General features: G+C 48.0%; 2 protein-coding genes across 2 annotated transcripts; both read left to right on the forward strand.

Annotated features, from left to right (window-relative positions):
* The first annotated feature begins 14,705 nt into the window (after nt 1-14,705).
* LOC129386971 (uncharacterized) lies at nt 14,706-16,354 on the forward strand. The gene is made up of 2 exons (XM_055075578.1): nt 14,706-16,140; nt 16,229-16,354. Coding segments are annotated over exons 1-2 (1,437 nt in total). The 3' UTR covers nt 16,231-16,354.
* A 25,493-nt stretch (nt 16,355-41,847) lies between these two features.
* LOC129387228 (uncharacterized) lies at nt 41,848-43,418 on the forward strand (the record flags this gene model as incomplete). The annotated part of the gene is made up of 2 exons (XM_055076008.1): nt 41,848-43,204; nt 43,293-43,418. Coding segments are annotated over 2 exons (1,359 nt in total), but the record flags the coding sequence as incomplete, so codon positions are not given.
* Between the last annotated feature and the right edge of the window lie 28,671 nt (nt 43,419-72,089).

Raw genomic sequence — 72,089 nt, forward strand, 5'->3', positions numbered from 1 at the left:
TAAACGAAATTACCCCAGCCCAGAGTTACAGCCAGAACGAAGCGCAGAAAGTGAAGACAAGAAATGATTACTGCAGTTTCATCATGATATCTAAAGCGAGACGGCATGATTGCGCCAAGCTGAAGGAGGCATCGGAGCGGTGAAGATGTGAGTTGTTTGTGCGCATTAACTGATGTTGCATTGAACATAACGCAAACAACTATCACGTCTGTTCTCGCCACTTTCTGTCAGATATGTGAACGCTTTTTGACATATTGACACTTGTACTTGTTTATCGGGTCACCGCCTGTCATCGTCTAACAAATGTTATCGCTCAGCGCAGGACGCACATGCATGTATCGGAAGTTTCTGGAACGTTATCGATGGTTCTAGCCACTCTCTGTTGTCACTGAGCCTTCTGTAATTTGATTGCTGTATGCGCGACGCGAATAGTGTAGAACTTTCTGGAAGACACTCAGGCCCCAGCGTTTGCTCTGGAACCTTCGATGACTGATGTATAAAATCCGACGTGCTTGACCAGCTGATCAGAATTAAGACGATCGCCGACCGCGTTCACCGCTTTCACTTTGAATTGGCTCTAACTTCCTATTCTGGGCAAATGTTCACCTAATAAAACGTTAGTTTCGTTATTCACAGTTTTCCTGCTTTCTTCACCGTCAGTACTACGTGACAATATGGACGTCTAGGCTACCAGTTATCTTTTATCTAGGACTTATGCAAGGAAACACCGCATTTCAGGAATTAGCGAGGATGTTTGTGGGCATAAGCTTTGAGCGCCTGACGTTCCCGACTGATTCATTTTGCGCTCTTCATGCGATTTTATAAACGCCGTGCAGGTATTCCCTTGCAGGTTGAGCATCGGAGCTGTTTGATGACGGCAATCCCGGCAGGACCCCATCATTGTACTTGGGTTACGCGTTTGGGTCGCCGAACCAGTCGTGCTACCGTCGCTGCGACGAACGCCTGCAGCGCACGTTAACATCCGCAGGTAAAATCGCTGGGCTTTTCTTCTTGATCGACTTGGCATTGCGCACACTTTAATACCTTTCAAAAGTTTCACTAATCAGTGTCGTTACCGTGGTCACGTACCTTGTGAAACAGGGGCTACGCACAGCGCTAAAATCGAAGCGACCCATTGGAGACTTCGCGCACATATTTTCAATATGGGTAGCCCGGAAAAATTTTACTGTATCGTAACATTTCTGTGAATATCCTTACGGCTGCTTTTAAATCCGGACGCGTAAAGCCAGTGCACACAATGCCAAAGTCGGGATGTGAATAAACACACGACGTTTTAGAGCGCAGCTATTAGGCGCCCTCTTCCGCGGCGAGAGTTGGCTTCACTTGCAACCGAGCGAACAAGCGCAGCGAAAGATGAGAACGAACGCGATGCGCTGCGGGGATCAAAAAAAGCGGCGAGATCGAAGTGGCGCAAGGAAGAAAGTGGAGAGGTGCGTGCTGCGGACCGGTGAGGCGCAAAGTGGAGAAAGGTTTTGTGAACGGGTGAGGAGGAAAGCGGAGTGCCGGCGGCGACCCGGCATGCGGCGAGCGCGGAAACAATGCGCTGGCCTCGGCTAAAGACCGACTGCGCCTGCGCTACTTCGTCTGCGGGGCCGCCGCAGCTGGAGAACGCGTTCCGCGCGAGCAACGGGTTACAGTTTTCACGCTTTCTTTCTTAGCAATGAGCGATGCAACCGGCGGCAATGGTTCGTCTGTCGCTGCTCCTGAACGGGCTGCCCGAGCGGTGGCGCCGCCGAGAGAACTGTGTCTTTCAGAATGAAAAGTTCTTTGCCACAGTATATCGCGAATTCAAAACGCCTAAACGTGCGCACAAAATTCGCATTAGAGGGTATCGTAATCGTCGATGAAATTTATTTGTGCTTTTCTTTCCTTTCTTTCTTAGCAGAAGTTAGCCGCTAAACTAACTTCTATGGATCATTGATGACCTGCAAGTGTAAATTTGCATTGTTGAATAAAATCTGAAAGACTCCAGGGCTGCAGCATATTCGGCTGGCTTCACGGAGGAGGCCTTGCAAGGCAGAGATGGTAAAGTGGTCTTTTACACTGGACTGCCTTCACTATTTACAATTACTAACTTTTCAAATTAATGTAGAGCTGCATTTCACACCAAGGATAGAATTGATTGCCACAGTATGAAAAAACCCCGCTCGTTTTAATGAGATTAAAGCTCGCGTGTCAGCAGCAGGACATAGCCTACCGCTTCGAAGCCCATATTTCAGCAACAACACAAATGTTTTGAGCAGTAACCAGAGATAGAGAGATAAAAGATGAGACAGAGGGGGAGGTTAACCGAAAGATAGGTATCTAGTTGGGTACCCTGCCCTGGGGAAGGGTTAAGGCGAAGCAGAAATATCTTTCAAAAAATGCACACATTTGAAAAAGTGGTGTGTGCGTTTCTATTTTTTCCCCTCTCCCACTCGTTTCAGTGGCCAGATTTCATTTCGATCGAATTCGGCTCTTTGTTCTTTGGCCTGAAAAGGAAGAGGACATAATGCCGATGAGTAAACCACCGCCAAAGCAGCTAATGCGCCTTTCCACCTTTTATTAACACGCCAAAGCGGTTCTTCGGCATTGGTGACCACAGTTCGCGCTCTGCCATTTCAATGTATCCGCTGTATCTAATGTTGCATGCCTTGGCTCTTCGGCTACTACGGAGCTGCTAGGCATAAGCCAAGGTCTATACTGCGTTTTCCCAGTGATGCTGTCACCCATGAAATAGGCCGTGACATTCAATTCGTATGCGGCATTCAGTCGCCTGCGAACGAGTGGTCGTGTGGCAACTGTCGTGCGTAGCACTCGAACGAAGGTTGCCGCGCTGGTCGAGAGAGGTGCGTCCTTTCGTTTCCAGTGGGTACCTGGACTCTACGGCGTCATGGGTCATGAGTGAGCAGACCAGCTTGCCGCCGAGGGAGGGCACTCACCACCAACTAATCGCCCACTTTCTCTGGTGGGTTCACGTGTGCTCATGCGGACACTTCTCCACGCACTACGTCCGTATCCTGTAGCAGCGCTTGGGGAGCGAATTGTCCCAATATGCGCGCGACCTTTATCACGACACCATCGTGTGGTGCTGCGCTGTCTCCGCGTCCGACGCATGCGCGCTGTGGCGGGAAACGTCCATCTTGGTCTCGCTGTGTGTCGGATTTGCGTTGTCAGTGCACGCGAAGGGAGACGCTTGCACAATTACTGCTGCACGGCGCCGCGTTTGCTGCAGACCGTTAAACGTTTTTTTGACGCGTACTGATGATGTACCGGTCCGATAATGTCTCCTAATTGTTTTGACGCACTTCCATTGCGCAACTAACTGCCTGCATCAATTGCCGTACACCACTCTTCCTTTATTTCCTTAAAATTTTGGTTTACAAGTGGTGTTCTGCCCCGAATATACCCCTTCAGCAGCATTACTGCAGGATACAAGCTTAGATGAATGTTTAGCTAACGCCTATTCTCTAATAATTAGTAATGACTTCAAGGTACGCATTATAATGTAGTAATTAGTTGGCTAAACCTTTACACGTAAAATGAGACCCTAAGCTCGACGTAATTTCAAGATACGTTCTCTATATTCGGGCGAAGAAATGCATTCGTGCTCCAGTTACCTTCGCCCTGCACGTGTTAATATGCCATTTTGGTAAACTGGTGGTAGAACAGTCCTCTTTACAGCAATTTGGCACCCTTTATCTCAAACTGGTGTTAACTTTAAAATTCGTTCAAAGAGAAACTTCAAAATATTTTATATATAGGTTGTTAATTGTGCAAATACGCCCTTTCATTTTTTTGGACTAGTGTACGCCTCTTCTCGTATTCAACAGACTGAAACATATTGCTCTCTACCAGAAGCACTATTTCATATACCTCATATATAGCAGCAGCTTCGTAGCTTGCATGTACAATTTATTTAACACTACTTCTTTGTTTACCGGACTTCACTTTCAGCTACTGTTGTAGTAGGCTTACTGCTATCAAGAAGCCACGCTTTGTGAGTACGAAGAGTCACAATTTCACGACGAAAACTGATTTCTTGCTTGCTTGCAGGCTTGTTCAATCGAAAATTGCAATCAAAGGGGACTCAAAAGGTTCTATAATGTAAAGCTGTTCCAAACTTTTGTATTACAAGGGCCCTATAACGTAAAACTATTCCAATATGTTTCTATTACAATATCTTGACGTCAAATTTGCGTAACCACCGATTCAGAAGAAAATTGAGTTTTCTTCGGCGTATTAATGCATCTTTAATGCGTGCACGTCACTTTGACACAGTAAGTTTTTGTGGTTTTGTGACGTCGCGTGACAGGCAGGTGAAGTGGGGTTGGTCGAAAAAAGTTTTTGACCAATCGTGGAGCGCTGATAGCATAAATGGAATAGAAAAGTTTGTATTAGTTTTACGTTATAGCGCCCCAATTTTAGAACGAGGCCTCTGCAATTTGTTAAAAAATTTTAGGACCACCCACACTTCGCTTGTCTGTCACGCAATGGCACAGAAATCGCGGTAGCCCCCCCATCTGATGTGACGTGTACACTCTGATAATTCGTGACTAGAACAAACGAAAAAAAAGTAATTACTCCTGGTTCGACGCCTTTTCGTCCTTAGTCCTTTGCGATTGGTCAAATGTTTTCAGGCTTCACGCACTTCACCTGTCTGCCACGTGACATCACAAAACCGTGAAAACTCACCGCGTCAAAGAGACGTGTAGGCGTTAAAGGTGCAGTAATAGGCCGAACAAAACTGATTCTTTTTTCAGAATAGCCGGAGACTGCCCCGCTCCGAAAGGAATAGAAGATTACTGCCCGCTGATCCCTCTTGCAGTTGCTACTCGGACTTGCCCCATAGTACGCATTTATTTGCGTATAATCAAAATTTTCGCGTGGCAGTGTAACTTTATCGAGTCCTTTTAGTACGTACACGACATCGTTCTAGCAACTACTGTTTGCTGAGGATTCGTTTTACCGGCCTTTTTAACCTCCTTTCGCACGCCGCCGCGACTTTCGGCCAGGCATTGCAAGCTAAGCAAGAAAAACGGGTGGCTCCTAGGCGTCGGTAGCACCCTCCTCATGTGGTAATTTTCTTTCACTGCGCTGGCTCGGCCCGATCGAAAACCTCTGCACTTGAGCGTGCACCTTGCCGCTTATCAGCCAATTAGACAAGAAGAAAAACCGCTCAAGGTAGGCAATGTTATTCGTTTTGAAAGCAAAAAAATTGCTTCCTGTAAACAAAAAGAGCGTTCTATTGGGCCATTCGGGCCGCGCTGCGGGTCCCCGCCTCATTCTTGCGTTGGCATTTAAACTAATTTCACTTGAGGAGATCGGAGTAAAAGCATACTGGAATACTTTTACGTTATCGGGCTCAAGCTTACGCGAATTCAGTCGCAATTTAAGAAGCTCCAATTCACTCGAAATTAGACTTACAACATATATTATTCCTATTAGTAGAAGTGGGCGAATATCAATTTGGTGAATGCGAATCGAATACGAGTAACACGTATCGGATATTAAACCCAATATCGAATAGTCAGTACGATGGAGTGTCACTTTCAATATGGTGAGTTACCACGCTTTCATTGAATAGTACAAAAAGGAAGCTAACAATAAGGAAGAACGGATCAGTTTCAAACTCAAAATGAAAATTGTCATCAAAGCAACTGTGAAAATAACATCTCAGAAACTTTAGAGATGGAATGTATACAATCTATTTAAGGAATAATAGCTGCTGTTTGACTAGCTTTCAGAAAATGCTAAATGAATGGCTGCCTAAAAAACATGCGGTGTTCAAAAAAATTGCTGCTCAAGGACTTGTGTACTTCGGATACATGTAAAAGCCCAGAAATCACAGTTTGTGGCATAAAAGATAAAATGCCTATATTACGAGACTTCTAAAAGCCCTAAAGGAGATACCATGTGCAAAAATCACTAATTTTCTTACGGGGTTCCGCTGCTAAATTGAAAATAAGACATCCATAACCCATATTGGTTATGCCTTACGTCGACAACTGTTGGCTCCGAAAAAGATGTGGAGATAACACCACTCGTAAACTCTCCATGACGCAGGAAGCCCTGCACAAATGACCAGATATCAGCAGGTAGTCGTCGAAATTCCAGCTGCATATTGCCGCAGGCACATGAGATCATTCCCCAGTGGAGGTGCTAGACATGGTTTAGTCCCGAAGTGAACGTTTCCTTACCTAGGGCCCTATTAGCTAAGGGTGCTTGAAGTACCTCCAAACGGGTAAAAGTGAAACGTTCCTGCGTGATTCCGTCATCTTACTGTGTGTATCGGTCTTATATTCTTCGAAAATGGTTTGTTTTTCTTTTTCAGAGTTAGCAATCCGCACAGAAGTAGTTGCTTGTGCAAAGTTGCCAGGTTACATATTGTCACCTAGCAGTGACGGAGGAGAAAGCAGCAAAACTGTGAGTGACGAAACTAGTGTTTTACTGGGGGAACCTGTGCCGTCCAAACAGGCTATACTCAAACAGCGGCGATAACGAGGAACACAGTCGGCGATCATCGAAAATCTGATCAGTGGGACAAGCGCGTCGACTTCTTTACATCACTCATCGAAGGTTCCAGAGTAATCGCTGGTGCCCGCGTGTCTTCCAGAAAGTTCTATACCATTCGCGTCGCGCATGCATGCAATCAGGTTACACAAAGTTAGCTGATACCAGACATTGGATAGAACCATCGATAACATTCAAGAAACTTCCGATACACCCAAGCGCTTCCCGTGCTTTTTGTTGACATTTGTTAGACGATGAAACGTGGTCACCCGATAAACAAGTACACGTGTCAATATGTCGCGCTGCGGCTCACTCATTATTCGTCGCCCGGCAGTGCTTGTCTAACGAAACTTCTATTCTCCCATCTTTTTGGATGCCTGCTCGATTTGAGGCACTTTACTTGAGCTGCACGTGCCATAGAGGTCATGGCAGGTGGTGTGTTTCGGATACTTGCAGTGGTGGCTATAGCTGTTCGGGTGATGATCTCTAGGTTGTTCTTTCGCGTACTCGTGAAATTATATGAATATTAATGCAACATTTTTTTATTCAGTTGACAAAATTACTCACATTTTGGCCTATGCAATTCCTTTTGCACAAGCAAGTTACTTCACTACACGCAATTTATACACGTGATAGCCCCCCTGAAGCGGTGAACTATTGTGGCTTGTCTATAAAAGTGTGAAACTTGCACAACTTTATTCCAGGGCATTTTACACTCCACTAGAAATAATTCGGGGGGTAGGATGATGCTTTGTGCAATTTGTTCTTCATAGTCGTAATCAGACAGTAGGTAAAGATCTGTTTATTGTGCAGTCAGTAATGCTGCGTTTTCCTATAAAAGGTATTGTCTCACAAGCTTGAAGTATATGCACAATTTACATGCACTTCAGATAATTTCATTTCCCCTATTCTCTGCTAGCTTCAACGATAGCTAAGGAAGGCAGATTTTCAAGGTCCGAAGTCCACGCCCCTCTAACTCGAGCGCACGGTGGCAGCACGTAGCGAGAGCCGTTGTCCCGTGAACAATCTCTTTTTTGAAATGCCACTGCGTTACATTACTCTTTACTCTCAGTTACTAAGTAAACATTACTCTTTAAGCCCGCATTTGCACACAGAGTCCCGAACAGCCACTCATACATGCCGGTTACCACTATTACAAACAGTAGCACCAAATCTTTGGGGACGGACACGGCATCGCTCAAAACAATCACGCAGTCTACGACAATCAAGGAGATAGGTTCACTGAAGGACACATGTCACCTCACTTTTCCCTACGTTTGACGCCGAGTATTGGTGTTGACATCAGCCCCTGTTATTTGCAATACGAGAAACTGAGGGAAAGCTGCCCTTCAAGCGCCAAGAAAACTCGGACGCTACGTGAAGCTGCAGGCCAGGTCGCTTGAATTCCCCGGCAGTAATAGTCAGCCGATGGCGACCACCCAGAAAAAGCACCCATAGGTCGCAGCCAAGTAAGTGGTCACAAAAATATTCGCGTTTCCCAAAGGCTTTCCCAAAAAGCGTGCGGATGCCGAACAGCGGCAGTGAAACCGGGCGGCCATGCATTCCCTTGCCTCACTTTTGTGAATACGGTGCTCGGTCCGGCAACAAGTCTCTTAACATGTGACAGTTGAATCAAAGGTAAACATTCAGCAGATATCTTTCTGTGTTGTAAAAGCCTAATTATAGACAAGGAAAATTGCAATCAAAACTTATTTATAAAAAGACATCACGTTTCGGGAACCTTACTGGCTCCGTCTTCAGGGGTGAGATGGCGTTAGGCTTAAAAACGTTCATATGCGTTTTTGGCGCTCCGACCGGCACGCAGACGCTTTTCGTAGACTTTGAGAGTGAACGGCTGCAGTGTTCCTGGCGAAAGATTGATGTTACTCGGCGTCTTCTGGATGTGCCAGGTTTCCAAATGCAGCCGCCACTGGTGGTTGCTTTCTCTCTCCAAAACGACAGCGCCATCAGGGTTAATCTGGTTATCAAAAAGCTCCCAAAGTGTTGCTACAGTACAACGTTCTCTGTTTACGTGATGAAAGACATTCTTGTACTGAATATTTTTTTTTCCGTGATGTATTTAGTCTCGCCAATATACGACGTGGGGCATTCAGTGCATGCCATTTTGCACACAATGTTCGACGCCTTTTCGAGAGGAACGCGGTCTTCTAGAGGACGGAGAAAGATACTGACCGTAGACAGAGCCTTGTGAGTGACGTCAACCCCTGCCCCTCGCAGCAGATGGACTAATATATCGCTGACCCCTCTAACATAAGGTAACATATTCGGCGCCGTTCCCGGAGTGGTTCGGCGATCGCCCTCTTCCGTTCATTGTCATTCCGTCGGCGGAGTGCGCAGTGAATAAGTGCCTTTGTATAGCCGGTCCTCCCAAGGTCACGGATTATTATGTTCTTTTCTTCCTTTTGGAGGTGCGGGGAAGTGTAAATTCTTTCGACTCTCTTGACCAGGCTTCGGAATACACAAAGCTTGTACCAGGTGGAGTGATTTAAATTAAACTGTAGATATAGTTATGTATGTGTCCGTTTTCTGAATGCGTAAGTAGACGAGGTTCAGTTACTCTCTTTTCACGAGGATCTTTACGAAAGAGAGAGAACCAGAATTTCTGCCTTCAAGTGTAAACTGTATAGCCGGCTCCATGGAGTTCAAGTGCGAGATCAACTTGTCCACCTCGGATGACTTCACCACGCGAAATATGTGTCTCCAATCCACGCTGTGAAGGTTGGACAGCGAAGCTGTAACCGACAACTAGAACTATTACCCACCGCGATGTAGCTTGAAACTACTCACACAAAGCCTGATATTATTCTCATGCTTGAAATTATTCACATTGCCGCTTCCCAGCAACTGTGCCTCAGGCAAACGCAATCTTTACCGGGAAACGGTTGCGGCGCACGCTATGCACAAAGGCGAGCTTTTTGTTTATTTTTTCTTACCCTCGTATGCCGGCGCCGCGGATGCGCGGAAGGGAGCGCCATCTGATGGTACTGCAAGGAACCAGACGGCGCGCGCGGCGTGAGCCTCCAGAGTTTCTGTCTACGGACACGACAGACCCTTTGGGAGGTGGAGTTAAACAGCTTCCCTGTAAAACAATCCTCAACGTAGCGTACAGAGAACATTTTTGGCTTAGGGGTGAAAGTGTAAAACGCCCGCTTTTCGACGTCCTCCATGGTGAGTGTGGCGACTGTGAACGAGAGTGCGGAACCCGTACCATAGTTAGCGACCGTAGCGGCAGAGAATGTCACGGGTGCGTCTCGCGTTAGCGCGTGATTGCAACCACACCCTCTACTCTTCTCCCGACGCCCATCTTCCCGAATGCTTCCCATTCAGCTCGAACCGAGCTCATTATTGTTTCGCGCGAGGGGGCGCTTTTGGCAGCTCTTGGGCGGCGCAGCTAACTGAGGCGCCTTTCTTTACACACGTGGATGTCATCCGCGTTCTGAATTTGGAAGAAGCCTATTCAATGGTACCGTTACACGGTAATTCTACCATGTAGCAGCGTGAGTAGTCACTAGGCGCTTTTCAGCACTCACATAGACTGTGCCACACAAGAACTACGACGACAATACCATTAACAAATCCGCATATTTTACGCTGACCAAGTCCTTCTTTTACATGCGCCTCCTTCTTTATTTCAGCCTTGTGAATGCGTACACCTGTAGACCATGATAATGAAACTTCATTATGGTGGTTGGAGACAGTAACGGGCCATTCTAAGTGAAATGCTACGAATAATCCTCGCGCCTTTCGATAAAGCAATGGAAAAAAAGTTCGCGCTCGGTGGATATGGGCGTCATCGTCATGTATTATTGAATTCCATTTCTGCATGAAGTGTTGCTTGAGCTGATGTTTTGTTTTTGCAATTATTGCTGAAGAATAAAATCAGTTAAAATAAATATGCTTTCAAACGTATCATTGTTTAGTTTGCCCCACAGCTTTTAGTCTCGCAGAATGATTCACAACAAAGGTTGGTTAATATCAGCGTTAAATCAGAACGTGCTTCGCTCGGGAGAAATTTGTGTCCCACTGCTCAAATGTACGTATTCCACATTTTTCCCAACCCAGCAGCAATGAACACAGCTAAATAGGTGTTTAACAAAATAAGGGCTCTTGCGGACGCCATTTTGAAAAAAGCGCGCACTACAATTTCATACAACACCTAGATTCACGTATTCATCTTCGCGGAATGACCTGCACTTGTAGTATGAATCAGTAGATTGTCAATCAGCAGTTTGTCCTCTTCATTATCTATTAGGTATAGAGGCATCGCAAACCCAAACTTGTCAACTTTCTAAGTGCCAGACATTTCAGTGATTCCAAGCGGTTATATATATTTGCCATAACTTATTTAGTGAATAGTACAAATTGTGCAGCTGGTTCATGACTGCTAGACTAGCGTACGGTCATTATGCCAAGTACTTATAGTACATGACATGTTAAAAATATATTGAATGCACACTTATGTTACTTATGCTTTCTTCGAACGTATTGCTTGTAGTAACATAGGATATTATTAATATCGGCTTCAGTTCACTGAAGCGTACATACAGCTGCTCCCCTACCCAAGAAAAGGCAGTCACACATTGTGAATAGTTTGGTCAAGCAGATATGCAGGGTCTTGAAAATGAAATGAAAAGCAGGTCTATTAGAAAGATTATTCTGGTTACGGTAAATGTGCGCAGGCGTTTGTGTGCTTTGACGGAAAAATGTTCGTCCGAAACCAGAGTGGCCAAACAAGTAAATGAAAAACTTTTCTGAATTTCGTTGTTAACGTCATTGGCGTATATTTAAACTTGAAACTTTAGAAAAATCTTATTTGAAGACAGCTTCATTTTTTTAGATATCCCTGAAGTACTTCTTTTCCGTGATATTTCTCTTCAGTTTTGACTCTCAGTCAGCCAATTTCGCATTCAGGGGCACGGATCTTCACACAACATTAAGCCCTTGTTGTTGCGTAGATCGTCATATAAGCACATCGTTTTCAAGATTGGCGTAACTAATAAAAGCTGTGTATTTGCTATAGGCTAGCAAGAACAAGCAATGGCATACTTTTCCGCTTTCGCGTCAAATTATAGTTATGTCACGGCTTGACGTTGCACCGAGATGTATGCGCCTGTACGCGCATACCTGACAGAGTGGCAAAGTTGAGCATGGCTCTATCGGAACATAATGGTTCGCGTAAAATCAAACAACAAGAACTTCATCAGAATTTAAAATCTGCGGCATCATGTGCCAAAGCCACGACATAATTAGAAAGCCTTTACTTCTCTGGACTTCGGTTTATTTTGACCACCTGGGGTTCTTTACCGTGCAGCCAACGCACGACGGATGTTTTAGCATATCGTCGAAAACGTAATGTGGCCGCCTCGGCCACATTACGTTTGGGGCGCAACACCAAAGCCACTACGACACCATGGTGGGCAAAGTTAACTTCTTTTCAAATGGAATCGTGTTGATTTTTTAATATACACATAAACCACAACCGTTCAAACAAAAAGCTAATGAGGAGCTTTTGTTCTCTATACGATTATTAACGCTAATTGTTCGCGAAACATGGGTCCGCAAAGTTTATATACTACCTGTGCAAGCCGATTTTGCGTAACCGGCATCGCGTTTTTATTACAATTACGGTTAGTGTAAATTTTAGGTATACCGTGTAGCAAGCAGACAAAAAAAAAAAAATACGCTCCTCGACAGGCAGCCTCTTGCTGAGTATCACATTGTGCTAACGCCGCTAGCACATTATAATAGCATTCCTCGAGCGATGCACGGACTTTGGTTACGAGTTGTCCATGTGATAGAGCGCTGAAAGTCATGTAACGACTTCTCTTGTAGGATTTACCGATTGCAGTTCTTTTTTCAGTAACGCGCGAACAGGACACGTACTCATTTAAATTCTAGATTACAAAAAAAAAATTAGAGCACCGATACCGATTATTGAATGCAGCAGGCGCACTCTTTCACTTTCCTCAAGATCAATGACGCTTGCGGGGCCACGCACGCTTGCGCCATACAAGTCGCTCCCGTAATGCGACCGACCATATCTCAGCCCCCCTCACGCCATCGCCGTGTTAAACGCAGACTACCGCACCCCGTCCTTCCTAGTAGGCTTGTTGCCTCATCGCCTTTGCCTACAGGGGGCAAAAATATATATACATATACATATATATAGCCCAGCCTCCGCGAGACAGGGGCAAGTGCTCCAAAAGGGGGGCATTAGAAGGAAGCGGAGTTTCAGATAAAGAACTGAAATGAGAGAAAAAAAAGAAAAAACTGACGATCGTGTGCCTGCAGGTGTCGCCTTTTTTTTTTTTGCATTCTCTCCCTCACTGACTCAGTATCCTTCCCCCGCTGCTTTCACACTTATGGTGTCGCGTATATAAGAGAGTCGAAGGCGGGACAACTTCAGCAGTCCTTGGTTAGCCAACGGTACCACTGCCACAACCATGGTAAGCGCACTGTGCATCGAGCGTCTAACCTAGGGTGGGTCGAAAGTGTTTAAAGGGACACTACAGGAAAGTACTAACTCGAGCTAGATCGACAGAGCATTCGCATAGAAGTATATCATCCTTTTCTGTATGCCAATACATCGATTTTCGGTTAGGAAATTGCCGCCAAAGCTACCGCTGCTGCTTTGCGACTTGAACCGCCCGCGCCAAAGCGGAGGACTTGACGTAATCTACCACCCTCTATGTCGTTCCTATGTGTTCCCTAGACTATTTATTTAGCTCTGTATTCGAAGGGCACTGCTTCGAGGGTATGGGTGTTCAGCTTGTGTGAGTCACTCTTTATGCCACTGCTTGGGTTCAGGTTGCCACTTACGGTCACTTGAGCGTCCACTTCAGGATCTGAGCATAAGTGTGAGAAAACACATGTTGATCCCGACATGTCTTATGTCATCACGCGTCATAAAACGGCACAAAACACAATAAAACAAAAGATACTATTTGCCATGTTAGCTCGCCAAACAATTTCCACGTGTCAGGCCGTATCTCGAAAAGATATTTCAGCGTCGTGAAGCGCTATAGACGCATCACTGACGCACCCTGCCAACAATTTATTTATTTGGTGAGCCCCTACAACTTCTCTTGTTGTTCGATCTTTGTGCCTATAAAGGACCCTAGTATTATCAAACTTCGGTGTGCATTTACCTTTGGAGTTGCAGACTCTTACGTGCATTGCATGATGGGTGTGTGCAATCCCTTTTGTGGAATTGGAATGTTGGTTCAACCTAGCGTTAAGAAGTCGGCCAGTTTGGCCCACATATGATCTTGCACAAGAGAAAGGCATAGAATGCGACACTGAAGATGCGCATGAAACGAAATTGTTTACGTGATTAAGACTGCAAACAGACCTTTGTTTGCATCTGTAGTGCGGCTACTCGATCTTTCGCTACGCCTGTGCACTGCTCAACAAACGGTGGCGAGCTTATTCTTCGCAGAGTAAACGACTCTCACGCCATAGCGTGACCATAACTTTTCCAACCAATGCAACAGGCACTGGGCGTAGGGGATGACGGCCAATTTTTTCTTATCAGTCGCACTAGCTTCGTGTGGGCCCTTTTTCCCACCCTGCTTGTTTAATCCTTCGAGCAATTCTTTCCACGACGCTGATATGACAGCTTGCCTCTTATTGTTCCTTAGAGTCTGTACCAGTAGTTCGCGCTCTGAATTTAGCCATACTTCCATATAAACTCGTAGATATTTCACTATTTACAAAAGACGGCGTTCATAGAAGCAAATGCCATCGACATGTGAAAACCATGCGTTTTACAAACTCCATTAACCATGTAAATTTGACCTCATTAAGCACTCCATAGCAAAGCTGCACTTCGGACTTAGTTTAAACAACTTGAGAGATCTCGACAGACTTCTTCACGCCACAAGCTTCTTTCAGTTGTGGTTTGGTCTTGATCTCCCAGTAGTTCAAACCGTAGATTATGAGAGGAGTGCTCCCTAGGTCTAAATATCCACCACTTATCGCAAAAAATAGGAAGCCATAACTAGGCCAACACCTAGTTCACATGAGGGTTTAAGAAAAGTTCCCTGTGTGAGTCAACTCAAATGTTCCCCGAGGACTTCGTGTGCATCCAAGGCATCACCCGTAATTTCTGAATGCTTCAGCGTAACAAGTAAATGGCGTTTACATAAGAAAAATGTCATACCAGTCATACCATGTCAGACCAGTCAAATTGTCACCACGGTATCCAAATGTACTTGTTCTTATATATTCTAAATTATTTTTTACAGTTCCGTGTTTGCGTCGTCCTTGCCCTGGCCTCCAGCGCCCTTGCTGGATTCCTTCACGGTAGTGGCTACAGCCTCGGCAGTGGTGTCGGCCTCGGCAGCGGTGTTGGCCTCACTAGCTATGGTCTTAGTCACGGAATCGGCTACTCCGGCCTCACCGGCTTCGGTGTCGGCCATGGCCTTGCCTACGGACCAGCCGCCAGCTACGCCGTGGCTGCCCCAGCTGTTGCTCGCACCGTCTCCACTTACCATGCTGCTCCAGCTGTGACCGCTGTTCACGCTGCTCCAGCTGTCGCTACCTACGCAGCTGCCCCAGTCGCCACCGTGGCCGCTGCTCCTGCCGTGTCCCGCGTGACCACCTACCAGTCCGCTCCAGTTGTGGCCGCTGCCCCAGCGGTTTCTACCACTTACCACGCTGCTCCAGCGGTCGCCACCTACGCCGCTGCTCCAGCCGTGTCCCGCGTCACCACCTACCAGTCTGCTCCAGCTGTCGCTACCTACGCTGCACCAGCGGTCTCCCGCGTGACCTACCAGGCCGCTCCAGCTGTGACTAAGGTTTACCAGAGCGCCCCAGTCGTCGCTGCTGCCCCAGCTGTGTCCCGCGTCACCACCTACCAGTCTGCTCCAGCTGTCACCACCTATCAGTCTGCCCCAGCTGTCGCTACCTACGCTGCTCCAGCTGTCTCCCGCGTGACCTACCAGGCCGCCCCAGCTGTGACTAAGGTTTACCAGAGCGCCCCAGTCGTCGCTGCCGCCCCAGCTGTGTCCCACGTCACCACCTACCAGTCTGCACCAGCTGTCGCTACCTACGCTGCTCCAGCTGTCTCCCGTGTGACCTACCAAGCCGCCCCAGCTGTGACTAAGGTTTACCAGAGCGCTCCAGTCGTCGCTGCTGCCCCAGCCGTGTCCCACGTGACCTACCAGTCTGCCCCAGCTGTCACTAAGGTCTTCCAGTCTGCCCCAGCTGTCGCCACCGTCGCTGCCGCTCCAGCTGTGTCCCACGTGACCACCTACCAGTCTGCCCCAGCTGTGGCCACAGTCGCTCACGCTGCCCCGGTAGCCACCTACGCCGCTGCCCCAGTCGCCAGCTACGCCGCTGCCCCAGCTGTCGCTACCGTTCACGCCGCCCCCGCTGTTGCCACCACCACCGTCCACCACGCCCCAGCTGTGGCCACTGTCTCCCATGCTGCCCCAGCCTTCGCTGCCTACCAGGCGGCCCCAGTCTACGGTTACGGTGTTGGAAGCCTCGGCTACGGCGCTGGCCACTACGGCTTCGGCCACGGCTTTGGTGTCTACGGCCTGAACTACGGCTACGGCCTTGGCACTCCCTTCGACTACAACACCCTCCTCCGCAGGAAGAAGTGTAAGTACGATATAGAATGCGCTGTAATTCTAAAGTTCACACTTAGTTCCGATACTAATGTGTTACGTGTACTCTTTTCTCCTTGCAGAAATCATTCTTTGAATCAGACGACATGGTGCGCTGAAGAAGAAAAGAATAATTTGTTGAGCTTAAGCTCAGTTGTCCATATTGTTAAATACTGTTGCAAAATAAATGTTTCCTGTTGTACAAAAAAGCTTGTCGAACTCATTGTGATTACTATCCGCTTAGAATGCTGAACGATAAGATTCCGGGCACTGCACCGAGATGTTAGCGACGCATTTGGCTTCGTTGTCTCAAACTATGACCTTTCGCCATTGCTTTCCAGGCGGTGCGTTTGGTGAAGAATGGAACTCGCAGTATGACGGCGTGCTGGCTTCGTTTATATGCTAATCCGTACCTTCACTGACATGGACACGAAGCGTTGCGATTACTTCGCTCAGCTATTTCATGTTTAATACTTGCCTAGGAATGCTTGCACGAACTCTTAATAAGGACAATGAGTACTTGAATTACGTATTATTGAACATTCTATAAAAGGCTTCAACTTCGTACCTAGGCTACAGGAACCAGTAGCTCGCACCTTCACTCTGGTGTCCCTAGCTCGGCGGCGGTTTGTAAACCACTTGTACAATATCTCGATGAAAATACAGACGGAACCGAAGGTATGCATGACTGTGCTAGCTAAAACCGCTCAGTCGTTAGCAGACATATTTCGTAGTGGACGCGTTTTTTACACCGCGTTCAAGTGCATTACTTACCTGTACGAGGACGATTAGTCTAGTTCCTACCAGACCGTGCAGAATTTGTTTCAATTTGGCCGTGGCGCCGTCCTGCACTGCCAAGGTTATATTATCAGCTACTGATGAAACAAGCTACAGAGGGATGAAACATACACAAATGACGGATACTAGACAAGTGCTGTCGGTGTATGCGTTATTTAGCGTTCGATTCTTAATAGCCATGATGCACTCACTAGGGAAACAAGAAGTATTCCTACAATGACAGGAGACATCCGCCATGTTTCGCTACGGTAAGAGCAGATTAAATTGTGGTTCCCTTCGCACATTTTTACGCTTTGAGCTAGGGAACGATATAGACGACGTGTATTCTGATTTAGTCATAACGAGACAAGGAATAGTGCACCCAAATGGAGCGATAAAATGCATTCCCCAAAAGCGGCGTTTAACAACGAAGTTGTATATTGCTACCCTGCGGAAAAATCGTGGCGACGGACACAAAAGCCGTGCGGCAAAGCCAACTTTCTCGTGAATATGCTCTATATAAACTCTCAGATCTAATGTGGGTATCTTCTAAAAATTACGCCCAGTATCATTTACATTTAATAGTTGTGTAGTGCACAGAAAAGTTCTCAATTTTGTGGAATTACCGTGCGCTGTCAATAAATGCGCTTCCAGGGAAGGCATACGGACGACAGCAGTGTTTTCCGCTAGAATTAAAATCTAGTCCTTGCGAATTTTATTTAGCTAATTAACTAGGAAGTACGCTCAATCGCAAATTATAAGCAAATATGTTTGTTTTGTGCACTCCTTTGGATAACGCCATATTCCAAGCACATCGTCGCTGGTTCCAAGGCTCAGTTTAACGGCCACCTGCGTCTAAACGGCGCTCCGTCGCAGCTGCCTCGACAACACCTGCGTCATTAGAGCGGCGTGTTAAAAACCCTACGGTTGTAGCTCTGTGTATGTTTGAGGCAGTGCATAACGCAGCGCGCGACTAATAGTTCTTTGTATTTCGCATAAATGACATATACCTCATTATATGTACACTAATCTTACTTCTTTTTGTTTAGTTTGACAATGAGAGAACGTGTAGTTGAGCAGAAATAGTGATGTGCACAAGGTACTCATTTAAGTAACGTAGCGAGTGATTTTCACCATGCCACCTTCATTTCGTAGCAAAACAAACAAACGGGAATCCACTGAATTAACATCTTTACTTTTTGTAGTATTTACGACTATAATTGGGCGTCGTAAATATCCTTATATGATCATTACAGACGCTAATGTAAGTATGCGAGTCGTAAGAAGTCATTCTTCATTTCCGGCATCCAAGGCTTACGCAATAGGCTATTCGGGTGTGTTTACATGCAGCATACTTCTGTAAAAGTGACAGTTTGAGTAAGACTAGTTTCCGTGACTGAGCGGCAGGGCATGAACACTCAGTACATCACGATGAGCAGCAGTGACACGATGAACAGCTTGAGATGGGCATGGCAGGGGTTGGAGCAGACTGTTGGGAGGTGCGGGGGAGATTTGCGTTGCTGACATTCCCGGCAAGAGCGGGCGAAGTTCCGAGCGAGGGTGTACATCATCCGCCAGTAGTAGCGGCGCCGAAGTCGCTCATACGTCTTGAAAATGCCGGCATATTCCACACTGCGGACCGAGTGGAAAGAGGAACAGATCTCTGATCTCAAGGCTCTCGGGATGACAAGCAACCTCGTACGCCCCTCTGGTGCATAGTTGCGTCGGTACAGGAGCTGATCACGGATCGCAAAATGGGTAGCATGGCGCCGAAGTGTTCGAAAGGCTGGCAATGTTGAGGTATCCGAGAGGAGATTGAAAAGGCACGAAATTCAGCGTTCATTCTGTTGTTCGGCAGCAATGGTGTGAAAGTGAAAAAACGACAACTTGCACTCAAACGGCGACTCACGAATGGCCTCTCGCGAGAGTGGTGAGTGGGAAAGAGCGTCAGCGTCGAAATTCTTCTGACCGGAACGATACACCATGCGTATGTCGTACACCTGGATTCGCAGGACCCAGAGAGCGAGGTGGCCAAATGGGTCTTTTAAATTAAAAACGCCAACACAGCGCATGGTGGTGACTCACTACGTCAAAAGAGCTGCCAAACAAATAAGCGCGAAACTTGCCAAGCGCCCAGGCGATGCCAAGCACTCCTTTTCCGTGACGCTGTAATTGCGCTTCGCCTTGGTCAGTGCGCGGCTCGCATGATCCAGGACGTATTCTACCTGACCAAGATGACGCTGTGCGAGAACAGCACATGGGCCTACGCCAGTTGCGTCGGTATTTACTTCAGTAGGAGCTTGAGGGTCAAAAGTGCGAAAAATAGGTGACATCGTGAGAAAAGGGACAAGGTGGTGAACGCATGGTTGCAAGCAGGGGACCACGATGAGAGGTCTTTGGCACCACGAAGCAGTTGCGTGAGCAGTGACAGTACCGATGTGAAATTTCGAACAAAGCGTGCAAATAAGAGCATGAGTCGATGAAACTGGGTAGTTCTTTCACTGTAGTGCACTTAGCAAACGCTGCGACGGCCCGCAATTTCTCGGGATCCGGAAGAATGCCTTCCTTGGGCACAACGTGGCCAAGGATTGTGAACTTGCGTGTGGAAAAGCGACATTTGTTGAGATTAAGCTCCAGACCACCGTTGATTAAGGAACTCAGCACGTGCTGAAGCCGGCGCAGGTGTGTTGCGAAATCAGGGGCGAACACCAAGATGTTGCCAAGGCAACACATACATATCTTCCATTTAAGGCAGCGTATAACATTATTCATCTTCCTTTCAAATGTAGCAGGCGCGTTGAATAATCAGAAAGGCATGACGGGGAACTCACATACACCATCTGCTGCAACAAAAGCAGTGTTTGGGCGATCGACCTGCGCCATCGCGACCTGCCAGTAACCTGACCACAACTCCAATGAAAAGAACTCGGCTCCTTGTAAGCAATCCAGAGCACCATATATGCTCGGCAATGGGTAAACATACTTAAAACGTGATCTTGTTAAAGCGCCGAAAATCTACACATAAGCGTATGGAACTGTCTTTCTTTGTACCACAGGCGAAGCCCATGGGCTGCGTGAAGGTTTCATTACGCCTCTACTGAGCATGTCGTCGACCTTGTCGACAATGACGCGGCGTTCCGCAGCGGATAGGTGATACGGACGTTGGCGCAGCGGTGAGTCGGAGCCAGTGTTGATGTTATGCTCGACTGTTGATTGCGGACTAAGAATACTTGTGCGACGTGGAAAGAAGTTCGGAAGTGTTGCAGAATAGTAAGCTGGGGTCGCTGCGAGGGTGTGATATCCTCGTCAATGAATGGGCTGAAAACATCCGTAGATTTTCGATAAGGAGCTGAGATGGCGCTCAGGTCAAGGACGGCCATAGGAGACGCCTCGTCGGGGACGGATACAATCCGCATATAATCGATGGTCTCGACGTGGCAACGCATTCATGACGACGCAGTGTAAGCGGGGATGAAATCGTGTTGTAAACGGCATTCTGTTGAAACCGGCGGCACGGTCAACAGTAGCAAAAGGCAGAGGAAAGGCTTTTCGGGAACAAAGAGGTCTGACTGCATGAAGAAGACCGTTCCATCGCAGATAGCACCACATGAGACTGGTACAAGTGCTGAAGAGCAGAACGGCATATTGATGTCTTCCTTGACGACAAGTTTATCAGAAGAATGACGATCAATGAAGGTGAGGTCACTGAGCTGGGTGAATTCAACCTCAGCGTGAGCTCAATCGATTACAGCTTTGTGGGAAGAGAGAAAATCCCATCCTAGAATAATTCCGTTGGAGAATGGTGAGAGCACTAAAAATTATATTGTGTACATAACGTCTTGAATCAGGACACGGGCAGTACAGGGTGCGGTATTAAGAATGGCGAGCTGCAAGGAAAAATTGCCACCCAATTACGACTGGGGGAAAAGGCGCGCATCCCCCACTCTCCGTCGCTGCAGCTAGGCTGCGTTCGAAGAAGCGGGCTTTGTGCTGAAAACCGCCTCCATCCACCAGCCCCATCGCCGTTGTGACGAAACGGGTTCGACGGACGAACTATTGTGCCCGAGGTCCCCAGCGCGAACGTGATTTTGCTACGCGTGAGCAAGCCGCAGCGGGACAACGAGCTACCCAGAATGTCTCCGAGTTTCCCGGAACGGCGCCCCTCCGACGACAGCTCCAGACCTTCGCACCTGTGTGTTTGCGTGTGTGTGGGCGTAAACAATACTGTGGAACGGCGCACCTCTGTCGTCGGCTCCAGACCTTCGCACCTGTGTGTTTGCGTGTGTGTGGGCGTAAACGATACTGCGGAACGGCGCCCCTCTGTCGTCGGCTCCAGACCTTCGCTCGCGGGAGGCGGCTAGTTTTGCGATGACGAAACGAACATTCGCTGCCTTGTATCGCCGGAGGACCGAGTGCTTAAAAACGGCTGTTGGGCGGAGGCTCGACACACTTCTCTCGTGCAGTCAGGTTGGACTGACACACTTTCTCTTGAGCAGTCATGTTGGACTGACACCCTTTTTCTTAAGCAGTCATGTTAGACTGATTTAAATTCTGTAAATAAACCCATTTTCCTCGTTCTAGATGAGAAGCAGTTCTTCCCTTCATCAACGTCCTCAGCGTGTTTAAGTTGGACGACGGCATGGGCCAGCTACCTTCGAATTCATGCCGGACTCCAACCTTGGCAACGGATCACGAGCGATGGGATTGAGCCCCCAATCCTGACAGCGGTTAGTTAGACAGCTTGACCACTTGAAGTCCGAAGTGACAATCCAGAAAGAAGCGTCGTTACCTTGCGAAATGTTCGGCAGAGTCTCGTATCCATAACAGAAACAGCTGCGCCGGTATCAACAAGAGCGACTGTAGCGACACCTTCCACAAACACGTCAATAACATTCGCGGGTAAGGTACGAGGACTTCCGCATTTCAAAACTTGCGCATTTCTTGCCTCGGAAACAAGTTTCCCTCGTTTTTAGAGGCGGGCCGCCGACGCATCAGTGAAAGCGACCGGCGACGTTGGGATAGCGACCGGCAATGGTAGAAGAGACGACGATCAATCAGAGTACGAGATGGCGGTAAGTCGACCGGATAATGAGGCGCACGGGAATCATTTTCGATTGTTTGCACCCGACGGCAGAACCTTGCGTCGTGTCCGGGATACCTACATGAAAAGCATATATGCCGATTGTCGTGCGTGCGCCACAGGTTCGCAACAGGAGGGCTGGCCCAGGAGATTGGAGAAGGGCGGCGCACGGGCTGCAGAAAGGGTCGTATCGGCTCTAGCGTGATCTGGCAGCTACCGCAGCATAAATAAGCGCAGAAGCCGCAAGCGGCTGCTGAATAGCAATCGGTAGTACGTCAGCGACTTCTTGAATGACGTTGCGCAGAGCAGATGGCAGAGAAGTAGCAGGCACCAGGGTGAAGGGCACCAGGGACAGCTGTCGTGCTACCTTTTCGTGGACAAAGGCCTTGATCTGCGTGATCAGCGACGCTTGGTCGAAACCAATGGCCAGGCTGGAGATGGACGCAGCGGTTGTAGAAGGCCTCTTCAAAGCTCGCTATTTGCGTTGCTTGTTCTAGCTCTGATACGTTGGCAAAAGTGTTCGCGTTCTTGGCCAGTAGCGTTTGGAAAGTATCATCATCAATTCCTTTCATGATGTGGTTAATCCGGCCTGCTTCAGACATGGTAGGATTGACGGGTTTACATAGAGCGACAGCGTCTTCTATGTAACTGGTCAATGCTTCGCCCGCGTCCTCTGCGCGTGTGCGCAAACGCTGCTCAGCTCGGAGTTTGCGGACGGGGCGACTGTTAAATACCTCTATGAAAGCAGCCTTGAAAGTCGCCCACGTTCGGAAATCCGCCTCACGGTTCCTGAACCAGAGGTTGGCCAGCCCGCAAGATAGAAAACGACGTTGGTCAGTTGGCCGAGTCATCCCACTGATTATGAGCGCTCACCCGCTCCTAGGACGCAAGCCAATCTTCAACGTCGTTTTCGTCCGTCCTGCTGAAGATGGTAGGATCCCGCAGGCGAATAGCGCCAGCGCACAGAACAGCTGGCGATGGGAGCGTCTGCTGGTCGGGCTCTGGCACGGCGGAAGGTAGCGTCCGAGTGCGCAGTTCCAGAATGTTAAAGTTGAAAGGTACCCAGCACGCCCACCAGTCGTAAAGGGAACCTTAGGTAGAGATCATCACTTCCTCCAATCAGACGCAGCACACACCCGTAAACAGACCAAGACCGGAATTGCATGGCTAACCGAATGGACATCCTTTAGGGACAAGCTAGATTCCGGAGCAAGCATAACTGACATTGACGAGTGGTTCAAAAATGTATTAGACATAGCAGAACGTCACACCAAGATCATACAACTCGATGCCGATACACCCACGGTCGGCACGCACCTCCTCCATCTCTGGTAGGCAAGAAGTGGCCTCCTGAAGAGATGGAAACGACAAAAGCTTAACAGAAAGCTAAAGACACGCACCGCTCTCCTTACCAAGCAGGCTCAAGACTATGCGGACCACCTCGTCAGCATGAACTGGCACGCTTTGTATGAAAAGCTACAGGGGACTCTGAGCTCTAAGAAGACCTGGCACCTCCTACGCGCACTCCTGGCCACTGAACCCACCAAAACGAAACACCTCCTGCGAGAACACCTCCTGCGAGATCTACAATAGAAACTGTGCGGAGACGCACCCTCTGCCACATCAACTCGCAGCAAAGAATACTCTAGAAAACCGAATCCAGAATTCGACCAACCCTTTACACAGGCCGAAATCCACGTAGCCCTGTCCAAGCTGACTAGAAATACTAGCCCTGGTAACGACCGGATCGGTAACAAACACCTAAGCAACCTACCGCAGCAGGCCACCGACGCTCTCCTCCGTTATTACAATGAGTGCCGCGAGAAAAGAGAACTGCCTGCTGTGTGTAAACACTCGGACATCACCATGATCCCCAAGCCCAAGAAACCTCTGAGCTTGGAGAACCTACGCCCGATCTCCCTTTTCGAACATATGGTGCACGACCGCATTACCCAGTACCTGGAAGACAACAGCCACCTACCAGACACCATGTTCGGCTTCAGGCAGCACCTCTCAATGCAGGACGCACTCTTACAACTAAAAGAAGGCCTTCTAAATCACCTAAACAATCGAAGAAAATACTCCATAGTGGCAGTAGACGTTAAGGGAGCCTTTGATAACGTTAGCCACGACGCGATCCTGAACAATCTCGTAGGCACAGGCTGCGTCACTAGGACCTACGCATACGTCAGAAACTTTCCGATGGACCGCACGGCAACAGTCGGATTCTGCAACATCCGCAGTGAAAGCTTCCTACTTCCAAACAGAGGCACCCCGCAAGGGTCGGTCATTTCACCGCTACTCTTTAACGTAGCTATGATTAAGCTACCCTCACTCCTCGAGACCACACCAGATCTTCATCACGCAATGTATGCTGATGACATCACGCTGTGGACAAGAGCTACGGACGTTGGAAGGCAAGAAATTAGCTTACAAGAAGCCGCCGACACCATCTAAAGCAACTCCGAAACTGCGGCCTCCGCTGCGCCCCAGAGAAGTATGAGCACTTCGTCCTGAAAGCAAGAACAAGAGGCCGGCCACCCAACTACGAAGAGCCCGACCCCAGCACCACCCTTAACGGGACAACAATCTCGAAAGTCGACACCATGCGAATACTTGGACTCCACATCCACAAAGACGGATCGGGAGCTGCCAGCCTACCGAGACTAGAACGCACCCTTTCGCAACTCACACACCTCGTCAAGAGGATCCCAAGCCAAAGAAGCGGGCTGAAGGAGCAAGACACTCTAAGAATAATACAAGCATGCTCACCAGCCGCATCGCATACGGCACGCCTTACCTGGCTTTAAAAAAAACTTTGAAATAGAAAAGCTAATCATTATGATAAGGAAAGCAATCAAAGTCGCCCTGGGACTCCCTGCCATGGCATCTAGTTCACAGGTCTCCTTAAGTTGGGCGTCCACTAGACGTGGCAAGAGCTCGCAGAACCGCACAAGAACAGCCAGCTGGAACGACTCAAGCTCACGCCCACAGGGAGATCAGTACTCGGACACCTGAACTACAGCGAGACCTATGTCGCAGACACGGACAAGAAAGAGCGAATCCAACCGGACGTTCGAGAGTGCATTTGCACCGCACGTGTCCCGCGCGACATGCATCCCATATACCACAAGAGTAGAAGGCAGGCTAGAGCTAACGCCATCAAACGAAGTTTCAAGCATGACCCGAATGCCCGCTACACCGACGCGGTCAAGTATCCGCCTCGAAACGCGTACGCTCTCAGCGTCGTAGACTCCCGAGGCTCCGAGCTAGCATCTGCAACCATCAACGCACGCAACCCGGAAACGGCTAAAGAAGCGGCGATCACTCTCGCCACCACCACATGCACAGACGCAGCGGTTACATTCACCGACTCTCAGGCCGCCCGCAGAAACTTCTTGAGGAGCCGCATCTCGGCCGATGCACTCAAGATACTAAATAGACGAAGCACTCCACTCCCGTACACCTGCGTAATGTGAGTACCCGGACACGAGGGACTAGAGGGGAAAGAAGCGGCCCACGCCGCTGCCCGCGAGCACGTCAGCAGGGATCCCCTCTCTTCACGCGCTCTCTGACCCGCGACAGAAGAGGCGGAGGCCGTACCCACCAACTATTCGGCCATATTGCAACATGACAAGCTCGAGCGTCGAGTGTACCCTCCACCGCACCCTAAACTCGACAGAGAAGAAAGCCTGATGCTTAAATGCCTGCAAAGTAACATGTACACGCACAGAACGATAATGCGTCGCCTCTACCCGACGCTTCACGGCTATCTCTGCCTACTCTGCAACGTACCCGACACTCTGGCACACTTGCTCCTGGAATGCCCGTGGCAGGAAGGCAGCGAAATGCAACCAGAAACGGACGCAAAACGAGCACAAGAAGCAAACCACCAATTCGAAACGTGGGAGGCCAAGCTAACCATCGGGGACCTGGAAGACCAACGACAACTCGTCGCCAGGCCCAAGAGGGCAGTCGAAGCCAGAGGGTTCCTGGACTAAGGAGCCTTCCCACCTTAGGGTGATACCCGGCCTCACTCAGGATACTGTTTTGCATATTAAACGTTTCTTTCTCTTACTTTCTCTCTCTTACACGACGGGCCGATGACGTGCAGTGCGCTTCACCGAGCAACAGTATCTAAGCTGGAGCATCTGAGGCACGCGATGCTGTTGGCCATACTGCTGCCTACGTCCAGACGTTCTTTCTCCCTACAACATATATATATATATATATATATATATATATATATATATATATATATATATATATATATATATACATATATATATATATATATATATATATATACTGCAGGAAAAGTTTATAGTGCTGCGCAACTGACCGCTCGAGGCACATTACGTGTATTCGTAGGCTTCTTTCATACTCAGAAAAACACTTTTATGGAGCACGTGTTGAGCAACGCAAAGGCGCATCGGGAGTTTCCCATGTTGCTCTACAACTTTCTCACTGAAATTTTTCACCTAATTATAATAATTGCGATGTTCGTTATTAAGACTAATGATCTAATCAGGGGGAATGCAAGAAGTAAACAGAGTATTTCAAAGCGACGGCGAACAAAATTACCTTTAGTCTCTCCAGCTGCGTAGCACTTCCATATTTTAAAGTTTGGCTCAATTTAAGTTAAACAACCTGTACTTATCTTTCCAATTTGAATTATTTATCCTCCACAGTTTCTTATAGCACCGACGATGAAGACCAGAGAGTTGGACGTCACCGAAGGTCCCGTTAGCTTCAGCGAACAGCCCGTATACGGATTGTGATAAGGCGTAAAGAGAACTAGAAAACAGCCGATACTGCAAAGGTCTTATTGCTTCAGGTTTGCATGCCGTCTATAGATTGACTATAGACAAAGTCGTTAATCGCCGCCCAACGCTGTAACCAAGCGTAGGTACCGGTGGATAATACGGAGCTACGTTATATAAAAGCCACTGAAGTTGTACAATGCTGACATTGCTTTAGCGCCTATCCGTAGAATTTAGTACACACATAGTGTATGCCTGCGCATTTGTTGACCACATCTTATGATGTACGTAGTTGCTCTCGGGAATCCCATGACAGTCTTCACAGTTGTCATAGCATGTTGGCAGTTGTCATAGCAGGAGTGCGGCAAGTTCAGGAGTATTATTAGGCTGTTGACACTAATGCATAAGTGCAGATGAGAAGCAACACGTGAACATACGTAATATACATTCAAATTTTATTTTTTCCACCATATGTAAACAAAAATGTAAACTAACTTGTAGATAGCAGATAGCTAGCTGATTTATTCAAGCGGATGCGTTGCATGAAACGTTAATATTTCTTAAATGTGCTCGTGCACAAATTCTAATATAGCCTTACATAAATATTCACGGCTACATGCATTTGAGATTTTTCGACTGCTTCCATCCACATTCATGATTTTCTAAGTACACTTCCCTGGGTATGTTCCCATGTGCATGCTGGATGCAGCACATTTTTGTAGACATTGCCAATAGACCACTCATTAACAACCCCAGCAGCGAGCACTTATATATAATCGAAATGTATTTGGCAAAATGTATGTTTTATATAGGTAGTATATAAGGTGTCGACTTCGGATATTTTAGCCAATCTGGGCTATGAACATAAACGAATAAAGGAAAACACGGTGCAAGATATACTATTATAAAGAGATCTACTGGTCAGATCTACGATGACTGAACACCATAGGTCTTAAATTGGCATCTTACTGCGCCATCTTTCTTTACATTATTCTTCGTTGAACAGCTTCACTGAATTTATGCTAGCTGCGACACCCTGCACTTACAATAGTCGACAAATAGTGTAAGGCTAAAGTCTATGAATTAGATGTAGACTGGTCTGCAGGAAAAGTCTATTGACAGTCTATGGCCTCACACTTTTTGGAGACTTTTCTATAAAATGTCTGAGTCTATAGAGACTCTATAGACTGTCTATAGAATAATGAAAACTCACGTTTGTAGACAAATGTCTGCAGAATGTGTACACAAAAGTGTATAGAGTTATACAGTTGTCCCTTTGTAGACTGAAGTCTATAAAATCTCTCTAAGCAAATGTTTATAGACTATCTATAGACACTTGTCTATAGAGATTCCATAGACTTCAGTCTACAAAAATAGAACTGTTTAACCCTATATTTTGGTCTATAGATATTCTGTAGACATTTGTCTCCAAACGTGAAATTTCATTAATGTGTACACAGTTTATAGATTAAGACTTCTTTCAGACCAGTCTATCAAATGTGTATCCCCGTAACTCTACAGACTGTCTGTAGACTGGTCTATTGTAATAGTATATAGATAGTCTATGAACATTTGTCTGTAGCACATTCTATAGTCTTCAGCCTGCAAAAGTAGAGCTCTATAACGTTCTCTATTGGAGGCGAGGACCTACGGAGTTGCCATCTGTCGGATGTGCCTCCCTTGCGTAGAATGAGGGATAACGGGGCGCGCTCCTCAAATGTTTGGTTGCGGCGCTCAATAAAGGCCCACGCGGCAGCCCTCCTGGTGATTTCTGTAAGTACTCTAAAAACGAGGGAAGTTTTTTTAGTGTCAAAATGATAACCTTGGGCAGACAGGAAGCACAGAATTGTTTACAGACCCTATATCTTTACCGAATATTTACAGTGAACGCCACAGCGCTCGGTAGCCGCGACGGTGTTTCCCGAACCGGCTTCTTGCGCGCAAGGTAGGCAAACGATGAGAGCAAACTATGTGGAATATTAAAGCGAAAGCTTTACTGGACGCGAACTTGCAATTTCGCCGTGGCCGTGCTCGGGAAGGCACATGACGTCACACCGCGTTCCCTTTCCTTGCGTTCGCCTCCGCTCGCTTCGCCTACTGCGTCGCATGCGTGATAATATATCGGAGGATTGAAAAGGAGAGCTTGCGTACGCTGCAACCACAGTTGAGGCGGCAGTATGGACGGCGACAATTCTGATAAGCAGGAGGAGGCGTGTAATCGACATTGTAACGAGATGAAGAGTAAACGAATCCCCCAGGAAACAGACGAACAGCGCGCCGAACGACTGGCTAAACGCCGCAACATAGCTAGACAACCAGACTAACCTGGACTTGCAATCAAGATTAACCAAGGCTAACCATGCTATGCCTTAGCTTTTCGCTACGCATATCCTGGCATAACCGAGCTAAGCCACTGCCTATTTTATTCTTATAGCGGGCTGTCTGTATAATCGAATGGAGCGTAATAGAATGAAGCCTGAAACCAGCGATTGCACGGGTTCGCAGAGACTGAGTGCGCGTCTGCATTCATGTTAGCGCATAGTGTTTTACTTTCGCTGCGAGCGCGTTCTAGCACCGTGTCGTGAGCTTTAGGTAGCACAAAATGAGTATTTGACAGTACTCAAGGAACTATTGTTGCGTGGACGCTATCAGAGCTGCTCAAAAATAATTTCCTTATAGACTTCGACGCCTACGGCTACGGTGATGTGCCGTCGCGACTGTTCTATATTAAGGCGACAGCGATAAGGAACTCGTGTCGCAGAAAAGCCGGTGTCGGCGGCGTTGACCACAAGCGAAAAATCCAGGAAACAACTTACAAGACGGGCTGGGTGGGAATTGAACCAGGGTCTCCGCAGTGTGAGACGGAGACGCTACCACTCAGCCATGAGTTCTTTTTTTCTTTTTTGCCTCGCTTGACACACAGTTTACGAGATCAGAACAGATTAACAAGATCATAGTACCAAGAACCGTCAGCTGTTTGCTGACAAGTCATCAGTATTTCGGCATCTGCAACAATATTTCTAATCTTGGAACCCCCTCTGGTACACACGACTGCACCTCCTGCACTTCGACAAAATGGGACACCGATTCGCAAAAATATTCGCGAACTGGTCTAGCGTCAATATCCGCATTGTGTACAGAAGTCCGAGTTCGCCATATACTGTGCAGGCCCAGGAGCATAACCAGATCGAAAGGCCCACCATCGTCGTTTTCGACCGTGAGATAACGGATTCCATGCGGACTTAATGGCAACTCTTTTTTTCAAGGTTCTTTGTAAGATGTCGCAGAAGGACACTCCACCCCAGCAATCTAAAAACACATGCTCTATTGCCTCTGGTTTTTCGCATAACAAAGAATGAGCACCCCACGGAACAAATAAACCCATTTCTTCTAACCATGTTTTAACGGGTAAGGTTCCTGTGTGCAGCCTAAAAAAAAAGGTTTTAACCACTGGCGCAACTAACATTTTTTAACGCGTTTCAAATCATCTTTTTCTTTGCCTGCAGAGTATAATTCACGGCACAATGGCACAGGAAATAACACATTCACGAGGTCCTTATACAGTTTTTTTACGTGACAGATTAGTCAAATATTGCAAAAAAAAAACGCACCGATAAAAAGCGGAAAGATGACATCCCTTCTTTGAGATATCCCCGTACTGGTCCTTGCTGACACACCGAAGACACAACAAACTCCGGTAGCACTTTACCCAGTCTCAGTTGAATCATAGTTCTGAGAAAGGTATCATCTATATCTCTTAGAAAAACAAATCGACTGACGAGTTGTCTCACATACAGATGCACTAAACCAGGCCCACCATCATTCCCTCTTTTAAACAGATTTGTTCGGCTTGTTTTTTCCCATAGAGAGCTCCAGATAAAGGCCGCGAACACTCTGTGCATTTTTTGTACATTTATCCTGCTGCAATGCAAAACTTGCATTACATGCCATGGCTTGATTACGAGAAATAGGTTGCATGTCGTGGCCCGTGCGACATCGACTTATCCCATCCTTTCCACTTTTGTGCATTTTCGCGTTACACCTCTGTTTGTTTTTTCCCATAAGGTTCGTTGTCAGAGTAGTACTGCAGGCGCACTCCTAAGTATTTTGTCGCTGTTTCTTGCCACTTAATGTTATAAAACAACCTTGGTGCGACGTCCCATTCCCCATGCCAAAACCCAACGCACTTGTCCCAGTTTACTGCCGTACCGCTTGCTTGACAGAAATTTTTATCAGCATTGACAGTATCCATTATACATTCATGATCAACACAGAAAACTGCAATGTCATCAGCATAAGCAAGAAGGCTTACCTCGGCTTGAAGTAATTGAAATCCTCATATCGTGTTGTTCCTAATTACGCTTAGACAAAAGGGCTCAATATATATGCAAAAAAGATGCGGTGATAATGGGCACCCTTCTCTGACTGAGCGCTGAACTGGTATTTATTCACCTACTGATTTGTTTATTCCACTCAGCCATGAGTTCGATCGTTCAAAGCGTGACAAAAGCTCCTCTAGTGAATGCGGTGTTGCCTTAGAAACGTGCCGTAGAAAGTTATACTGCGGTGTATATCGGTAGTTATGAGCATGTAAATTACAGAAGTCGCAGTTAAACGAGTGGCGAAGTACGTTTCCGCTACTTTTATTCTGCGCTTGGCGCACACGCAGAGCCATCTTGCGGCAAACACAGAAGACCCCCTCCTCGCAATGTACGGCGCTGTCCCGACAGGTGGCGCACCGCTCGCCCACTTCTCCCCTCCGTCTTGTTTGAGCGCATTGCGGCCATGCGGGGACCGTTGCGAGGATGCCCCAATACCCTTGCGTTTAATAAGTTTTCTCGCTCTCTTCCCTTCCAACTTCCAGCGTGCGTCACTCGGACCCTCGTGTTTAGGCGCCGCGGGTCCTCTTTCCGCTCACAGTGCGATTCCTAGGTGCAGCGTCCGATGCGGGACGCCGCTGACGTGATCGCTGCGCCGTATCGCGTCTGGTGGGAAAGCGTCCCATGCGATGTGTGCCGTGCTGCTGGCGAGGAGTCATGCATCTGCGTGGTGCTCCTGAAACAAATAATTAGAAAAAGGTTGTACTGTGGACTTAGAAGTGTTGCATATGAAAACTATGTCTTTGTGTGACTCAAGAGCATGCCGAGCGAATGAGTGGGCGGTGGGAACGGGCTGCGATAACGCTATCACGTTCAACTCTTGAAGGCGAAACTTAAGCGTCTTCCCATATTTTTTTTGCTTGTAAATTCTTGGACGTTTCATCATTATTTCTTAAGTTGCGTCGCACAGTCTGTTTATCGGCCTTCTCAGCGTGCCATTTCCCATTGCTTCTTTTTCGCAATCCAGTACATCAATTCATAGCACGAACATAACCTTGTGTAATGCCTTATTTTAATATGCTTCTTACCGCCCCCTTTCCATTCCAGTGAACGTGCCAGAATCTAGCAGCAACAAGTTCATAGACCCAATAAAGCGTCATGACATTAGCCGGGCAGCGGGCGCGGGCGAGCGTCTCTGTGCGCGTTTTCGGCTGCTCACCGAACCTCGCAGTCCCGACGCCGTAGCGCAAATCTTCCTCGTGTACGTGCTTGCTGCATCACCGATTCTAGCGTTGGCGTTTACGTAGATTTCACTTGCGTGATTGGAATCAAAACATATTGGAATTGTGTTACGTTGTAGGGCCCAAGTTTACGCGAATTCCCTCGCAATTTCAGAAGCTCCCATTCAATCGAAATTAGACTTAAAACATATACTATTTCTATTATTTGAAGTGGGCGAATAATATTTTGTGGAATACGAATCGAATACGAGTAACACGTATCGGATATTTAATCCAATATCGAATAGTTAGTATGATGAGGCGTCACTTTCAGTATGGTGGGTTATTTTGCCTTTACTGGCTAGCAAAAAAGGGAACCTAACTATAAAGAAGAACGGATCAGTTTCAGACTCAAGATTAAAATTGTCAATAATAGAACTGTGCAAATAACATATCAGCAACTTTAGAGACTTGTTGTAAACAAGCTATTTAACGAATAATAGGTGCTGTTTGACTAGCTTTCAAGAAATGCTAAATAAATGGCTACCGAAGAAACATCAGATCTCTAAAGAATGCTGCTCATGGACTTGTGTACTATGGATACATGTAGAAAACCAGAAATCACAGTTTGCAGCGTGAAAGATATATGCTTATAATACTAGACCTCTAAAAACCCTAAATGAGATACCATATGCAAGAGTCACAAGTTCTCATGCGGGGTTCTGCCAAATTGAAAACAAAACATGCATTACCCATATTGGTTAGGCCTTACATCGACAACTGTTGGCTCCGAAAAACATATAGAGATAACACCACTCGTAAATTCTCCATGACGCAGGAAGCCCTGCACAAATGACCAGATATCAGCAGGTAGTCGTCGAGATTCCAGCTGCATATTGCTGCAGGCACATGAGATCGTTCTCCAGTGGAGGAGCTAGACATGCTTTAGTCCCGAAGTGAACGTTTCGTCACCTAGGGCCCTACTAGCTAAGGATGCTTGAGGTACCTCAGAACGGGTAAAAGTGAAACGTTTCTGCGTTATCCCGTCGTCTTACTGTGTGTATCGGTCTTATATTCTTCGAAAATTGTTTGTTTTCCTTTTTCAGAGTTAAGAATCCGCACAGGAACAGTTGCTAGTGCAAATTTGCCAGGTTACATATAGCCACTTAGTAGTGACGGTGAAGAAAGCAGCAAAACTTTGAGTGACGAAACTAGCGTTTTACCGGAGGAACTTCTGCCCTCAAAAACAGGCTACACTCAAACAGCGGTGATAGCGACGACCACAGTCAGCGATCGTCGAAAATCTGATCAGTGGGTCAAGCGCGTCGACTTCTTTACATCAGTCATCGAAGGTTCCAGATTATTCGCTGGTGCCCGCATGCCTTCCAGAAAGTTCTATACCTTCACGTCACGCATGCATGCAATCAGGTTACACAAAGTTTGGCTATGACAGGGGATAAAACCATCAATAACATTCCAGAAACTTCCGATACGCCTAAGCGCTTCCTGCGCTTTTTGTTGACATCTGTTAGACGATGGAACGTGGTCACACGATAAACAAATACACGTGTCAATACGTCGTGCTCCGGCTCACTCATTATTCGTCGCCCTGCAGTGCTCGTCTAACGAAACTTGTATCCTCCCATCTTTTGGTGGGCTGCTCCATTTTGCAGGTACATTACTGGAGCTGCATGTGCGATAGAGGTCATGGCACCTGGTGTTTTTCGGATATATTCCGTTGTGGCTATGGCTGCTCGGATGATGATCTCTAAGCTGTCCTTTCGCGTACTCGTGAAATTATAGAAATATTATACAACATTTCGGTATTCAGTTAAGCAAATCAATCATCGTTCGGCATATGCAATTCCTTTCGCACAAGCGCGTTCTTTCACAACACGCAATCGATACAAGTGATAGCACCCTTTAAGGAGTGAATTATCGTGGCTCGTCTATAAACGTGTCAAACTCGCACACCTCTATTCCAGGTTATTTGAGACTCTACTAGAAATAACATGGTGATAGGATGATGCTCTGCGCATTTTCTTCTGCATAGTCGTAATCAGGCAGTAGGTAAATATATATTTATTGTACATTTCGTAATGCTGCATCTTTGCATAAAAAGTATTGTTTGACAAGTTTGAAGCAGACACACAATTTACATGCACTTGAGTTAATTTCATTTCCCTTATTCTCTGTTGGCTTGAACGGTAGCTAAGGAAGGCGGATAGCCAAGGTCCGTAGTCGGCGCCCCTCTAACTCGAGTGAACGGTGGCAGCCCGAAGGGAGAGCCGTTGTCCCGTGAACAATCTCTTTTTTGACACGCTACTACGTTACATTACTCTTTACTCTAGGTTACTAAGTAAACATTACTCTTTAAACCCTCAGTTGCACACAGAGCCGAAAACAGCCAGTCATACATGAAGGTTGCCACTATTACAAACAGTAGCACCAAATCTTTGGAGATGCACACGGCATCGGTCAAAACAATGACACAATCTACGACGCGCATTGACATAGGTTCACTGAAGGACACATGTCATCTCACTTTTCCCTAGGTTTTACACCGAGTCATGGCCTTGACAACAGCCCCTGTCGTTTGCAATATGGGAGACTGCAGGAAAGCTGCTCGTCAAGCGCCAAGAAAACTCGGACGCTACGTGAAGCTGTAGGAGAGGTCGCTTGAATTCCCTGAACACAGTAATCGTCAGCCGATGGTGATTGCACAAAAAAGCACCAATCGGTCGCACCCAAGTAAGTGGTCATAAACATATTCGCGTTTTCTCAAGGCTTTCATAAAAAGCGTGCGGATGCACAAACAGCTGCACTGAAACCGGGCCGCCGTGCATTCCTTTTGCCTCGCTTTTGTGAATATGGCGCTCCGTCCGGCGAGAAGGCTCATAAACAAGTGACAGTTGAATCAAAGGTACACATTTAGCAGATATCTTTCTGGGTTGGAACAGCCTAATATAATGAGAAGGAAAATTACAATCAAAACTTATTTAAAAAGAACCTCACGTTTCGGAACCTTACTGGCTCGGCCTTCAGGGGTGAGATGGCGTTAGGCGTAGCAAGGTTTATATGAGTTCTTGGTGCTATGACCGGCACGCGGACGCTTTTCGTAGACCTTGAGAGTAAACGGCGGGAGTGTTGCTGACGAAAGATTGATGTTACCCGGTGTCTTCTGGATGTGCCAGGTTTTCAAATGGAGCCGCCACTGGTGGTTGCTTTCTCTCTCCAAGACGACAGCGCCGTAAGGGTTAATCTAGTTATCAAAAAGTTCGCAATGTTTTGCCACAGTACTACCTTCTCTGCGTGATGAAAGTAATTCTTGTACTGAAGAATTTTTTCCCGCGAAGTATTTAGTCTCGCCAATATACGACGTGCATGGGGCATTCGGTGCACGCCATTTTGAACACAATGTTCGACGCCTTTTCGAGAGGAACGCGGTCTTCTAGAGGACGGAGAAAGATACTGACCGTAGACAGAGCCTTGTGAGTGACGTCAACCCCTGCCCCTCGCAGCAGATGGACTAATATATCGCTGACCCCTCTAACATAAGGTAACATATTCGGCGCCGTTCCCGGAGTGGTTCGGCGATCGCCCTCTTCCGTTCATTGTCATTCCGTCGGCGGAGTGCGCAGTGAATAAGTGCCTTTGTATGCCAGTCCTACCAAAGTAGCGGATTACTATGTTTTTTTCTTCCTTCTGGAGGTGCGGGGAAGTGTAAATTCTTTCGACTCTCTAGACGAGGCTTCGGAATAGAGAAAGCTTGTACCAGGTGGGGTGATTAAAATTAAACTGAAGATATCGTTATGTATGTGTCGGTTTTCTGAAAGCGTAAGAGGACGAGGTTCAGTTACTCTCTTTTCACGAGAACATTTACGAAATAGAGAGAACAACCATTTCTGCCTTCAAGTGTAAAGCTGTATAGCCGGCTCCGTGGAGTTCAAGTGCGAGGTCAAGTTGTCCACCTCGGATGACTTCACCAAGCAAAAAATGTGTCCCCAATCCACGCTTTGAAGGAGGCTGGACAGCGAAGCTGTAAACGACAACTAGGACAATTACCCAGCGCGAAGCAGCTTGAAATTACTCACATAAAGCCTGATATTATTCTCGTGCTTGAAATTATTCACATTGCCGCTTCCCGGCAACTGTGCCTCAGGTAACCACAATTTTTACCGCGAATCGATTGCGGCGAACGCTATGAACGAAGGCGAGCTTTCTGTTTATTTTTTCTTACCCACGTATCCCCGCGCCGCGGATGCGCAGAAGGGAGCGCCATCTGATGGTGCTGCAAGGAACCAGGCGGCGCACGCGGCGCGAGCCTCCAGAGTTTCTGTCTACGGACACGACAGACCCATTGGGAGGTGGAGTTATACAGCTTCCCTGTAAAACAATCGTCAACGTAGCGTACAGAGAACATTTTTGGCTTAGGGGTGAAAGTGTAAAACGACCACTTTTTGACGTCCTTCATGGCGAGTGTGGCGACTGTGAGTGAGAGTGCGTAACTCATACCCTAGTGAGCGACAGTACGGGCCGAGAATGTCACGGGTGCATCTCGCATTAGCGCGTGACTGCAACCACACCCTCTACTCTTCCGCTGACGCCGATCTCCTTGCATGCGTCCCATTCCGCTCGAACCGTCCTCCTTACTGTTCCGCGCGAGGGGGCGCTTTTGGCGGCTCTTGTGCGGCCCAGTTAACTAAGGCGCCTTTCTTTACACGCGTACATGTCATTCGCGTTCTGAGTTTGGAAGAAACCTATTCGATGATACCATTATACGGTAATTCGCCCATGTAGCAGGGTGAGAAGTCATCAGGCGCTTTGCAGCACTCGCGTAGACTGTGCCACATAACTACGACCGCAATAACTAACGGCAAATGTGTATACTTTACGCTGACCAACTCCTTATTTTACATGGACCTCCTTGTTCCTTTCAGCCTTGTCAATGCGTACACCTGTAGACCATGATATAGAAACTTCGTTTTGTTGGTCGGAGACAGCAACGGGCCATTCTACATGAAATGCTACGATTAATGCTCGCGCCTTTATATAAATCAATGGAAGGAAACGTGCGTGCTCGGTGGATATGGGCGTCATCGTCATGTATTATTTAACTCCGTTTCTGCATGATGTGTTGCTTGAACTGATGCTTCTTTTTTCAATTATTGCAGAAGAATAAAATAACTTAAAATAAAAATGCTTTAAAGCGTACCATTGTTTAGTTTGCGCCACAGTTTTTAGTATCGCAGCAAGATTCACAACAAAGGTTGGTTAATATCAGCGTTAAATCGGAACGTGCTTTGCTCTGGAGAAATTTGTGTTCCACTGCTCAGGTGTACTTCTTCCACATTTTTCCCTACGCCGCAGCAATGAACACATTCTAAAAAACGTTTCACAAAAGAAAGGCTCTTGAAGATGCCATTTAATAAGAAGGAAGCACTACGATCTTATTGAACACCTAAAATCACGTACTGATCTTCGTGGAATGACCTGCACTTGCAGTAAGAATTAGAAGACTGTAAATCCGCAGTTTGTCCTGTTCATTTTCCATTATTGACCTCCACGTAAAGGTATACAGGCATCGTAAACCCCAACTTGTCAACTTTCTAAGTGCCAGAAATTTCAGTGATTCCAAGCGGTTATATACATTTGCCATAACTTATTTACTGAATAGTACAAATTGTGCAACTGGTTCAAGACTACTACACTAGCGCAAGGTGATTATGCCAAGTACTTATAGTAAATGACATGTTAAAATGTATTGAATAATCACTTATATTACTTATGCTATCATCGAACGTATTGCTTGTAGTAACATAGGATATTGTTATTATTGGCTTCAGTTCTCTCAAGCGTACATACAGCTGCTCCCCTACCCAAGAAAAGGCAGTCACACATTGTGAATAGTTTGGTCAAGCAGATATGCAGGGTCTTGAAAATGAAATGAAAAGCAGGTCTATTAGAAAGATTATTCTGGTTACGGCAAATGTGCGCAGGCGTTTGTGTGCTTTGACGGGAAAATGTTAGTCCGAAGCCAGAGTGACCAAACAAGTAAATGAGAAACTTTTCTGAATTTCGTTGTTAATGTCATTGGCGTATATTTAAACTTGAAACTTTAGAAAAATCTTATTTGAAGACAGCTTCATTTTTTTAGATTTCCCTGAAGTACTTCTTTTCCGGGATATTTCTTTTCAGTTTTGACTCTCATTCAGCCAATTTCGCATTCAGGGGCACGGATCTTCACACAACATTAAGCCCTTGTTGTTGCGTAGATCATCATGTAAGCACATCGTTTTCAAGATTGGCGTAACTAATAAAAGCTGTGTATTTGCTATAGGCTAGCAAGAACAAGCAATGGCATACTTTTCCGCTTTCGCCTCAAATTATAGTTATGTCACGGCTTGACGTTGCACCGAGATGTATGCGCCTGTACGCGCATACCTGACAGAGTGGCAAAGTTGAGCATGGCTCTATCGGAACATAATGGTTCGCGTAAAATCAAACAACAAGAACTTCGTCAGAATTTAAAATCTGCGGTATCATGTGGCAAAGCCACGACATAATTAGAAAGCCTTTACTTCTGTGGACTTCGGCTTATTTTGACCACCTGGGGTTCTTTACCGTGCAGCCAACGCACGACGGATGTTTTAGCATATCGTCGAAAACGTAATGTGGCCGCCTCGGCCACATTACGTTTGGGGCGCAACACCAAAGCCACTACGAGACCATGGTGGGCAAAGTGCACTCCTTTTCAAATGCAATCGCGTTGATTTTTTAATATACACATAAACCACAACCGTTCAAACAAAAAGTTAATGAGGAGCTTTTGTTCTCTATACGATTATTAACGCTAATTGTTCGCGAAACATGGGTCCGCAAAGTTTATATACTACCTGTGCAGGCCGATTTTGCGTAACCGGCATCGCGTTTTTATTACAATTACGGTTAGTGTAAATTTTAGGTATACCCTGTAGCAAGCTGACAAAAAAAATACGCTCCTCGACAGGCAGCCTCTTTCTGAGTACCATATAGTGCTAACGCCGCTAGCACATTCTAATACCATTCCTCGAGCGATGCACGGACTTTGGTTACGGGTTGTCCATGTGATAGAGCGCTGAAAGTCATGTAACGAGTTCTCGTGTAGGATTTACCGATCGCAGTTCTTTTTTCAGTAACGCGCCAACAAGACACGTACTCATTTAAATTCTAGATTACAAAAAAAAAATTAAAACACTGATACCGATTATTGCACGACGCAGGCGCACTCTTTTACTTTCCTCAAGATCAATGATGCTTGCGGGGCCACGCACGCTTGCGCCATACAAGTCGCTCCCGTAAGGCGACCGGCCATATCTCAGCCCCCCTCACGCCATCGCCGTGTTAAACGCAGACTACCGCACCCCGTCCTTCGCAGTAGGCTTGTTGCCTCATCGCCTTTGCCTACAGGGGGCAAAAATATATATACATATATATATATATATCCCAGCCTCCGCGAGACAGGGGCAAGTGCTCCAAAAGGGGGGCATTAGAAGGAAGCAGAGTTTCAGATAAAGAATTGAAATGAGAGAAAAAAAAGAAAAAACTGACGATCGTGTGCCTGCAGGTGTCGCCTTTTTTTTTTGCATTCTCTCCCTCACTGACTCAGTATCCTTTCCCCGCCGCTTTCACACTTATGGTGTCGCGTATATAAGAGAGTCGAAGGCGGGACAACTTCAGCAGTCCTTGGTTAGCCAACGGTACCACTGCCACAACCATGGTAAGCGCACTGTGCATCGAGCGTCTAACCTAGGGTGGGTCGAAAGTGTTTAAAGGGACACTACAGGAAAGTACTAACTCGAGCTAGATCGACAGAGCATTCGCATAGAAGTATATCATCGTTTTCTGTATGCCAATACATCAATTTTCGGTTAGGAAATTGCCGCCAAAGCTACCGCTGCTGCTTCTCGACTTGAACCGCCCGCGCCAAAGCGGAGGACTTGACGTAATCTACCACCCTCTATGTCGTTCCTATGTGTTCCCTAGACTATTTATTTAGCTCTGTATTCGAAGGGCACTGCTTCGAGGGTATGGGTGTTCAGCTTGTGTGAGTCACTCTTTGTGCCACTGCTTGGGTTCATGTTGCCACTTACGGTCACTTGAGCGTCCACTTCAGGATCTGAGCATAAGTGTGAGAAAACACATGTTGATCCCGACATGTCCTATGTCATCACGCGTCATAAAACGGCACAAAAAACAATAAAACAAAATATTCTATTTGCCCATGTTAGCTCGCCAAACAATTTCCACGTGTCAGGCCATATCTCGAAAAGATATTTCAGCGTCGTGAAGCGCTATAGACGCATCACTGACACACCCTGACCACTATTTATTTATTTGGTGAGCCCCTACAACTTCTCTTGTTGTTCGATCTTTGTGCGTATAAAGGACCCTAGTATTATCAAACTTCGGTGTGCATTTATCTTTGGAGTTGCAGACTCTTACGTGCATTGCATGATGGGTGTGTGCAATCCCTTTTGTGGAATTGGAATGTTGGTTCAGCCTTGCGTTAAGACGTCGGCCAGTTCGGCCCACATATGATCTTGCACAAGAGAAAGGCATAGAATGCGACACTGAAGATGCGCATGAAACGAAATCGTTTACGTGATTAAGACTGCAAACAGACCTTTGTTTGCATCTGTAGTGCGGCTACTCGATCTTTCACTACGCCTGTGCACTGCTCAACAAACGGTGGCGAGCTTATTCTTCGCAGAGTAAACGACTCTCACGCCATAGCGTGACCCTAACTTTTCCAACCAATGCAACAGGCAGTGGGCGTAGATGATGACGGCCAATGTTTTCTTATCAGTCCCACTAGCTTCGTGTGGGCCCTTTTTCCCACCCTGCTTGTTTAATCTTTCGAGCAATTCTTTCCACGACGCTTATATGACAGCTTGCCTCTTATTGTTCCTTAGAATTTGTACCAGTAGTTCGCGCTCTGAATTGAGCCTTACTTTCATATAAACTCGTAGATATTTCACTTCTTATTAAAAAAGACCGCGTTCATAGACGCAAAGACCATAGGCGTGTAAAAACCATGTGTTTTATAAAGTGCACTAACCATGCAAAATTGACCTCATTAAGCACTCCATAGCAAAGCTGCACTTCGGACTTAGTTTAAACAACTTGAGAGATCTCGACAGACTTCCTCACGCCACAAGCTTCTTTCAGTTGTGGTTTGGTCTTGATCTCCCAGTAGTTCAACCCGTAGATTATGAGAGGAGTGCTCCCTAAGTCTAAACATCCACCACTTATCGTGAAAAACTGGAAGCCCTAATTAGGCCAACACCTAGTTCACATGAGGGTTTAAGAAAAGTTCCCTGTGTGAGTCAACTCAAATGTTCCGCTAGGACTTCATCTGCATCCAAGGTATCACACGTAATTTCTGAATGCTTCAGCGTAACAAGTAAATGGCGTTTACATAAGAAAAATGTCAGACCAGTCAGACCATGTCAGACCAGTCAAATTGTCACCACATAATCCAAATGTACTTGTTCTTTATATATTCTAAATTATTTTTTACAGTTCCGTGTTTGCGTCGTCCTTGCCCTGGCCTCCAGCGCCCTTGCTGGATTCCTTCACGGTAGTGGCTACAGCCTCGGCAGTGGTGTCGGCCTCGGCAGCGGTGTTGGCCTAACTAGCTATGGTCTTAGTCACGGAATTGGCTATTCCGGCCTCACCGGCTTCGGTGTCGGCCACGGCCTTGCCTACGGACCAGCCGCCAGCTACGCCGTAGCTGCCCCAGCTGTTGCTCGCACCGTCTCCACTTACCATGCTGCTCCAGCTGTGACCGCTGTTCACGCTGCTCCAGCTGTCGCTACCTACGCAGCTGCCCCAGTCGCCACCGTCGCCGCTGCTCCTGCCGTGTCCCGCGTGACCACCTACCAGTCCGCTCCAGTTGTGGCCGCTGCCCCAGCGGTTTCTACCACTTACCACGCTGCTCCAGCGGTCGCCACCTACGCCGCTGCTCCAGCCGTGTCTCGCGTCACCACCTACCAGTCTGCTCCAGCTGTCGCTACCTACGCTGCTCCAGCTGTCTCCCGCGTGACCTATCAGGCCGCCCCAGCTGTGACTAAGGTTTACCAGAGCGCCCCAGTCGTCGCTGCTGCCCCAGCTGTGTCCCGCGTCACCACCTACCAGTCTGCTCCAGCTGTCACCACCTACCAGTCTGCCCCAGCTGTCGCTACCTACGCTGCTCCAGCTGTCTCCCGCGTGACCTACCAGGCCGCCCCAGCTGTGACTAAGGTTTACCAGAGCGCCCCAGTCGTCGCTGCCGCCCCAGCTGTGTCCCACGTCACCACCTACCAGTCTGCACCAGCTGTCGCTACCTACGCCGCTCCAGCTGTCTCCCGTGTGACCTACCAGGCCGCCCCAGCTGTGACTAAGGTTTATCAGAGCGCCCCAGTCGTCGCTGCTGCCCCAGCCGTGTCCCACGTGACCTACCAGTCTGCCCCAGCTGTCACCAAGGTCTTCCAGTCGGCCCCAGCTGTCGCCACCGTCGCTGCCGCTCCAGCTGTGTCCCACGTGACCACCTACCAGTCTGCCCCAGCTGTGACCACAGTCGCTCACGCTGCCCCAGTAGCCACCTACGCCGCTGCACCAGCTGTCGCTACCGTTCACGCCGCCCCCGCTGTTGCCACCACCACCGTCCACCACGCCCCAGCTGTGGCCACTGTCTCCCATGCTGCCCCAGCCTTCGCTGCCTACCAGGCGGCCCCAGTCTACGGCTACGGTGTTGGAAGCCTCGGCTACGGCGCTGGCCACTACGGCCTCGGCCACGGCTTTGGTGTCTACGGCCTGAACTACGGCTACGGCCTTGGCACTCCCTTCGACTACAACACCCTCCTCCGCAGGAAGAAGTGTAAGTACAATGTAGAATACGCTGAAATGCTAAAGTTCACACTTTGTTCCAATACTAATGTGTCATGTGTACTCTTCTCTCCTTACAGAAATCATTCTGTGAATCAGTAGACATGGTACGCTGAAGAGGAAAAGAAAAGTTTGTTGAGCTTATGCTCAGTTGTCCATATTGTTAAATACTGTTGCAAAATAAATGTTTCCTGTTGTACAAAAAAGCTCGTTGAACTCATAGTGATTACTATCCGCTTGGAATACTCAACGATAACATTCTGGGCACTACATCGAGATGTTAGCGACGCATTTGGCTTCATTGCTCAAACTATGGCCTTTCGCCATTCCTTTCCAGGCGGTGCACTTGGTAAAGAATGGAACTAGCAGTATAACGGCGCGCTGGCTTCATTTATATGCTAATCCGTACCTTCACTGACATGGACCCGAACCGTTGCGATTACTTCGCTCAGCTATTTCATGTTTAATACTTGCCTAGGAATGCTTGCACGAACTCTTAATAAGGACAATGAGTACTTGAATTACGTATTATTGAACATTCTATAAAAGGCTTCAACTTCGTACCTAGGCTACAGGAACCAGTAGCTCGCACTTTCACTCTGGTGTCCCTAGCTCGGCGGCGGTTTGTAAACCACTTGTACAATATCTCGATGAAAATACAGGCGGTACCGAAGGTATGCATGACTGTGCTGGCTAAAACCGCTCAGTCATTAGCAGACATATTTCGTAGTGGACGCGTTTTTTACACCGCGTTCAAGTGCATTACTTGCCTGTACGCGGACGATTAGTCTAGTTCCTACCAGACCGTGCAGAATTTGCTTCAATTTAGCCGTGGCGCCGTCCCGCACTGCCAAAGTTATATTATCTGCTACTAATGAAACAAGCTACAGAGGGATGAAACATACACAAATGACGGAGACTAAACAAGTGCTGTCGGTGTATGCGTTATTTAGCGTTCGATTCCTAATAGCCATGATGCACTCACTAATGAAACAAGAAGTATTCCTACAATGACAGGAGGCATCCGCCATGTTTCGCTACGGTAAGAGCAGATTAAATTGTGGTTCCGTTCGCACAGTTTTTACGCTTTGAGCTAGGGAACGATATAGACGACGTGTATTCTGATTTGGAAGGCAGCTATGCTAACCACTATACTACCGACGCTTTAAAACCACGGCGCTGCAATTTCGCTTCAGAGACTTTCCTTTCCTTCCTTCTTCTACTCCCTTAAACTGGCTCTCTTAACTACTACACGCAGAGACAATGCAACAGCGCGCGCATTCGATCACGCGCTCGCCGTGCACGTGATGAAGCTTTTCCTAGTCTCTAAAGCCGCTCGAGTTCACTCTTCTCCTCGGGCGGCCATTTTTCCAAGAAAGTATGCCTTCCAACTATCGCGGACCACATCAGTCCCTTTCCACGTAAGTATGAGGCTCGGAGCAGGAGCTATGGCGCTTGAAAGTAACCTGGGGCCTGACGAACCAACCGACTGAGCTATCTTTCCGGGCAACATCCAAGGGTCACGAGTTGAAATCACCTGTTATGTTCCTTTTTTTTCTTTTTTTAATGTCTTTTATTTTATTTTATCACTGTACGGGAACCCTCCTAAAAATGATATATATCCTCAATTATGTATGGCCCCACATGTGCAGGTCATAAATACCAGGTTCTCTAGCCGAGTGCCATCCGTGCGGTATAACCGAGCTCAGATTGGTCCACCTTGACTGATCAAATAAGGCACCACTGTAGGTTAAATGAGGCGTACAACTCCTGCGGGACACGCCGTGGTTACTCAGAGGCTATGGTGTTAGACTGCTAAGCACGAGGTCGCGGGATCGCATCCAGGCCACGGCGGCCGCATTTCGATGGGGGCGAAATGCGAAAACACCCGTGTACTTAGATTTAGGTGCACGTTAAAGAACCCCAGGTGGTCGAAATTTCCGAAGTCCTCCACTACGGCGTGCCTCATAATCAGAAAGTGGTTTGGTCACGTAAAACCCCATAATTTAATTTTTAATTTAACTCCTGCGAGGACAGTAGAATATCCGCCTCCCGTGCAAGAAGCCCGTGATTGAAATCCCGGTGCCGCACAATTCTCCACCGGAAAATACCAAAAAAAAAGAAAAGAAACCGTGTGTTGAGAAAATTGCACAAACCGGCCTGGAGTGCGGCCTGATCCCGGTGACCAGAACCGGTAACGCACTCTCTCGCCAGAGCAGGATTGGCCACCCTGGTGCAGTGCTTGGCCACAACCTAATATATGAATACAACAATCAAACCCCGGCCCTCAGTCTCCAGCAGCCGCGAAGCAACTGACCACGGCGGCGGTCAGATCTTTGACGCAGCAGAGGGTGCTAAGAATACCTGGCTCCGGACAGGCCGCCAATGGAATCTGAACCTGGCAACGTTTAACGTTAGAACGTTATCTAGTGAGGCGAGTCTAGCAGTGTTATTGGAGGAATTAAAGGGTAGTAAATGGGATATATTAGGGCTCAGTGAGGTTAGGAGGACAAAAGAAGCATATACAGTGCTAAAAAGCGGGCACGTACTGTGCTACCGGGGCTTAGCGGAGAGACGAGAACTAGGAGTCGGATTCCTGATTAATAAGGAAATAGCTGGTAACATACAGGAATTCTATAGCATAACCGAGAGGGTGCCAGGTCTTGTTGTGAAACTTAATAAGAGGTACAAATTGAAGGTAGTACAAGTCTACGCCCCTACAACCAGTCATGATGACCAGGAAGTCGAAAGCTTTTATGAAGACGTGGAATCGGCGATGGGTAAAGTCAAAACAAAACACACTATACTGATGGGCGCCTTCAATGCCAGGATAGGCAAGAAGCAGGCCGGAGACAAGTCAGTGGGGGAATATGGCATAGGCTCTAGGAATAGCAGAGGAGAGTTATTAGTAGACTTTGCAGAACAGAATAATATGCGGATAATGAATACCTTTTTCCGCAAGCGGGTTAGCCGAAAGTGGACGTGGAGGAGCCCGAATGGTGAGACTAGAAATGAAATCGACTTCATACTCTGCGCGAACCCTGGCATCATACAAGATGTAGACGTGCTCGGCAAGGTGCGCTGCAGTGAACATAGAATGGTAAGAACTTGAATTAGCCTTGACTTGAGGAGGGAACGGAAGAAACTAGTACATAAGAAGCCAATCAATGAGTTAGCGGTAAAAGGGAAACTAGAGGAATTCCGGATCAAGCTATAGAACAGGTATTCGGCTTTAACCCAGGAAGAGGACCATAGTGTTGAAGCAATGAACGTCAATCTTATGGGCATCATTAAGGACTGCGCAATAGAAGTCGGTGGTAACGCCGTTAAACAGGAAACCAGTAAGCTATCACCGGAGACGAAAGATCTGATCAAGAAACGCCAGTGTATGAAAGCCTCTAACCCTACAGCTAGAATAGAACTGGCAGAACTTTCTAAGTTAATCAACAAGCGTAAGACAGCGGACATAAGGAACTATAATATGGACAGAATTGAACAGGCTCTCAGGAACGGAGGAAGCCTAAAAGCAGTGAAGAAGAAACTAGGAATAGGCAAGAATCAGATGTGTGCGTTAAGTGACAAAGCCGGCAATATCGTTACTAATATGGATGAGATAGTTCAAGTGGCTGAAGAGTGTTATAGAGATTTATACAGTACCAGCAACACCCACGAAGATAAGGTGAGAGAGAACAGTCTAGAGGAACTTGAAATCCCACAAGTAACGCCGGAAGAGGTAAAGAACGCCTTGGGAGCTATGCAAAGGGGGAAGGCAGCTGGGGAGGATCAGGTAACAGCCGATTTGTTGAAGGATGGTGGGAACAGTCTCCTAGAAAGATTGGCCGCCCTATATACACAATGCCTCATGACCTCGAACGTACCGGAATCTTGGAAGAACGCTAACATAATCCTAATCCATAAGAAAGGGGACGCCAAAGGCTTGAAAAATTATAGACCGATCAGCTTACTGTCCGTTGCCTACAAAGTATTTACTAAGGTAATCGCAAATAGAATCAGGAACACATTAGACTTCTGTCAACCAAAGGACCAGGCAGGATTCCGTAAAGGCTACTCAACAATAAACCATATTCACACTATCAATCAGGTGATAGAGAAATGTGCGGAATGTAGCCAACCCTTATATATAGCCTTCATTGGTTACAAAAAAGCATTTGATTCAGTGGAAGCCTCAGCAGTCATGAAGGCACTACGGAATCAGGGTGTAGATGAGCCATATGTAAAGATACTGGAAGGTATCTATAGCGGTTCCACAGCCACCGTAGTCGTCCACAAAGAAACCAACAAAATCCCAATAAAGAAAGGCGTCAGACAGGGAGATACGATCTCTCCAATGCTATTCACAGCATGTTTACAGGAGGTATTCAGAGACCTGGAGTGGGAAGAATTGGGGATAAAAGTTGATGGAGAATACCTTAGCAACTTGCGATTCGCTGATTATATTGCCTTGCTTAGTAACCCAGGAGACCAATTGCAATGCATGCTCACTGACCTGGAGAGGCAAAGCAGAAGGGTGGGTCTGAAAATTAATCTACAGAAAACTAAAGTAATGTTTAACAGTCTCGGAAGAGAACAGCAGTTTACGATAGGTAGCGAGGCACTGGAAGTGGTAAGGGAATACATCTACTTAGGGCAAGTAGTGACCACGGATCCGGATCATGAGACTGAAATAACCAGAAGAATAAGAATGGGCTGGGATGCGTTTGGCAGGCATTCTCAAATCATGAACAGCAGGTTGACACTATCCCTCAAGAGGAAAGTGTATAACTGCTGTGTGTTACCAGTACTCACGTATGGGGCAGAAACCTGGAGGTTTACGAAAAGGGTTCTGCTGAAATTGAGGACGACGCAACGAGCCATGGAAAGAAGAATGATAGGTGTAACGTTAAGGGATAAGAAAAGAGCAGATTGGGTGAGGGAACAAACGCGGGTAAATGACATCTTAGTTGAAATCAAGAAAAAGAAATGGGCATGGGCCGGACATGTAATGAGGAGGGAAGATAACCGATGGTCATTAAGGGTTACGGACTGGATTCCAAGGGAAGGGAAGCGTAGTAGGGGGCGGTAGAAAGTTAGGTGGGTGGATGACATTAAGACGTTTGCAGGGACAACATGGCCACAATTAGTACATGACCGGGGTAGTTGGAGAAGTATGGGAGAGGCCTTTGCCCTGCAGTGGGCGTAACTAGCTGATGATGATGATGATTCTGATTAGTCATAACGAGACAAGGAATAGTGCACCCAAATGGAGCGATAAAATGCATTCCCCAAAAGCGGCTTTTAACAACGAAGTTGTATATTGCTACCCTGCGGAAAAATCGTGGCGACGGACACAAAAGCCGTGCGGCAAAGCCAACTTTCTCGTGAATATGCTCTATATTAACTCTCAGATCTAATGTGGGCATCTTCTAAAAAATTACGCCCAGTATCATTTACATTTAATAATTATGTAGTGCACAGAAAAGTTATCAATATTGTGGAATTACCGTGCGCTGTCAATAAATGCGCTTCCAGGGAAGGCATACGGACGACAGCAGTGTTTTCCGCTAGAATAAAACTTCCGAATTTTATTTAGCCAATTAAATAGGAAATACGCTCAATCGCAAATTATAAGCAAATATGTTTTGTTTTGTGCACTACTTTGGATTGCGCCTTATTCCAACACATCGTCGCTGGTTTCGAGGCTCGGTTTAACGGCCACCTGCGTCTAAACGGCGCTCCGTCGCAGCTGCCTCGACAACACCTGCGTCATTAGAGCGGCGTCTTAAAAACCCTACGGTTGTAGCTCTGTGTATGTTTGAGGCAGTGCATAACGTAGCGCGCGACTAATAGTTCTTTGTATTTCGCATAAATGACATATACCTTACTATATGTACACAAATCTTACTTCTTTTTGTTTATTTTGACAATGAGAGAACGTGTAGTTGAGCAGAAATAGTGATGTGCATGAGGCACTCATTTAAGTAACGTAGCGAGTGATCTTCACCATGCCACCTTCATTTCGTTGCAAAACAAACAGACGGGAATCCACTGAATTAACATCTTTACTTTTTGTAGTATTTACGCCTATAACTGGGCGTCGTAAATATCCTGATTTGATCATTACATACGCTAATGTAAGTATGCGAGTCGTAAGAAGTCATTCTTCATTTCCGGCATCCAAGGCTTACGCAATATGCTATTCGGGTGTATTTACATGCAGCATACTTCTGTAAAAGTGACAGTTTGAGTAAGACTAGTTTCCGTGACTGAGCGGCCGAGCATGAACACTCAGTACATCACGATGAGCAGCAGTGACACGATGAACAGCTTGAAATGGGCATGGCAAGGGTTGGATCAGACTGTTGAGAGGTGCGGCGGAGATTTGCGTTGCTGACATTCCCGGCAAGAGCGGGCGAAGTTCCGAGCGAGGGTGTACATCCTCCGCCAGTAGTAGCGGCGCCGAAGTCGCTCATACGTCTTGAAAATGCCGGCATATTCCACACTGCGGACCGAGTGGAAAGAGGAACAGATCTCTGATCTTAAGGCTCTCGGGATGACAAGCAACCTCGTACGTCCCTCTGGTGCATAGTTGCGTCGGTACAGGAGCTGATCACGGATCGCAAAATGGGTAGCATGGCGCCGAAGTGTTCGAAAGGCTGGCAATGTTGAGGTATCCGAGAGGAAATTGAAAAGGGACGCAATTCAGCGCTCATTCTGTTGTTCGGCAGCAATGGTGTGAAAGTGAAAAGACGACAACTTGCACTCAAACGGCGACTCGCGAATGGCCTCTCGCGAGAGTGGTGAGCGGGAAAGAGCATCGGCGTCGAAATGCTTCTGACTGGAACGATACGCCACGCGTATTTCGTACATCCGGATTCGCAGGACCCAGCGAGCGAGGTAGCCAAATGGGTCTTTTATATTCAAACGCCAACACAGCGCATGGTGGTAACTCACTACGTCAAAAGAGCTGCCATATAAGTAGGGGCGAAACTTGCCAAGCGCCCGGCGATGCCAAGCACTCCTTTTCCGTGACGCTTTAATTGCGCTCCGCTTTGGTCAGCGCGCGGCTCGCATGATCCAGGACGTATTCTACCTGACCAAGATGACGCTGTGCGAGAACAGCACATAGGCCTATGCCAGTAGCGTCGTTATGTACTTCAGTAGGAGCTTGAGGGTCAAAGTGGCGAAGAATAGGTGACATCGCGAGAAAAGGGACAAGGTGGTGAACGCATGGTCGCAAGAAGGAGAACACGATGAGAGGTCTTTGGCGCCACGAAGCAGTTGCGTGAGCAGTGATAGTACCGATGTAAAATTTCGAACGAAGCGCGCAAATAAGAGCATGAGTCGATGAAACTGGGTAGTTCTTTCACTGTAGTGCACTTCGAAAACGCAGAGACGGCCCGAAATTTCCCGGGATCCGGAAGAATGCCTTCCTTGGACACGTGGACGAGGACTGTGAACTTGCCTGTGGAAAAGCGACATTTGTTGAGATTAAGCTACAGACCGCCGTTGATTAAGTAACTCAGCACGTGCTGAAGCCGGCGCAGGTGTGTTGCGAAATCAGTGGCGAACACCACGATGTTGCCAAGGTAACATAAACATATCTTCCAATTAAGGCAGCGTATAACATTATTCATCTTCCTTTCGAATGTGGCAGGCGCGTTGAATAGTCGGAAAGGCATGGTGGTGAACTCACATAGGCCATCTGCTGCAACAAAAGCAGTGTTTGGGCGATCGACCTCCTCCATCGGGACCTGTCAGTAACCTGACCACAAGTCCAATGCAAATAACTGGGCTCCTTCTAAGCAATCCAGAGCACCATCTATGCTCGGCAATGGGTAAACATCTTTCAACCTGATCTTGTTGAGGCGCCGAAAATCTACACAGAAGCGTATGGAGCCGTCTATCTTTGTGATAGGTACGACAGGAGACGTCCATGGGCTGCGTGAAGGTTTAATCACGCCTCAACTGAGCATGTCATCGACCTTGTCGGCAATGACGCGGCGTTCCGCAGTGGATAGGCGGTACGGACGTTGACGCAGCGGAGAGTCGGAGCCAGTGTTGATGAGATGCTCGAGCCAGTGTTGATGAGAATGCTTGTGCGACGTCGAAAGAAGTTCGGAGTTGCTGCAGAATGGTAAGAAGCTGGGATCGCTGCGAGGGCGTGAGATCCTCGGCAATGAATGGGCTTAAAATATCCGTAGATTTTCGATAAGGAGCTGAGACGGCGCTCAGGTCAAGGACGGCCGTAGGAGACGCCTCGTCAGGGACGCATACAATCCGTATAGAATCGATGGTCTCGAGGTGGCAACGCATTCATGACGACGCAGTGTAAGCGGGGATGAAAGCGTGTTGTAAACGGCATTGTGTTGAAACCGGCGGCACGGTCAACAGTAGCAAAAGGCAGAGGAAAGGCTTTTCGGGAACAAAGAGGTCTGACTGCATGAAGAAGACCGTTCCATCGCAGATAGCACCACATGAGACTGGTCTAAGTGCTGAAGAGCAGAACGGCATATTGATGTCTTCCTTGACGACAAGTTTATCAGAAGAATGACGATCAATGAAGGTGAGGTCACTGAGCTGGGTGAATTCAACCTCAGCGTGAGCATAATCGATTACAGCGTTGTGGGAAGAGAGAAAATCCCATCCTAGAATAATTCCGTTGCAGAATGATAAGAGCGCTACAAATTCTATGGTGTACATAAAGTCTTGAATCAGGACACGGGCAGTACAGGGTGCCATTAGTTCGACAGCTTGAACCCTTCAAGTCCGAAGTGACAATCCAGAAAGAGGCATCGTTACCTTGCGAAATGTTCATCAGAGTCTCGTATCCATAACAGAAACGGCTGCGCCGGTGTCAACAAGAGCGAATGTAGCGACACCTTCCACAAACACGTCAAGAACATTAGCAGGTAAGGTACGAGGACTTCGGCATTTCAAAACTTGTGCATTTGTTGCCTGAGAAACTAGTTTCCCTCGTTTTTAGAGACGGGCTGCTGACGCATCGGTGAAAGCGACCAGCGACGTGGTGATGGCGATCGGCAATGGTAGAAGAGACGACGATCAATCAGAGTACGAGATTTCGGTGAGTCTGATGGAGTGTAGTTTGCATTGGAGTCGAACGGATAACGAGGCGCTCGGGAATCATTTTCGATTGTTTGCACCCGACGGCAGAACCTTGCCTCGTGTCCGGGATAGCTACATGCAAAGCATATAGGCCAATTGTCGTGCGTGCGCCATGGGTTCGCAACAGGAGGGCTGGCACAGGAGATGGGAGAAGGGCGGCGCACAGGCTGCTGAAAGGGTCGTATCGGCTCTACATTGTCTGGCAGCTACCGCAACATAAATTAGCGCAGCAGCCGCAAGCGGCTGCTGAAGAGCAACCGGTAGTGCGTCAGCGATTTCTCCTTGAATGACGTCGCGCAGAGCAGATGGCAACGTAGTAGCAGGCACCGCGGTGAAGGGTACCAGGGACAGCTGTCGTGCGACCTCTTCGCGGACAAAGGCCTTGATCTGCGTCATCAGCGACGCTTAGTCAAAACCAATGGCCAGGCTGGAGATGGACGCAGCGGTTGTAGGAGAAGGCCTCTTCAAAGCTCGCTATTTGCGTTGCTCGTTGTAGCTCTGATACGTTGGCAACAGTGTTCGGGTTCTTGGCCAGTAGCGCTTGGAAAGTATCATCATCAATTCGTTTCATGATTTGGTTAATCCGGCCTGCTTCCGACATGGTAGGATTGCCGGGTTTACATAGATCGACAACGTCTTCTATGTAACTGGTCAATGTTTCGCCCGCGTCCTCTGCGCGTGTGCGCAAACGCTGCTCAGCTCGGAGTTTGCGGACGGCGGGACTGTTAAATACCTCTATGAAAGCCGCCTTGAAAGTCGCCCACGTTCGGAAATCTGCCTCACGGTTCTTGAACCAGAGGTTGGTCAGCCCACGAGATAGGAAACGACGTTGGTCAGTTGGCTGACTGATCCCATTTGTTATGAGCGCTCACTCGCTCGTAGGACGCAAGCCAATCTTTAACGTCGTTTTCGTCCGTCCCGCTTAAGATGGTAGGATCCCGCTGGCGAATAGCGCCAGCGAAGAGAACACGTGGCGACGGGAGCGTCTGCTGGTCGGGCTCTGGCACGGCGGAAGGTAGCGTCCGAGTGCGTAGTTTCAGGATGGTAGAGTTAAAAGGGACCCAGCACGTCCACCAATTGTAAAGGAAAGCTTAGGTAGCGATCACAATATCCTCCAATTAGATGTAGCACACACCCGTAAGCAGACGAAGACCGGAATCGTACGGCTAACCGAATGGAAGTCCTCTAGCGACAAGCTAGATTCCGGAGTAAGCATAACTAACATTGACGAGTAGCTCAAGATGTATTAGACACCGCAGAACGTCGCACCAAGATCATACAACTCGATGCCGATACACCCACGGTAAACATGCACCTCCTCCATCTCTGGTAGGCAAGAAGTGGCCTGCTGAAGAGATGGAAACGACAAAAGCTTAACAGAAAGCTAAAGACACGCATCGCTCTCCTTACCAAGCAGGCTCAAGACTATGCGGACCACCTCGTCAGGCAGAACTGGCACGCTTTCTATGAAAAGCTACAGGGGACTCTGAGCACGAAGAGGACCTGGCACCTCCTACGCGCACTCCTGGCCACTGAACCCACCAAAACGAAACAGAAGCAACAACTTTACAGTCTTATCCACAACCACGCCGGATCAGAACACATCCTGCGAGAACTACAAAAGAAACTATGCGCAGATGCACCCTCTACCGCATCAACTCGCAGCAGCGAATACTCTATAAAACCGAATCCTGAACTCAACCACCCTTTACACAGGCCGAAATTCACGTAGCCCTATCCAAGCTGACTAGAAATACTAGCCCTGGTAAAGACAGGATCGTTAACAAACACCTAAGCAACCTACCGCAGCAGGCCACCGAGGCTTTCCTCCGTTACTACAATGAGTGCTGGGAGACAGGAGAACTGCCTGCTGTGTGTAAACACTCGGATATCACCATGATCCCCAAGCCCAAGAAACATCTGAGCTTGGAGAACCTACGCCCGATCTCCCTCACCTCGTGCGCGGGAAAGGTTTTCGAACATATGGTGCACGACCGCATTACCCAGTACTTGGAAGACAACGGCCACCTACCAGACACCATGTTGGACTTCAGGCAGCACCTCTCAATGCATGACATACTCTTACAACTAAAAGAAGGTCTTCTAAATCACCTAAACAATCGAAGTAAATACTCCATAGTGGCAGCAGATGTCAAGGGAGCCTTTGATAACGTTAGCCACGACGCGATCCTGAACCATCTCGAAGGCACCGGCTGCGGCACTAGGGCCTACGCGTACGTCAGAAACTTTCCGATGGACCGCACGGCAACAGTCGGAATCTGGAACATCCGCAGTGAAAGCTTCCTACTTCCAAACAGAAGCACCCCGCAAGGGTCGGCCATTTCACCGCTACTCTTTAACGTCGCTATGATTAAGCTACCCTCACTCCTCAAGACCATACCAGATCTGCGTCACGCGATGTATGCTGATGACATGACGCTCTGGACTAGAGCTACGAACGTTGGAAGGCAAGAAATTAGCTTACAAGAAGCCGTCGACACCATCGAAAGCTATCTCCGAAACTGCGGCCTCCGCTGCGCCCCAGAGAAGTATGAGCACTTCGCTTTGAAAGCAAGAACAAGAGGCCGGCCACCCAACTACGAAGAGCCCGACCCCAGCATCACCCTCAACGGGACAACAATCTCGAAAGTCGACACCACCCGAATACTTCGACTCCACATCCACAAAGACGGATCGGCAGCTGCCAGCCTACCGAGACTAGAACGCACCGTTTCGCAACTCACACACCTCGTCAAGAGGATCTGAAGCCAAAGAAGCGGGCTCAAGGAGCAAGACACTCTAAGAATAGTACAAGCACTGCTCACCAGCCGCATCACATACGGCACGCAGTACCTGGCTTTAAAAAACGTTGAAATAGAAAAGTTCATCATCATGATAAGGAAAGCAATCAAAGTCGCCCTGGGACTCCCCGCCATGGCCTCTAGTTCACGTCTCCTTAAGTGGGGCGTCCACCACACGTGGCAAGAGCTCGCAGAAGCGCACAAGAACAGCCAGCTGGAACGACTCAAGCTCACGCCCACAGGAAGATCAGTAATCGGACAGCTGAACTACAGCGAGACCTATGTCGCAGACACGGACAAGAAAGAGCGAATCCAACCGGACGTTCGAGAATGCATTTACATCGCACGTGTCCCGCGCAACATGCATCCCATATACCACAAGAGTAGAAGACAGGCTAGAGCTAACGCCATCAAACGAAGTTTCAAGCATGACCCGAATGCCCGCTACACAGACGCGGCCAAGTATCCGCCTCGAAACGCGTATGCTCTCAGCGTCGTAGACTCCCGAGGCTCCGAACTAGCATCGGCAACCATCAAAGCACGCAACCCGGAAACGGCTAAAGAAGCGGCAATCGCTTTCGCCACCACCACATGCACAGACGCAGCGGTTACATTCACCGACTCTCCGGCTGCCCGCAGAAACTTCTTGAGGGGCCGCATCTCGGCCGATGCGCTCAAGATACTAAAAAGACGAAGCACTCCGCTCCCGTACACCTGCGTAACGTGGGTACCCGGACACCAGGTACTAGAGGGGAACGAAGCGGCCCACGCCGCTGCCCGTGCGCACGTCAGCCGGGCTCCCCTCTGTCCACGCGCTCTGCGACCCGCGACAGAAGAGGCGGAGGCCGTACCCGCCAACTATTCGGCCATATTGCAACATTACAAGCTCGAGCCTCGAGTGTACCTTCCACCGCACCCTAAACTCGACAGAGAAGAAAGCCTGGTGCTTAGACGCCTGCAAAGTAACACGTACACGCCCAGAACGATAATGCATCGCCTCTACCCGACGCTTCACGGCTACCTCTGCCTACTCTGCAACGTACCCCACGCTCTGGCACACTTGCTCCTTGAATGCCCGTGGCAGGAAGGCAGCGAAATGCAACCAGAAACAGACGCAAAACGAGCACAAGAATCAAACCAACTATTCGAAACGTGGGAGGCCAAGCTAACCCTCGGGGACCTGGAAGACCAACGACAACTCGTCGCCACGCCCAAGAGGGCAGTCGAAGCCAGAGGGTTCCTGGACTAAGGAGCCTTCCCACCTTAGGGTGATACCCGGCCTCGCTCGGGATACTGTTTCGTATAATAAACGTTTCTATCTCTCTCTCTCTCTCTCTCTCTCTTACACGACGGGCCGTTGACGTGTAGTGCGCTTCACCGAGCACCAGTCTCTAAGCTGGAGCATCCGAGGCACGCGATGCTGTTGGCCATACTGCTGCCTACGTCCAGACGTTCTCTTTCCTTACAACATATATATATATATATATATACGGCTGCGCAACTGACCGCTTGAGGCACATTACGTGTATTCGTACGCTTCTTTCATGTTCGGAAAAACACTTTTATGGAGCACGTGTTGAGCAACACAAAGCCGTATCGGGAGTTTCCTATGTTGTTCGACAATTTTCTCATTGAAACTCTTCACCTAATTATATTAATTGCGAAGTTCGTTATTAAGACTAATTATCTAATCAGGGAGAATGCAAGAAGTAAACAGAGTATCTCAAAGCGACGGCAAACAAAATTACCTTTATTCTCTCCAGCTGCGTAGCACTTGCATATTTTAAAGTTTGGCTCAATTTAAGTGGAACAACCTGTATACATCTTTCCAATTTGAATTATTCTCCACGGTTTCTTATAGCACCGACGATGAACGCCAGAGAGTTGAATGTCAGCAAAGGTCACGTTAGCTTGAGCGAACAGCCCGCATAGCGATTGTGATAAGGCGTGAAAGGAACTAGAAAACAGCCGATACTGCAAAGGTCTTATTGCTTCAGGTTTGCATGCCGTCTACAGATTGACTCTAGACAAGGTCGTTAATCTCCGCCCAACGCTGTAACCAAGCGTATGTACTGGTGGATAATACGGAGCTATGCTATATATAAACCACTAAAGCTGTACAATGCTGACATTGCTTTAGCGCCTATCTGTAGAATTTAGTACACACATAGTGTATGCCTCCGCATTTGTTGACCACACCTTATGATGTAGGTAGTGGCTCTCGGGAATCCCATGACAGTCTTCACAGTTGTCATAGCACGTTGGCAGTTGCCATAGCAGGAGTGCGGCTAGTTCAGGAGCATTATTAGGCTATTTACATTAATGCAAAAGTGCAGGTGAGAAGCGACACTTGAACATACGTAATATACATTCAAAGTTTATTTTTTCCGCCGTATGTAAACAAAAATGTAAACTAACTTGTAGATAGCAGACTGATTTATTCAAGCGGATGCGTTGCATGCAACGTTAATATTTCTTAAATGTGCTCGTGCACAAATTCTCAAATAGTCTTACATAAAGATTCACGGCTACATGCATTTGAGATTTTTCGACTGCTTCCATCCACCTTCATAATTTTCTATGTACAGTTCCCTCGGTATGTTCCCATGTGCATGCTTGATGCAGCACATTTTTATAGACATTGCCAATAGACCGCTCATTAACAACCCCAGCAGCGAGCACTTATATATAATCGAAACACGGGGCAAGATATGCTATTATAAAGAGACCTACTGGTCAAATCTCCGATGACTGAACACCATACTTCTTAAATTGGCATCTCACTGCGCCTTCTTTCTTTACATTATTCTTCGCTGAAAAGCTTCACTGAAATTATGCTAGCTGCGACACCCTGCACGGGCAATAGTCGACAAATAGTGTAAGGCTAAAGTCTATGAATTAGATAGAGACTCGTCTGCAGGAAAAGTCTATTGACAGTCGATGGACGTATGACCTTACACTTTTTGGAGACTTCTATAATATGTCTGAGTCTATAGACACTCTATAGACTCTCTATAGAATGTCTGCAGAATGTGTAGACAAAAGCGTATAGGGATTTACAGTTCTACCTTTGTAGACTGAAGTCTATAAAATCTCTCTAAGCAAATGTTTAGAGGCTATATATAGACACTTGTCTATAGAGATTCCATAGACTTCAGTCTACAAAAATAGAACTGTATAACCCTATATATTTTCATCTATAGATGTTCTGTAGACATTTGTCTACAAACGTGAATTTTCATTAATGGGTAGGCAGCCTATAGATTAAGGCTTTTTATAGACCAGTCTATCAAAAGTGTAATCCCGTAAATCTACAGACTGTCTGTAGACTGGTCTGTAGGAATATTCTATAGATAGTCTGTGTACTTTTGCCTATAGCACATTCTACAGACTTCAGTCTGCAAAAGTAGAACTCTATAACATTCTCTATTGGGGGCGAGGACTTACGGAGTTGCCATCTGTCGGATGCGCCTCCGTTGCGTAGAATGAGGGATAACGGGACGCGCTCCTCAAATGTTTGGTTACGGCGCTCAATAAAGGCCCCACGCGGCAGCCCTCCTGGAGATTTCTCTAAGTACTCTCAAAACGAGGGAAGTCTTTTAGTGCCAAAATAATAATATTGGGCAAAATGGAAGCACACAATCGTTTACAGACGCCGTCTCTTTACCTAATATGTCAGTGAACGCCACAGCGCTCGGTCGCCGCGATGGAGTTTCCCGAACCGGCTTCTTGCGCGCAAGGTAGGCAAACGCTGAGAGCAAACTATGTGAAATATTAAAGCGAAAGCTTTACTTGCCGCGAATTTGCGATTTCGCCGTGGCCGTGCTCCGGAAGGCACATGACGTCACACCGCGTTCCTCGTCGTTGCGTTCGCCTCCGCTCGCTTCGCCATCTGCGTCGCATGCGTGATAATATATCGGAGGATTGAAAACGAGAGATTGCGTGCGCCGGCAGTATGGACAAGCGACAATTCTGATAATCAGGAGGAGGCCTGGAATCGACATTGCAACGTGATGAAGAGGAAACAAATCGCCCAGAAAACAGACGACTGGCTAAACGCCGCAACACAGCTAGACAACCAGACTAACCTGGACTTGCAATCAAGTTAACCAAGGCTAACCATGCTATGCCTTTGCTTTCGCAACGCATATCCTGATATGGCTGAGCTAAGCCACTGCCAATTTTATTCTTATAGCGGGCTGCTTGTGTAATGGAATGGAGCGTAACAGAATGAAGCCTCAAATCAGCGATCACACGGGTCCGCAGCGACTGAGTGCGCGTCTGCATGCATGTTCGCGCACAGTGCTTTAAGTTCGCTGCGAGCGCGTTCTCGCACCGTGCCGTGAGCTTTAGGACGCAGAATATGAACATTTGACAGTACACAAGGAACTATTGTTGCGTGGACGCTATCAGAGCTGTTCAAAAGTAATTTCGTTATAGACTTCGACGCCTACGGCTACGGTGATGTGCCGTCGCGACTATTCGATATTAAGGCGACAGGTTAAGGAGCTCGTGTCGCAGAAAAGCCAGTGTTGCAGTGTTGGCTTTGAGCGAAAAATCCTAGAAGGCAATTCACAAATAAAAACTTGCCAGATGGGTTGGGTGGGAATCGAACCAGGGTCTCCGGAGTGTGAGACAGAGACGCTACCACTCAGCCATGATTTTTTTTCTTAATTATCACTCAGCCATGAGTTCGATGGTTCGAAGCGTGACAAAAGCACCTCTAGTGAAGGCGGTGTTGCCTTAGAAACGTGCCGTAGAAAGTTATACTGCGGCGTATATCGGTAATTAGGAGCATGTAAATTACAGAAGTCGGAGTTAAACGAGTAGCGAAATACGTTTCCGCCACATTTATTCTGGGCTTGGCGCACACGCAGAGCCATCTCGCGGCAGACACAGAAGACCCCCTCCTCGCAATGTACGGCGCTGCCCCGACAGGTGGCGGGCCACTCACCCGCTTCTTCCCTTCGTCTCATTTGAGCGCATTGGGGCCGTGCGGGGACCGTTGCGAGGATGCCCCAATACCCTTGCGTTTAATAAGTTTTCTCGCTCTCTTCCCTTCCAACTTCGAGCGTGCGGCACTCGAACCCTCGTGTTTAGGCGACGCAACTCCTCTTTCCGCTCACAGCGCGATTCCTAGGTGCAGCGTCCGATGCGGGAGGCCTCTGACGTTATCGCTGCGCCGTAGCGCGTCTGGTGGGAAAGTGTCCTCTGCGATGTGTGCTGCGCTGCTGGCGAGGAGTCATGGGTCTGCGCGGTGCTCCTGGAACATCATCATCAGCCTGGTTACGCCCACTGCAGGGCAAAGGCCTCTCCCTTACTTCTCCAACTACCCCGGTCGTGTACTAACTGTGGCCATGTTGGCCCTGCAAACTTCTTAATCTCATCCGCCCACCTGAATTTCTGCCGCCCTCTGCTACGCTTCCCTTCCCTTGGAATCCATTCCGCAACTCTTAATAACCATCGGTTATCTTCCCTCCTCATTACGTGTCCTGCCCATGCCCATTTATTTTTCGTGATTTCAACTAAGACATCATTAACTCGGGTTTGTTCCCTCACCCAATCTACTCTTTTCTTATTCCTTAACGTTACACCTGTCATTCTTCTTTCCATAGCTCGTTGCGTCGTCCTCAATTTAAGTAGAACCCTTTTCGTAAGCCTCCAGGTTTCTGCCCCGTACGTGAGTACTGGTAAGACACAGCTGTAAAAACTTTTCTCTTGAGGGATAATGGCAACCTGCTGTTCATAATCTGAGAATGCCTGCCAAACACACCCCAGCCCATTATTATTCTTCTGATTATTGCAGTCTCAGGATCCGGATCCGCAGTCACTACCTGTCCTAAGTAGATGTATTCCCTTACCACTTCCAGTGCCTCACTACCTATCGTAAACTGCTGTTCCCTTCCGAGACTGTTAAACATTACTTTAGTTTTCTGCAGAATAATTTTTAGACCCACCCTCCGGCTTTGCCTCTTCAGCTCAATGAGCATGCATTGCAGGTGGTCCCCTGAGTTACTAAGCAAGGCGATATCATCAGCGAATCGCAAGTTGCTAAGGTATTCTTCATTAGACAGTTTTAGTTTAGCGTACGCAACTACAGCGTACGCTATACGCTATAATATACTGACGCGTGTACTTATCTTTATCGGGCAACCACGTTTCGCCGCCTAACAAATGTAATCGCAAAGCGTAGGACGCGCCTGCATGTATCCGAAGTTTCTGGAAAGTTATCGATGCTTCTATCCGCTGTCTGTTGTCGCAGAACCTTATGTTATCTGATTTCATCACCTGACACGAATGGTGTAGAACTTTGTGGAAGGCACGCGGGTCCGAACGATCAGTCTGGAACATTCGACGACTGTTCTTTAAAAGCCGACGCGCTTGACCCGCTGATCAGATTTTCGACGATCGCCGACCGTGTTCGCCGCTATCGTTGGGCTATAAGTGTAGCCTGTTTTGTGGGCACAGGTTCGCCCAATAAAAGTTAATTTTGTCGTTCACAGTATTGCTACTGTGTTATTCAACGTCACTACCACATGACATCTGGTGGAGGTGCTTGTGCGTTCATGTACCGAACGCCCCCGCAATGCCGCGATCCAAGCCCGAAGCCCGAGAACAAAACCGACATCGCCCAAGACCAGCGTGCTAGCCGCAGAGTGCAAGGACTGCCCCCAGAGCACGGACTTCTACCTGAAACGACAAAGAAAATCGTGGTCAAGACAACCCCAATGGCTGCCCCAGCGTCCCCCGTTATCCTACAACAACCTCGGGACCCACCGACCTTCCATGGAGCAGCGACTGAAGACCTGGAATCCTGGCTGGAGACCTACGAACGAATCGCGACATTCAACAACTGGGACTCCGACGACAAGCTGCGGCATGTCTACTTCGCCTTAGAAGACGCCGCCAGAACGTGGTTTGAGAACAGGGAGTCGACCTTGACAACGTGGGACCTGTTCCGTAGCGGCTTCCTGCGCACCTTTACAAGTGTCGTGCGTAAGGAAAGGGCCGAAGCTATGCTGGACGCCCGAGTGCAGCTACCAAATGAGAACGTTGCCATCTTTACGGAAGAAATGAGCCCTCTGTTCCGCCACGCCGACCCGGATATGGCCGAGGAAAAGAAAGTTCGCCTACTCATGCGTGGTGTGAAGGAAGAACTTTTCGGCGCAATGGCACGAAGCCCACCGACGACCGTAGCAGAGTTCCTTCGCGAGGCCACCGGCATTGAGAACACACTCGAAATGCGGAACCGGCTATTCAACCGCCGCATGAACTCTACAAATTATGCAGGAATTCAATCCCAGGCCACCGACGATCTGCGCGAGACTATCAGAGCTGTCGTACGGGAAGAGCTGCAGAAGTTGTATCTGAGGTCGCACCCTCAAGGGGCCTCAATCGCCGAAATCGTCAAAGATGAGGTTCAGCGATCCCTTACAGTTCCTGAGGTGCAACCAGAATCACCGCAGCCGGAAGCAATGACCTACGCAGCCGCCGTCGCCCGCCGTCAAGGCCCCCCTGCGCGACCGCGCCAGGGTCCTGCAACGCCGCAATTCCGTCGTCCGCCGCCGCCGCCGCCAGCGCGCCCACCCGTCGCCCAGCGCACCTACGCGAGGAAGACGGGCATTTGGCGAGCCCCCGACCACCGCCCGCTCTGCTATCACTGCGGAGAAGCCGGCCATGTGTACCGCCGATGCCCATACCGCGACTTGGGACTGAGAGGGTTCGCCGTCAACGCGCCGCGTCCACAGCTTGGGGAGCGCCCACGTGGCATCGCCGATTACCTAGCCGCCACTCAGTGGAACTCTCGACGACCGTCCCGTTCGCCGTCACCAGGCCGCTACCTGTCACCGCAGCGCCGACCATACACTGGTCCAGCCCGGCGCCGCTCTGCGAGCCCATATCCGGAAAACTAAAAGCAGCAACCGATGGAGGTGCGGTTGCTGTTCGTCGAACTGACGAAGATCCTCCGCCGCCGACGAAGACGACGAAGAAACGATCTCGACGACCTAATGACGACACGCCGCCGTCCCGACGAAGCCAGGAAGCCAAGACTACACCGACGAAAGACGACTTGACGACGCGACGTTCCAGCTTCAGTTCAACACGACGCAGCCGTGATCCGACGCCAAGACCCAACTGCAACGCCAGACAAAGAACCACCGACCTCGACGTGCTTCTCGACGGCCACGCAGTCACTGCCTTAGTCGACACAGGGGCCGATTACTCCGTAATGAGTGGACACATCGCCGCCCAGTTGAAGAAGGTTAAGACTGCATGGGAGGGTCCCCAAATTCGGACCGCTGGAGGACACCTCATTATGCCGACTGGAATCTGCACGGCAAGAATTACCGTTCATGACCGGACTTACCCTGCCACCTTCGTTATCCTCCAACAGTGTTCGCGAGACGTCATTCTCGGCATGGACTTCCTGAACCAACACGGCGCAATCATCGACCTGAAGTCGAAGTCTATAACGCTGTCGGAAGATCGAGCGATACCGCCGGAGAGCTCTAGTAGTCACCATGCCTTAAGCGTGCTCGAAAGTCAAGTCAGCATCCCGCCTCGCTCCAACATTGTCATTTCCGTAGGCACCAAAACGCCTGCCGACGTACAAGGCGTCATCGAGGGTGACCAACGTCTACTGCTAGACCGTGAAATTTGCGTCGCAAGAGGGATCGCTCGACTGCATGAAGGGAAAACTGAAGTGTTGCTGACAAACTTCAGCCAGGAGTTCAAGCACATCAACAAGGGCACGACGATCGCGTACATCGAGGAAATTCTGGAAACCAGTAATGCGTTTGTCCTCTCGGATTCCGCCGCATCTACCCCGACGACCATGGTTCCCGAAGCAGACTGCGACATTAATCCAAGTCTCCCCGTGATTAAGCAACAGCAGCTCAGAAGTCTGCTCCGACGATACAAAGGCTGCTTTTCGACGTCATCGAGGAATCGACAAACACCAGTCGCCAAGCATCGCATAATAACCGAGGAATGCGCTCGACCACTCCGCCAGAGCCCTTACCGAGTTTCGCCGGGAAAACGTGAAGCTATAAGACAACAAGTCGACGAAATGCTGCGCGACGACATCATCCAGCCGTCGAAAAGCCCGTGGGCATCCCCTGTTGTCTTGGTGAAGAAAAAGGACGGCACCTTACTTTTCTGCGTCGATTATCGTCGACTGAACAAAATCACAAAGAAGGATGTATACCCCCTACCACGGATAGACGACGCATTAGATCGGCTCTGCAACGCAAAATACTTCTCGTCAATGGATCTCAAGTCTGGCTACTGGCAAATAGAAGTCGACGAGAGAGATCGCGAGAAGACCGCCTTCATCACGCCAGATGGCCTCTACGAGTTCAAGGTCATGCCATTCGGACTCTGCTCGGCGCCTGCAACGTTCCAGCGCGCCATGGACACGGTGTTAGCAGGATTGAAGTGGCAGACCTGTCTTGTTTACTTGGATGACGTCGTCGTCTTCGCCGCAAATTTCGACGATCACCTTAGGCGGCTTACGACAGTACTAGAGGCCATCAAGTCAGCAGGGCTCACTCTGAAGACAGAAAAGTGCCGCTTCGCTTACGATGAGCTTCTGTTCCTAGGCCACGTCATCAGCAAATCTGGAGTCCGCCCCGACCCGCAGAAGACAGCTGCCATCGCAAAGTTCCCGCAGCCCATCGACAAGAAGGCAGTGCGTAGATTTCTTGGCAAGTGTGCCTACTACAGGCGATTTGTCAAGGACTTTTGTCGTATCGCTGAGCCGCTGACACAGCTAACTAAATGTGACGTCGAGTTCAAGTGGGAGACGCCGCAGGCCGACGCATTTCAAGAACTCAAACGACGCATGCAGTTGCCGCCCGTACTTGCGCACTTCGACAAGCACGCCGATACCGAAATCCACACTGACGCCAGTAGCCTAGGCCTCGGTGCCGTGCTAGTCCAGAGAAAAGATGGTCATGAACATAGATAGCTTACGCTAGCCGGTCGTTGTCAAAAGCGGAAGGCAATTATTCTACAACCGAAAAGGAATGCCTCGCCATCATTTGGGCTACAGCGAAATTTCGCCCGTACCTATATGGCAGGCCATTCAAGGTCGTCAGCGACCATCACGCTTTGTGTTGGCTCGCGAATTTAAAGGATCCTTCAGGACGGCTGGCGTGGTGGAGCCTAAGAGAGCAAGAATGTGATATCACTGTAACCTATAAGTCGGGACGAAAACGCTCTGATGCCGATTGCCTATCACGCGCCCCCCTTGACTCGCCGCCGCAAGATGACGAAGATGGCGACGCCTTCTTTGGCATTTTAAGCGCAGAAGACTTCGCTGAACAGCAGCGAGCAGACCCGGAGTTGAAAAACCTCATCGAGTATTTGGAAGGGCACACCGACGTTGTCCCTAGGCCATTTAAGCGAGGATTATCTTCGTTCTCGCTTCGAAACAACCTACTCGTACAGAAGAACTTCTCACCAATGCGAGCCAACTACCTTCTTGTTGTCCCGTCAGGACTGCGTCCAGAAGTATTGCACACCCTACATGACGATCCGACCGCTGGACACCTCGGATTTTCCCGGACACTATCGAGGATACAGGAAAGGTATTATTGGCCGCGCCTGACCGCCGACGTCGCCCGTTATGTCAGAACATGCCGAGACTGTCAGCGACGCAAGACACCACCGACAAGGCCAGCCGGATTACTACAGCCATTCGAGCGTCCTTGCCGACCATTCCAGCAGATCGTTATGGACTTGTTGGGAACCTTTCCGACGTCAACAACGGGAAATAAGTGGATCGTCGTGGCGACGGACTACCTCACCCGCTTCGCTGAAACTAAAGCACTGCCGAAAGGTAGCGCCGCCGAAGTGGCGAAATTCTTTGTCGAAAACATCCTATTGCGACATGGCGCCCCAGAAGTCCTCATCACCGACAGAGGAACGGCCTTTACAGCGGAGCTCACCCAGGCCATTCTGCAATACAGTCAGACAAGGCACAGGAGGACCACTGCCTACCACCCACAGACGAATGGTCTTACGGAGCGGCTGAATAAGACCCTCGCCGACATGCTAGCAATGTACGTCGACGTCGAACACAAGACCTGGGATGCCGTCCTGCCGTACGTAACATTCGCTTACAACACGGCGGTGCAAGAAACAACACAGATCACGCCGTTCAAGTTGGTTTACGGCAGGAACCCGACGACGACGCTCGACGCCATGCTGCCGCACGTCACTGACGAAGAGAATGTTGACGTCGCTAGCTATCTCCAGCGCGTCGAAGAAGCCCGACAGCTCGCCCGCCTACGGATCAAGAACCAACAGAGGACCGACAGCCGACACTACAACCTCCGACGACGCTTCGTCGAGTACCAGCCCGGTGACCGCGTTTGGGTTTGGACCCCTATACGCCGACGAGGACTGAGCGCGAAGCTTTTGCGTCGCTATTTCGGACCGTACAAGATCATCCGACGTATTGGCGCACTGGACTATGAGGTCGTGCCAGACGGCATTTCGCTATCACAGCGGCGCCACTCACGACCTGAAATAGTCCACGTTGTGCGACTCAAGCCGTATTACCAGCGTTAGTGAACTTTGGGGCTTCGCGACTTTGTTTCTTTTCGTTCTTTTGTTACTTATGTTTAATAAGTGTCCTTTGGTGTTTCACTCTCTTATATTTGTAGCATCGGGACGATGCTTTTTAAGAGGGGGGTATTGACGCGTGTACTTATCTTTATCGGGCAACCACGTTTCGCCGCCTAACAAATGTAATCGCACAGCGTGGGACGCGCCTGCATGCATCCGAAGTTTCTGGAAAGTTATCGATGCTTCTATCCGCTGTCTGTTGTCGCCGAACCTTATGTTATCTGATTTCATCACCTGACACGAATGGTGTAGAACTTTGTGGAAGGCACGCGGGTCCAAACGATTAGTCTGGAACATTCGACGACTGTTCTTTAAAAGCGGACGCGCTTGACCCGCTGATCAGATTTTCGACGATCGCCGACCGTTTTCGCCGCTATCGTTGTGCTATAAGTGTAGCCTGTTTTGTGGGCACAGGTTCGCCCAATAAAAGTTAGTTTTGTCGTTCACAGTATTGCTACTGTGTTATTCAACGTCACTACCACGTGACAATACCGTACGCTAAGCAGCGCACGTTTTCTACAATTTTAGTGTGTCCGCGATATCTTCGGATCTCAGAGGCCATATGCCGTCGTTGCGGCTATTTCGAGCTTGTAGCGATAGGTGGCGCTGACATCTCGAACGTTTCTTTCGTTAGGTTTTGACTCGTTCGAAACGAGAAGCGATCTCGAAAACACCACGAGGTTATCGATAATACTCTGTCGTCGAAGCGGCTAAGCGAAAACCGTTTGCACAGTCATTTGCTACGAACGAAGTGCATTTTACAAAAGCAACGCCAAATTCAATTCGCAGCGGGCAGCCGGGACCGCCGCCATGTTTCCCACAAACTCCGCAAACCACGCAAGGACGCTAACGCAAACTCGTTTGCGTTGCGTACGCCCGCTATACCCGCTATTTCGTTTAGCGTTCAGCGCATGCGCAGTGACGACCCGCTATTTTTTAGCGTACGCTATACTAAAACTGTCTAATAACTATTATCCCCAATTCTTCCCAATCCAGGTCTCTGAATACCTCCTGTAAACACGAGAGATCGTATCTCCCTGCCTGACGCCTTTCTTTATTGGGATTTTGTTGCTTTCTTTATGGAGGACTACGGCGGCTGTGGAGCCGCTGTAGATATCTTTCAGTATTTTTACATACGGCTCGTCTACACCCTGATTCCGCAATGCCTCTATGACTGCTGAAGTTTCGACTGAATCAAACGCTTTCTCGTAATCAATGAAATCTATATACAAAGCTTGGTTATATTCCGCACATTTTTCTATCACCTGATTGATAGTGTGAATATGGTCCATTGTTGAGTAGCCTTTACGGAATCATGCCTGGTTCTTTGGTTGACGGAAGTAAGGTGTTCCTGATTCTATTTGGAATTACCTTAGTAAACATTTTGTAGGCAACGGACAGTAAGCTGATCGGTCTACAATTTTTGAAGTCTTTGGCGTCCCCTTTCTTATGGATTAGGATTATGTTAGCGTTTTTCCAACTTTCCGGTACGCTCGAAGTCATGAGGCATTGCGTATACAGGGTGGCCAGTTTCTCTAGAACAATCTGCCCACCATCCTTCAACAAATCTGCTGTTACCTGATCCTCCCCAGCTGCCTTCCCCCTTTGCATAGCTCCCAAGGCTTTCTTTACTTCTTCCGGCTTTACATGAGGGATTTTGAATTACTCTAGACTATTCTCTCTTCCATTATCGTCGTGGGTGCCACTGGTACTGTATAAATCTCTATAGAATTCCTCAGCCACTTGAACTATCTCATACATATTAGTAATGATATTGCTGGCTTTGTCTCTTAACACATACATCTGATTCTTGCCAATTCCTACTTTCTTCTTCACTGCTTTTAGGCTTCCTCCGTTCCTGAGAGCATGTTCAATTCTATCCATATTGTACTTCCTTATGTCAGCTGTCTTACACTTGTTGATTAACTTCGAAAGTTCTGCCAGTTCTATTGTAGCTGTAGGGTTAGAGTCGTCCATACATTGGCGTTTCTTGATCAGATCTTTCGTCTCCTGCGATAGCTTACTGGTATCCTGTCTAACGGAGTTACCACCGACTTCTATTTCACACTCCTTAATGATGCCCACAGGATTGTCGTTCATTGTTTTAACACTAAGGTCCTCTTCCTGAGTTAAAGCCGAATACCTGCTCTGTAGCTTGATCTGGAATTCCTCTATTTTCCCTCTTACCGCTAACTCATTGATCGGCTTCTTATGTACCAGTGTCTTCCGTTCCCTCCTCAGGTCTGGGCTAATTCGAGTTCTTACCAACCTATGGTAACTGCAGCGCACCTTGCTGAGCACGTCCACATCTTGTATGATGCCAGGATTAGCGCAGAGTATGAAGTCTATTTCCTTTCTAGTCTCGCCGTTCGGGCTCCTCCATGTCCACTTTCGGCTATCCCGCTTGCGGAAGAAGGTATTTATTATCCGCATATTATTCTGTTCCGCAAACTTTACTAACAACTCTCCCCTGCTATTCCTAGTGCCTAGGCCAGATACTCCCACTGCTTTGTCTCCAGTCTGCTTCTTGCCTACCTTGGCATTCAAGTCGCCCATTAGTACAGTGTATTTTGTTTTTACTTTACCCATCGCCGATTCCACGTCTTCATAGAAGCTTTCGACTTCCTGGTCATCATGACTGCATGTAGGGGCGTAAACTTGTACAACCTTCATTTTGTACCTCTTATTAAGTTTCACAACAAGGCCTGCAACCCTCTCCTTAATGCTATAGAATTCCTGTATGTTACCAGCTATATTCTTATTAATCAGGAATCCGTCTCCTAGTTCTCGTCTCTCCGCTAAGCACCGGTAGCACAGGACGTGCCCGCTTTTTAGCACTGCATATGCTTCTTTTGGCCTCCTAACTTCACTGAGCCCTATTATATCCAATTTACTGCCCTCTAATTCCTCCAATAGTACTGCTAGACTCGCCTCACTAGATAACGTTCTAGCGTTAAACGTTGCCAGGTTCATATTCCAATGGCGGCCTGTCCGGACTCCTGGAACAAAGAATTCGAAAAAAGTTGACTGTGGACTTAGAAGTGTTGTATATGAAAACTATGTCTTTGTGTGACTCAAGAGCATGCCGAGCGAATGAGTAGGTGGTGGGAACGGGTTGGGATAACGCTATCGCATTCAACTTTTGAAGGCGAAAATTAAGCGTCCTCCAATTTTTTTTTCTTGTAAATTCTTGGACGTTTCGTTATTATTTCTTAAGTCGCGTCGCACAGTATGTTTATCGGTCTTCTCACCGTACCATTTCCCACTGCTTCTTTTTCGCAATCCAGTGCATTAATTCATAGCACGAACATAACCTTGCGCCATGCCTTATATTAATATGCTTCTTACCGCCCCCTTTCCTTTCCAGTGAACTTGCCAAAATCTAGCATCAAGAAGTTCATAGACCGAATAAAGCTTCATGACATTAGCCGGGCAGCGGGCGAGCGTCTCTGTGCGCGTTTTCTGCTGCTCACCGAACATCGCACTCCCGACGCCGCAGCGCAAATCTTCCTCGTGTATGTGCTTGCTGCATACCCGATGCTTGCGTTGGCGTTTACGTAGATTTCACTTGCGAGAATGGAATCGAAACATATTGGAATAGTTTTACGTTGTAGGGTCCAAGTTTACGCGAATTCACTCGCAATTTCACAAGCACCCATTCACTCGAAATTAGACTTACAACCTATGTTATTCCTATTATTAGAAGTGGACGAATATCAATTTGTAGAATACGAATGGAATACGAGTAATATGTATCTGATATGTAATCCAACATCGAATAGTCAGTAGGATGACGTGTCACTTTCAGTATGGTGAGTTACTTTGCTGGTACTCACTAGCACTAAAAGGAACCTAACAATAAGGAAGAACGGCTCAGTTTCAAACTCAAGATGAAAATTGCCATTAATGGAACTGTGCAAATACCAAATCAGCAACTTTAGAGACTTGTTGTAAACAAGCAATTTAGGGAACAATAGGTGCTGTTTGACTAGCTTTCAGAAATTGCTAAATAAATGGCTACCGAAGAAACTTCAGATCTCTAAAGAATGGTGCTCAAGGACTTGTGTACTATGACGCATGAAGAAAACCATAAATCACAGTTTGCAGCGTGAAAGATAAAATGCCTATAATACTAGACCTCTAAAAACACTAAATGAGATACCATGTGCAAGAGACCCAAGTTTTCATGCGGGCTTCCGCTGCCAAATTGAAAACAAAACTGGATTACCCATATTGGTTATGCCTTACATCGACAAATGTGGGCTCCGAAAAACATGTGGAGATAACACCACTCGTAAATTCTCCATGACGCAGGAAGCCCTGCACAAATGACCAGATATCAGCAAGTAGTCGTCGAGATTCCAGCTGCATATTGCCGCAGGCACAAGAGATCGTTCCCCAGTGGAGGCGCTAGACATTTTTTAGTCCCGAAGTGAGCGTTTCGTCAACTAGGGCCCTATTAGCTAAGGATGCTTGAGGTACTGTGATGAGCAATATGAAAGGAAACGCAGGGACGCGTAGAAAACACCCTCAGACCCAGCTATGGGTGACGCGCAGCGGCCGCCGTTGGAAACAAAGTGGAAAGCGGAACGCTGTTCTAACAACTGTTCCCACTCCCCTCGCCCGTCTGCAAAGTGCGGAACTTCGCATCGCCAGCAGACAGTGCTAACACTGCTAGCTATTGCGTCACTGGTAACGTTTTTGCGCCGGATCGTTACAAAAGGTAGCACTGTTCCTTACTTCGATATCGATTTATGGTAAAGCTTGTAAATCGAGAAAGAATGGGTTGTAAGGGTGAGTTCAAAATCAGTTTATTGGCGCTTGCCCAATATTAAAAAGATATTGAAGCAAATTAAATAAGGCAACAGCGTCATCCCAGCTTACGATGGCCGTTTGTTTTGTTCGTTGGTGGCCTAATAACGCGTCATGTCACCGCCGACTTGAACGACGGCCTCCATCTTTGGGGCAGAGACGCGTGGAGAGCCTCGCTGAATGCGGTATCATGCTGAAGGCGCTTCCATTCATGTTCTGTTGCTTCCCATAGTGGCTCGGAGTTCGCGAATTCTAGGGACCTCTTCGACAGGTTGACTTTCATACGGCCCCAAACATGCTTTATAATGTTCATGTCGGCACCCTTCGCGTACCACTGAAGTTGCATTTCCCCTCGCTCTTCCAAAAGGCGCGCCATGTCCTTCGATGTGTGAACGGGAGTCAAGTCCTGCTGGAAAAAATAACACCCATCTGGGTGCAGCCAGTTCAACACATAGGGGATCTGGTGCTCGAGCAGAGTGCAATACGCAGCACTGGTGAACCTCCCAT

Source organism: Dermacentor andersoni, chromosome 3, assembly GCF_023375885.2.
Source record: "Dermacentor andersoni chromosome 3, qqDerAnde1_hic_scaffold, whole genome shotgun sequence".
NCBI lineage: Eukaryota > Metazoa > Arthropoda > Arachnida > Ixodida > Ixodidae > Dermacentor > Dermacentor andersoni.

Coding starts and splice junctions, on each gene's coding strand:
- LOC129386971 (XM_055075578.1), top strand. CDS start 14,706: ATGTCAGACCAGTCAAATTGTCACCACGGTATCCAAATGTACTTGTTC.